The sequence below is a fragment of the Danaus plexippus genome, chromosome 8, assembly GCF_018135715.1.
Source record: "Danaus plexippus chromosome 8, MEX_DaPlex, whole genome shotgun sequence".
In the NCBI taxonomy this organism is placed as follows: Eukaryota; Metazoa; Arthropoda; class Insecta; order Lepidoptera; family Nymphalidae; genus Danaus; species Danaus plexippus.
Genome location: NC_083542.1, coordinates 3,431,010 through 3,503,098, shown reverse-complemented (window position 1 = coordinate 3,503,098; position 72,089 = coordinate 3,431,010). Strand labels below are relative to the sequence as shown.

General features: G+C 29.3%; 1 protein-coding gene across 1 annotated transcript; it reads right to left on the bottom strand.

Annotated features, from left to right (window-relative positions):
- Nucleotides 1-37,582: 37,582 nt before the first annotated feature.
- On the bottom strand, nt 37,583-52,086 carry LOC116776199 (uncharacterized). Its single transcript, XM_032669328.2, has 9 exons — nt 51,960-52,086; nt 51,618-51,752; nt 45,788-45,993; nt 45,489-45,627; nt 42,194-42,343; nt 40,538-40,690; nt 39,366-39,467; nt 39,005-39,151; nt 37,583-38,705 (listed from the first exon to the last, which is right to left on the bottom strand). The coding sequence occupies exons 2-9, from the start codon at nt 51,688-51,690 to the stop codon at nt 38,239-38,241; spliced, it is 1,437 nt and encodes a 478-aa protein (XP_032525219.2). The 5' UTR covers nt 51,691-51,752; nt 51,960-52,086; the 3' UTR covers nt 37,583-38,238.
- Between the last annotated feature and the right edge of the window lie 20,003 nt (nt 52,087-72,089).

The following is a 72,089-nucleotide window of genomic DNA, read 5'->3' as shown; positions in this document are numbered from 1 at the left end:
TACTAATTAAAATACTCAAAAAGACGCGCCCACTCTAGAGTTATACGAACTGAGTACCATCATTGCGGAACGGAGATCATATGTAATATCTTTATAGGGTTAAGATTTACAAAGCAAAGTGCTAAAATTATTTCCACCCTCTTCTTGTACACCTCGTGTGAACTTCTTTTATTTAACATTACATAACATAAGATTGCTGTGTTCTTTTTCATTACGCGTAATCATCCATATGAGTATGGATGTGTCTTATTGTAGTTTGCAACATCTGAAACGGAAGTATCTGATATAGTGAAAATGGTTCACATCTTTTACCAAAACATTCGCCAGTTTGCTTGACATCATCCATATTGATAAATTATTCAATATAAAATTAAAAAGCAAGGGTAAAACAACCTATCAACCAGGGCTTTCTCTGACAGTCAAAATATTATGTTTCAAAAACAAAAGCTATTCTTTATTGGGTTCATAATTTATTTTCAGTTATAAATAAAGGTGCCACCTTAATAAATTAATAAGCGTCAATCTGTTATTATACAATCTTTAATACTGTCTGAAATTCGATTTCATTGTTCATTTAATGTTTCGTAAATTTTATTAAAATTAGCCACGCTGCAAGGAGGTAACATTTGAGGATGATGCTTGGTTATTAAAGAATAAATATTTTATATATATATATAATATTCGCAAAACCACGATCTAAACTAAAACTATAAAAAATTTATTAGGTCGAATTAGTAAATTTTTAGTTATAAAATTATAATTTTAAAATCTAATGGATTTTTATGAAGCCTGATTTTAATCACCATTGTCACCAGTTTTTATATATAAGTCTACTCCAACAGTTGTGATGATATTAAAGCGGAGTAAATATTCTAAGCATCTTAATTTCATAGGTTCTTTTTAATATTTATTTTCATTACATATGAAACTTATTAAAAAATTGTTTCTTTGGTTATTAAATTCAAAAATATTAAGAGATTTAAGCTAATAAACTTTATAAATTACAAAGAGGACATTGCTTTGATTTCGAATAATCAGTCATGGACATAAAAATATTTTAACATTAAAATTTGACTATCAATGAACAAATATATTTTTTTAATGAAACTTTTAACGTTTAGTCAAAAATACAATGTCATACATATTTAAGTACCTTAAAATGAATATAAAAGTTTAATTATGATGATGAATCTAGCTAATAGCTCAGAAAAGTAAGATTTTCCATCAGTAAGGTAAATATAAGATCGCTTGGTATAAAACAAAATCAGTGGAATAAAGATGTCTTCTGAAATCGTAGGTTTAGTGATTGATGCTGCCACTTAATTAATCTTACTCAAACAAGCCTACTTAATTCTCAGCTTCACTAAGCGACAATATCTTGCTAAGGTTTATTTTACTTTAATTTGCGGATTTAGGTGTGGTTTTAATGAATCAATAACTCTTTAAAAATTTTATGATAGATATGTAATATATTTTTCAAGGAACTAGGTCTCATCAGATTTTATTTGTATTTCATTGTTACTGTATGAACAAGTTAATATTAATTTTAATTCAATATTTGCCCCTCTTATGTGTACGTAGCATATAATAGCATTTTTGTACTAAAATTTGCAAAATTTTTTGAAAATATAAAAAAAATTAAGTAGCTATAAGAAAGGCATATAAAGTAACAAATATATTCAGGCAATCAGCCAAACGGAAACGATTACTTGGCAAGATAACAATTGCTTCTTACAAAAAGGAATATTTTTGATTTCCTTATCCTTATCCAAACTTCATATTTATTTAAAAATATATAATGCCCTACTACCTTGTTATTTATAAATGATGCTAGTTTTTTATACTAATAACTACTTCTTATTGGTTAAGCAAAATTCACGATACACAATGAAGTGCTTATTATCACTAAAATGAGGAGGAACACGTTGGAATGTATCTGTCGAAAAATTTATAGAACTATTCTTTAGGACTTTATTTTATTTTCTTATGTGAACATTGACTAACTCGAGATATTGTTTAATACGCTTTAAAATTTATTTCTACCCTAAGTCCTTTGTTAAAAGATATAATGACTATATCTTAGCGCTGACTAATCACATGAAATTATAAAGTCATCCTTAGCTGTAGAGTAGGAGAAGACAGATGAGGACTGTTGTTTTCTCTGTCCTGATAATGACCTGACCACTTAGAACGAGGCTGAGAATAAATAAGAGGCACACGTACCACTAGTTTGCCAGATCGTACGAATCAAGAAGAGTCGAGATAGGTGAACTCTCCACGTAGGCATATTTCAAGCTCGTAAAAGAATCCAAAGGTTTTAGTCGAAAATACAAAGTGACTATTATGTTTAAGATACCAGGGCATCAGAATTGGTTGAAAAGGACGACCAATACACCGGCTTCATCTCAAAAATTTACAGCATTTGTGCCTCAAACAATCAAGTACACAAAAGGCCTGGGCCCATAGTAACCGATTTTAAAGCAGAAAAACAAAACCGTATAAGAATGCTAGATATTTTTATTACTTTAAAATCTTGCTGTAGTTGCTATTAAGCTTGTGCGGATTGAAAAGGGCCTCACTTACAGGTACGTTATTGCCAAAACTAAGGCGTTGGTAACCATTGGTCACCTAGGCATCGGCCCAACCAAATTTTACATGGGTGTCATGGGGTGTCGATTTTTAGAGTATTTAAAAGAAACATCCACGTCTCTAAATCTACATATTGGAAAATACAATGGGAAGAACATTTTGAGAATTGCTTAAAGTGATGAGTGACGCGTTACCTAAAAACGGAAGACATTTTAGAATCAGTCTATCCAACGTGGTATCTGCCGAAGACCTGGCAGGAGATCGTTTAACCGTTCACGGCCAGATGTGAAAATTACACAAGGGGTGGGTCCTGTGCAATGTCTGTAATCGATGTCTTCAGTTAAGTTGTCAAAAAACCTTTTTTTTAACTTTTCATAAAATACATAATTTTATAGGTGGTTAAAACAAAAAATAAGAAATTTTAATATATTTTAAGATCTTCTAAAGCCATAACTTGAAGTGAAATACACTCAAGTATATAAAATCATTAATTTCCACAGATAAATAAAAATAAGTGAACTGCTTTAAAATAATAAGCAAATTTAATTATCTCCATTCAAAAGTTGAGGGACTAAAATAGAAATTAAATATTCGACATATAAAGAAACTCTAAACAGAAAGAAATTATTGGCATAAAAGTATTTATTTTACTTATATTAATCCAACGTATAAACAAGTAAATATAATATATCTAAGCTCACATGCCAAAGTTATACAAATTATGTGCAATCGACTGAATTTTCCTCATGAGCGTTCAATAAAGGAAAAAGAGCACGCACTAGAAAATTTCTTATTATTAGGTTGTTCTTGCTTATTTTAATTATTTATTTTAGAGTTAAGACTCGTGAAATTTCAACCGTTTATTTTTCGAATTTTATTCCCTGAAGATAGATCAACCTCTAGACAAAGCTACCGATACTAATTTCTGTTCAAGATCTGTCACTGATTAGTTTATAACAACAATATTGACAATAATTTATCAAAAGAGAAATAGTTCTGTTAACCGAGATATTTGTCAATATTCTATATAATAAGCCCAACAAACAAACATAAAAACACACGCCAAGCCTATATAGTAATAAACTCCTTATTCGAACAGCGGCTCAAAAATCAGGAGACAGGGGTTGGTTTTATGAAATAAATTTTTAATTCGTTGCAGATATTCCTTTGAGTTTTACTTGGCAAAAGGATGGATTGCGAAATGTAGTTGTTATAATCAGGAAATTCCAAATCTGTGCTGGAATGTTTAATGAAAACCGTTTATATCATCGCGGCATAAAACACGTCGTAAAAAATTGAGCTGGGCATGCCATACGTCGAACGTGAGAGGTGGATATTACAGGAGTTTTTTTTTTTAATGAAATTACACGAAAAATATCAAACGAAACATTAAAGGATTACAATATCCATCCATGCATTACAATTTCCTAACAAAAATAATGGTTTTCCATAACGATTTATAAAAGCAACATAGAATAATTGAACATAATATGTAGAAGATCGAAATGTATGATATATATATATATATACGTTGTACTTAATTTTTATGAGTTCTTTTTTTAAAAAGTGATACATTCTATCATTAATCTCCGTGAAACCTTGTTTTAGGTTTTATAACTAAATTAAAAATTTCAATTTTAATCCTACGTATGAAAAACACGATTCATTATAATAAAACAGTAAAAATATTAAAAAAAAATGTTTGGAAAAATATTTAAGTAGCCATTACTTGAAAAAAAAAATTTTATGAATAAATTATAAGGCATTTTTAATTTTTAAAATAGAAACAAACTGATAAGTACTTAAAACCAAGAGATTTAAATCTCATTAGAATAATAAAAGTATTTTTGGAATAACATGAAATAATAAAAATTATAACAACAAGTTAAACAATACTCAAGTTATAATTTATTATTAATATCTTTCACGAACTTTATTTCTAGTTCGTAATAAAAAAAGAAAAGAGTTTCCGCCAAGATATTGGTCATTGTCATAGAGATAACCAAATACTAATATAAAATTGGATGTAACTTTATAACGAAAAAACAATCGAAACAAATAATATTTGGTAGGTAGCTATTTGGAAGCTAGCTACAGTTACTATACATATATGTATGTACATTACAAGGGCGGTGCTCGAGACCATTTATCTAGCGCACCTGGACTGTCCGTTAACGAACATTTGTTATAATTTAGCTGAATGTACACAAACGATACTTTAAAGACTTTCGAGTCTATATTAACTTGGAGGTACTGATATTGAACCCATTAAATTTACTCCAAATATTATATAATGTTGATTGTGATATTCGATCTCCACCGTCGTTGACTTAAATATATAAAAAAATTTCCGGCTCATGCAGTCAATGCAAATCATATTTATTAACTAATATAGCAAAAATAATGTGAATTACTCCCATTAAAAGTAAGTCGTTTCCAGTTTTAGTATTTTAAAAAAAATCCCTGAAGTCCAAACAAAATTTCAACAACTTCTATTACTATGGCACATTAACTCTTCTATCAGGTACCTTTAACTGTTGTTTTTGCACAAGGGTTTACATCCGTTATGCTATAATAACTGCACGTCGGCAAAAGTTAAGACAAGTATACGGAGTAGCGTTGAAAGCTTAATGTTCTTTTTGTGGAAAAGAGAACATGAAAAGTACAAAACAATTCTAAAGTGTTTACTTCTCAGTAAATAGAAATGACTGAGTCAAAAATGTATCATGAAATCAGATACTCTTCATCTACAATTTAAAATATGGCCTTTGCTATGACTCTTAATATTTTTGTTTTTAATTAAATCAAACTTTTTCATACATAAGTATATTCACATATGGTAACCATATAAGGCAGTAATAAATATATGTTTTATATAAAATAATATTTCCAAAAAAGATATCATTTAATTTTATCACTTATCTTTTTAACAATTTCAAAAATCTACGACAACATTAACAAGCCTGAAAGAGTGTTTCGCTGTGATGTAAACAAGTGACACGTTATAAGATTTGACAAATTAATTATAATAAATACAAATATATTTCAATATTTTACTTGTGATTTATTAAAATATTTCTATTAAATAAAATGTACTCCAATATCCTCAATAATTACTATACGAAATGTAGTAGAAATTCCTAAAGATTAAATTTGTGGTTCCTATTAGATAACAGATAGTTCAATTTGGAAATCTTGGTGTTGGGTTAAGATAGGTGACGTTAATATGCAAATGTGTCTGGGGCACGTAGATAATGTGAATTTCAGTTGAATTATCTAATATTGAATCCTACTAAATATACATGTATACTGTAACCTACTAAACATTCTTACGATTTCTTCTTGGATACTTGTTTGATAAAAAATTTAAATAGTATTTATTTTCTTGTCCCCCAGGAATATCTTCATATTGATATATCATATAAAATATTTTTTAAGACGTCATTTAATACTTATTTTATATAGTAATCACCTTTGAATGATCACCTGCAGTACGGGAAAGTTTTTGCATAAGTAATCAAAGTGTTCGGACAAAACTTAACACATTTGCAAGCGCAAAGTTTTATTGAGATGGACTTTCTTACGAAAATTTAAACATCCAAGTTATGAGAAGATTTATTATGACAAGTTATGTATTGATTGAGGTGGTTTTTACTAAACGATTTTTATAAAACAGTCGATTCAAATAAAGTTCAATGGCTTATTTCTATTTCAACATACAAATAACCTCCGTATGACATCCGGGGAATTTTGTAGCCTTGAATTTCTTAAACACCGTTTATGGGAGTTAACGAAAACACCTAAAAACATTATGAAATGTTTATTAAATTAGGAATTGTAGGAAAATATGTGAAGTCTACTTAAGAATTTTACTTTAATATTATGTTTGTACCCAATCGTTAATTTCCAAATAAAATAATTATGTTGATAAATATCCTCGCATTTATTATTAATTTCATGTGAGACGTTGTTACTAATTATTCTTAAATCAAATAATATCGTTTCATTGTATAAAACCACGATACTGATGAAACTATTTCTGGTTTGATAGAATTTCACTAATTATTTTAGAAAACTCATAAACTGTTCAATTTGATTTCCGTCGTTTGAATATCTTTGAGTTTGGTGTTTAAATTTAAAAATAATGGAAATAGGAATGATCAAGAGTTATCAATAGGTATATAGCATATATAAGCACTAGGCATTTTAGTATGACGATGACGAGACTGACGAATGTTAAAATGAAAGAACAACCTCTAATAAATAAATAAAACATTAAAGTGAAGATAAAATTCTAACTGTCAGCTAACCTTATGGCACTTGGATTCTCTGCAGAACGTTTTTCTTAATGCCTATTGCAACGCTGGCTGTAACGCGACACGCAATAGACAGCGAATTAAGTTCTTTTTATTTTCAAAATTCAAAAATCACTACACCTTTATTTACAAAAATCTGTGGTTATTACAATGAAGTGTTTTTTTTTATTATTAATAACTAATATAACAGCTATGTTTAATTCAAATTGAAGTAAATAAGTAAACGTTTTACTATAGAACATATATGCAATACAATTTTTTAAATTTTATTTTGAAAATCAAATAATAGATTTCTATCGGAAAATCGTTTAGAATTGATAAAGGACTAGGAATAATTTGCAAATATATGGAAAAGAGCATTAAATACTTTGCACTAAATACATAAAATAGAGCACCAAATAAAATTGTTTGCAAATTGTTTTTATATTCTACTTCTATCTTTAAATAATTGTATAATTATTTTGATAAAATATTACTCTGACATTGACTTTCTTTGAGGACTATTTTATAAATGGTAACATCAATGAACCTTGGTTTTTTATAAAGAACTATTATCATGTAACAAAATTTTATAAAAAGGTACATATCGCTAAGTGATAAATAAGTTCTGTTTCTGGAGAGTGTGTTAATATCTTAATTTACTTATATGGCGGAGCAGAAAACTTTCGCAAATAAAACTGCAATATTGATTTTACTGAAAAATTTTTGAGAAACCGCTCAGTTTACCTATAATATACGTATATATTGTAACAAGGTAGCAATATTAAGATTGTGCTAGAAACCCGAAGAAACTCCTTATACAAGACAATTTTTTTTATTATTTACACAGAGTTTAATATTATATTTTTTTTCCTGTAATATAAGAAGCTTTAGAAAGACTGTTTACATTATATGAATAAATGGAAAGTTAATAGTCAGAATTAGGTTAACAATGATAGGTCCTAAAAATCGGTTTAACATATTCTGTTTTTGCTCTACAGAATCCTAGAATCAACAAATTAAATGAAGTCACAACGTAGCTGATTTAATTAGATTCTCTCGTCCTTTTCAATAAATATAATTAAGGTTGGCGCTTAGACAGAAACAATTTCTATTCCAAACAGGGCTTATCAATCATTCTCCTCTTTCAACTTTCAAATTATTTTAAAAGATTGAATTTTATATATTGTAATTATTTTTACAATAAGAAAGTGATTTTGTGTTCATGTTTATTTATTAATTTCCAATCGATATCATGTTACTTTATACTCACATTTTCAGAAAGATAATCCTTTCTTTTGTGTAAAAGGTTGGTAAAGAATATTAAGGGAAATTCTAAATTACCTGAAGAGGGAGTATCATATGGGCGTTTTCAATTCTTTTATTCTTATAAATTAAAATCATTACATTCAATAACAATAGTATTTATTGACATAGTTACTGCAATGTGATTTCGCAGAAATCGTAGATTTAAATCTTGTTTGGGACAATGAATTTTTCATTAATCTTTCATTGAAATTTTTACTATCGATCTACTTTGACAAAAATTATGGTTAATTTTAACAAACTATGCAGCTAGTGTTAACAGAATTATAGCAGATTTCTTATATCTTAAATAGTTATCACTATCATAAACAGTAACCAATCTATTGCTGAATATAAGCCACACCCATATCACGCCATCTATCTGGATCACCAATATACAATACACAATACATTTACCGGTACGTGGTCTCATCTTTAGAATCAGTCTGCCCAACGTGGTAGAACTTCGTTCAGGGATGAACAAATTCGTTTCGGATTCGCTTTAGGGACTTCGACCGTAGTTTTCTCCATAGCTCGCTGTTTGACTTGGAACTTGTAAATAAGAATCACAAGTATTCAAGAGTGACCACTGAGTGCCTATATTTTGAATCGGTTCATTAGCAACTTGCAGTGATCGAGAACTTCGTCTACAAACTTTATGGAATGGTCGATGAGAAGACCAGACAGAGTTTACCAAATACCGGTAAGTCCATCTATCAAACTCTTGATCGCTTTGTTGGAGCTGTCTTTATTTAACCGGAGCATCTGTTGCAACGTTTTCGTTTATCATAAGTTTGATTTGATCCAAATTCATTTGGTTACCGAATCTCTAAACTTAACTAGCTAGACTATGCAGCATTTGTTGTCGCTCCTACAACATTACGGGCACTATGACAATGCCGTATCCAAATGTATTTGACATTTATATAAAGAACGCGATCCATTCAGTCCAGTATTTTGTATATAACATTATTCGGTATATTGCTGTATAGTTTTTAGCAATACGATGTTACCCTGTTGCAATCGGTCTGGCAGGAAAACAGGGTTGGTCTGTTTGTTCTCTGTTCTATAATAATTAAATAAGTACCGCTGTGCCCTCGCAAAATGTATGTTATCAACTTAATTTGTTACCAATTGAATCGATACTTGTGTAAGGAATCCGGAATAGACCAGGCTTTTTCAGTATCAAAAACCTTTTCGTAGCCTACAAAAACTAAATACATTTACCAATTATACTCTATAGAGTATTATATCGGCTATAGCCGATATAATCAGCTTGTTAATAATATATAAGACTAACTTATAAATTAAAGGGGCATAATATTATTAAAAAAAAAATTTTTGTCAAATATTTTATTGATTTCAAAAATTGTAAGATCCAAAATCAAAACTATGCAAATAATATAAAGCCAAAATTTAATATCGTAACTTTGCGAACATGTATGTAAAGTAGAAGGAGGTGAAACTCCAACACAAGAAAATCACTGAAAGAGGTCAAAAAAAACTTCTGAAGGGCTGGAGATAAGGAACATAAAACGAAATATATTAAAATATTATTTGATAATGTCACATATGCACAAATATATTAAAATCGCTTTTCATCAAACGTATATAAAGTTATTGAGACGTGGCGTCAAATAAACATCTCCAACCCTCCTTCAACGTGAAATGAAGAGGAATTGAATGAGGTAAATATTTTTTTCCGACGAACGATCGATTAAGTAATACATATAGGTCTCAGATGTATGAAGCGTATCTAATAAAAGAAGGATAATATTTATTTATTAGTTACTTTTACTTTTTTAATCAACGTTTTTACTGTAAATATTGGAGTTCCTTTTGATTTTAGCAATAATCTTCTAAAAATGTGTTGTCATATTAGGAATATGTATAAATTATTCACATACTCTCTTAAAACTCTGGTCTTTAATAAATATGAATTAATACATTTGAATTTAAACTTAACGAAAAGTAAAAGATTTAAATGAAACTAATATTTTTCGGTGATTGTGATGGACATGTGATTCACATAGCGTCTGCCCGTGATCAGGGTTGCTGAAAAGTAACCGAAACGTCGGGAGTATGTAATTTTAACAAAAAATAAAGCACGTGTAGTATATCCAAAAAATGTTAGTTTCATTTAAATGAATAAAACTCGCAAAAGTCTTAGATCTCATAACCCAAACGATTAAACTAGAAAGATAAAACTAGCTTACATTTTTCAATTTCTTATAATATAATAAGCTGTGTAAATTAATTTTTGTCTAAAAAGTTACAATACTGTTGTCAGTATTGAATACTGATGATACAAATTTTAGTAAGTGTTTTTTCAGAGCCTCACTTTGGATCCAGGCTGCCTATAAAGATGTATATTATTGTAAACTTGAAATTATAAAATACTAGCTTCCGCCTGCGTGCTGTGTTGATAAAAAGAAGCCTATCGTAAAAATAACAAAATCGAAGTATAAATATAATTAGGTACGTCTCATCTTTAAGGTTACGTCCCCAGTAGGTAAAAACCCTATAAGTAAGTCTCCACTGTCCGTCCATCCATAGGTATGGTACGGATCTAACTAATAGGATAGTATTATTAAAACGGCATAAAACCCATGTTTTATTATATTTTATGTGATTAGATGCTATTGTACCTATGTTCACAAATAAAGGATTTGAATATAGTTTGTAAGGATAGATAGGAACGGACATAATGATTTATGGTAATGCAAAAGTTATAGGTAGCTACTGCTATATACTCCTATAAACTATATTAAACAATTTATTAAATCAACATAAACATGTAAATTTTGCGATTTAGTCACGCGTGACCAAGGTACATAGAGCTGGCCGAGGGAAAAACATGGTATGCCCAAATGTGAGCCTGTTATCTTTAAGCTTTGACCCTGCGATTTGTTGATAGTCATTGAAAATGCAACTATGAACGGAAACTGCAGGCGTTTAAAAATAAATGGTAAGTTATTGGATATGATTGGGATAAGTGATATAAGAACATTACTTCCCTTCTGCTTCCTCCCTTGGCTTCTCCAGTTAAGATTGTCGCCTTCACAATATGTCTTCCTAGTTCCGTGACTCGCAGCCGAGTACCATAGCATAATCTTGGCGCACCCAAGTTACGCATTGAAATCAGGTGCTGTGGCCATTCTCTTTCTTAAATTATTTTCAGTGAAATAAATTCGCTGACTATTGGGCACCGCATGATTAGTGACTGTTGGGTGTTTCTCATGCAGAAGAAGACCTGAAATCCGCCATGCTGCTTCGTTACTACTAACACATCGACCGGCTCGAAATGTTTGCACCTCATCTCTCGGGTTTGAAGAATATCAAAACCGTATCGCAATTGACCTTTCCAAAAAAAAAATATGAGTGTCCTGAACTCTAGATAGCCGGCCATCGTGCGTCTAAGTAACTATGTCCCGGGAAGCAATTTGTTCACTACTAACTACCACGGTAGCTTTTTTTTTTGTAGTCGGCGCATTAAATCGTCGGTCGTGCTCATCACGTGGTAACCGATCTGAATGTATCACAACCCTGTAATTATCGCCAGTTATTTTATCTTTAGTCATTAAATTCATGCACTAAAATGTTGTGATCATGTAGAACTTCTTGTATTTTTTTGACCGTGTTTCTTTCCACACCTTGGAAGTACTCAGAGCGCCTATTAACTTGTGCTTCCTCATCACCCATGAAATAAACTTGCAAACATTTTTGTTGCGTATTGACAACAGGAAGCAAAGATCCAATTAGTGGTATACGTGGTATATTTGCCCTTGAATTGTAAAAGTCAGGCAAAATCCTGGCATTGAAACAATGTTGTCCACCTCAAAAGATGTCATATGGAAGCATTTATTGTATTTCCTTATATTTTTAAGAAAACGGCCGGACTCATCTGTTTCATGCGAGAGAAAAGTCTTTAAGAGGTTCAACTGACTCGTCTATTGAAGGGAGGGCTACTTTGTCTCCCGAGCAATACATGCCTGCAGCTTCCTCTTTCCATTTATATGAGAGCACTGCAAAATCTTTATTCCTTATTCAAAGCTTCTATTTTAATAAGCTTAAGGCTTTCGTAATCAATAGTCTTATCATACACAAATGCAGCTGTATCGAATACCCCCCTACATTAATAGATACCCTACAGTGCTTTTTCAAAAAATTGCTAGCGCCTGAAAATTCACGTTACAAAGACAACCGTCAACAGCGTCTGCCCTCACGTGTCTGCTCGTGTTCGGATCGCGCACTCAGCGATGAGCGACTTGTTCCCCCACCCCGCCCGCGGGGGACAACCTAGTTACGGCGACACGTAATTAATTTTGTTACGCTTTATTTTGATTTTGCTATATCTCCTAAAGTATTTATTTAATTTGCTTGATAAAAAGGAAAAAAAATCTTCATGAAATGCTCAAGGCAACCAATCTATTTAAAATGATAAGGATTATTACTGTATCTGTGTACATAGCTTTCCAAGTTAGCGCTTTATAATTGTCCATTTGTTAAAGTATTAAAATGCATATAGTATGTTATCCTTAAGAGGTAGACATATCGTAACGCGGATTTTTATGTAGACCTTTTTTTTATAAGATACACAATTACAATGTACATTATTTTGTTATATCTTAAAGGTATAGGCATCGTTTCCATTAAAACCTACGACAACTTATTTTTTTCCGACATAGTAAAACAAATATTGTCACTTATACGGTTTCACCCGTTTTGGACGGGATAAAAAGTAGTCTATATGTTAATCCAGGATATCAACTATCTAGATACAAAATTTCAACCAAATCGTTTCAGCCGTTTTCGCGTGAAAGAGTTGCAAACCTACATCCAAACATTCTCACAAACTTTCACATTTATATTATTCGTAGATACCTTACCAATAGGCACCGATTTCAAGAGATAGGGCAAAATAATAATTTCACCCTTTGATCATTTTTTTTTTGCTTAAAAAGAAAAAAAATACAGTACACTTACTTTGTATACACATATTAATTGACATTTAATTGTTAGTAATATACCTTAAAAATAATTTCTTAAAACTACTTATGTACACCGCACAAGCCGCTTCTATTAACGAATACCGTGGCGCGATTTTAAGCTAATCGAGAAATCCATTTAATACTCCCTAAGTTGCAGCTTAAGGTTCTTAATAAACCATCTTAAGGAATGGATTAGATATGCAAGAAGTTATAGTCTTAATGTGAATTATAGGTAGGGATTCTGTGTAGGTTTAAGAGAAAGGAAATATCGAATTGTATAATAAATCCTTTGTGCATCACTTTCCTTTTGTAATTAATTTTGTAACTATTTCTACTCTTGGTACATAAATAAATAAATAAAATAAGAATGTTTGCTGAAGATGTAGGTGGAACAGAACTATGAAAACGTATTGATCGTTTTATAAAGAAATTGTTTCGTGTAATAAATTTTCTGATGCCATTAAGTAATAATATTGATGGGCTAAATCTCAATAAAAGACAAAAACCGAATTTATTAATGTGTTGCTAGTTTTCTTCGATACGCGTCTAGACTTTAGTGTTATGTATGGAAGATAGATTTTATTATAATATTTTATGAAGAACGTAAATGAGTGTATGTATAAGTGTTCATTTTCAATTTAAAAAAATATATTTTATATCGTTTGTGTTCCTGAGTACAACATTAAAGCACTTAGTATTATTTCTCCCCTGCACCTGTACATTCTTAGTTAGCCTTTATGAGTATTGAAGTAAATATAGTCTAAGCTAATACAAATATAATTAGAAAAAAATTGTTGGGTTGTGTTTTTTATATTTACGTAAAGAAATACTTCAAAACCAATTGACAATTTTTTAACATTACTCGCCAAAATAGTACATTTTAGAAAGCAGAATATGCCATTATTTATTTAAATCAGAAACAGTAAGTGCAACAGTGTAAGAAAATATCAGAATAGTTTAAAAAATGCTACGAGCGTGAAAACGAACAAAAATATTTTTAGTATTATTACTATCTAGATAAAAATATATTTAAAGGGTAACAATCCAACTCTCATGATTTCATCATCATAACAAATTTTATCTTCTAAGATCCTTTCTCCTACCTACTCAAATTGTTAGTCTATGCTAGAAGATAGAAATTTCTAAATTAATTAAGTTTAATAACTGCTTTGATGACCATGAAAGTTGTTTTCAACCACTAAAACTGCCTCTTTTTTCCTCATATTTTCATATATATGTAAAACATAAAATAAACGTATTACTTCATAAAAAATCACTTAATATAATACAGTAAAACCATATTTCACTTAGAAGAACTAGTCTGATCAAATGTTGAAGCTAACTTATTCTGACTGAACGTTAAGCGTCTTAAATACCAAGCTGACAACTAACTTATTCGAGGATAGGTTAAGTTAACAGACGGCTCGAGGCGGCGGCGTGTGTTCCGCTTCATTGTTGAGTCTTGTGGCCGGGTGATGGCCGAGAGTGGGTGACGGGGCCCGCCTGACCATCTGGTGGGTCAATACCTGTCGGGGGTAGCAACAGATGCTTCGGCGATACCCACACCTCTAACACATGGGTACATGAGGAACACGGGTTTGGTTTTTTGTCAGTAAGAGTCTGACAGTCCCCTTCGCCCTTCTCCAAGAGCGGCGGGGCTACATGAGGATTTTCAAACCCGAGACCAAAAAAAAAAGGTACGCTATTCGACAGGTGAACAAACATTACCTTCTAAACATATTATATATTATGATTATTACTATGGTTTGGATTTCGTTAATATATAAATAAAATGCGGTAAAAGTTTTGCTTAATTCAAAATAAGGGGCTGGGGTTCTATACAAAGACTGACCAAATCAAAATTTATTACATATATTTAAAAAAGTCATAGAATCGTATTTCCATACATAAATATATATATATTTGTAAAGTAAAGTTCGAAATTAAACTTTACCTAAACCAACATATACTATATTGACACAGCTCCAAAAACTTTATATTGTAAATGAAACAGAATCGCAATATCAACATCGTTGGCCCAGATTTTATGAAACAAGTGAATTATCTTTTCCATAATACAAAATTGAAGAAAATTTAGTACGAATATGGAGTAATAAATGATTGTGGTAAAAACTATTTCGTCAAGGGACCAACTATACGTCGGTATTTATTTAAATAAACATAAAATTTTGCATCTCTCTAGTATTGCTTTAACATTTTATAATTTTATTTTTAGCTAAGTTATTATCAATATTATATATACGTATATTGAGTTCTTGTTTTAAACCAAATTCCCAGGAAATTGCTCTTAAATATAACATTTTCAAACTCTTAATTTTGGCATCTTGTATGTAACAGAAAAAATCAAAAATGGCTATCTAAAACATATTTAAAATTAAACAATTTTTCAAAAGATATTCAACATATTCCAAGCTACATTTTAATGTTAGTAAAAAAACAACTAACAGTGAGTTAAGGTAATCACTTAATTTTTAAATAACTAATTTTTCAGTTTTTTTATACAAATGTTATGGCCTAATATAGAAGATTAACAATGAATAAACTTTAATTGAACTAAAATTAATATAAGATTAAGTTAAATATTTAAGCGTGATCGCGTTGAGTGCTAAGAGGCTGAATTATAGTAAAAATATGCCTCCTTTAAGCGTAACATAGAAAAGGGTAGACAGTAAAGTGGCATATTAAATTATGTGTGACACCAGAGGTAAAGAGGGATAATCTTTAAAAGTTCCCATTCTTTATTAGACATGGTTTACAATGTTCACCTTTGACCTTTTGGGTATTTTTTATATAATTCGTTCTAATAAACATAATTGCAGTCTCAACTGCGGAACGAGTCAACTGGTCAAGAATTATAAACCTATTTCTATTTTATAAAAGTGTGTACCCAACATTTCTATGTTTTCTATAGAACCGATATTCATTTTAACTTGTCTTCTTCTCTTTTGATATTAAACCTTTTTATATAATACACATTTCACCTCAAGCAAATAGCAATCATTCAGTCTTTGAACTTTATAATATTCTTAAATCCCTAAAGACGTATATACTTTTCTACAGTCGCATTTAAAAATATATCATCGTACACTTCAGTTACTTAAGTTTAAATTACTGAAGCGTCTGATTTACTGAACAAAATGTTTAATACATGACTATTGTATGCTGTTATTAAGAAGCCTCAGTTATAATGTGTTATGCAATTGATACAAAATAAATTAATTAATCGACATTGATTACTGGTAGCGACGTGTTCAATTTGTTTCAATACTGAGCTTTATCAAATTATATATTAACATATTATAGTACACTGTTGTTAATCAAGAGGTATTATTTACATTTAATATTTAATTAAGTAATTTTGATAAATGAATGTACCCAAAAATATACCAAAGGGTTTACATTATTTATACTTATATTAATAATTAATTCAACCTCGTCTTCAAACAAATTATTTTAAAAAGATGTTTTTATTTAGTATTATATTTAATGGTTAGATTAAATAACATTGGAAAGAAATTTGTTTTTCATTTCAACAATTACTATTATTATTTTTGAATTTTTTTTTTTGTATATTAAATTCCTAATACTAGTATCTGTAATATAAACCATGTTGCAGTAAAATAGTGACTTATAACTTCTAAAATGCGATTTCAATAATTCCTTTTTCTGGAACAATTTCGAATTTTTCGGCAAAACAGTTTGACTTCATTGTAATCTGACAACGAAGAGTATTTAAATTTTTTTTATAAATGAAAGCAAATACGCATTTTTTTAAATCTTCATCCTAAACTCTGATTGGAGGGAAACGATAATCAATACATCTTCTCAGTTGTAATTTTTGTTATCATGGACTTTTTCAAAAACTTCTAAACTAGTTCCAATAAAATGAAAAAAAAACATACAAAGAATCATCTAACAAAAGAAAACGATTTATATTTGGTGGAATTATCAAACATATATAAGAAAAACTTGCAATGGAATTGAAAACACCTTCTTTTTTTAATCCATATCATATTATTCTGATTTTGTATGGACCTGTTTGTGTATGCAAGATTATGATAAACTATTAAAAAACATACTTTTTTATGGACTTACTTGAAAAATACATTAAAACAATTATAGAATAACTTAGCATTAAATTTTATTGAATAAAGTATACGTTACATATTAAAACTAACTTTTAACAATGTGTCACTCGATGAACTAACAGTCCGAATATGTACGTACATAGTTATGGTATTGCTAAAAGTTACTAGTTCCCTTAACTTATAGAATGATTAAATACATTTTGTATACAGATATGTTTTAAACTCATATAAAATAGACGACAGCAAATAGTGAACTGTTTAATGAGGCTTTGTTTTTATTATACGCTTGTAATGTCTGTATGTATGTATATTTTTGATATGATCGTAATTTTAAGACTATTAAAAAAATGTTTGTCTTAGATATTTATAATATTTTTTTCTATGTTTATGAATACAAATGCGTTAAATTCTACCATAAATACACACAAATTTAAAAGCTATATAAAAAACAACAAAAAATCTTCAATATTTTGAATACGGAGCGATATTGTGATCGTAATATTTTGCACAATCTTTGCTTTTTAAACAATACCAAGTGAAAATATTTGTAGAATGAAACCCGATGTAAACATGCCCGTGTTGAAATAGGCTTTAAAACTCCACCTGACTCACGTCCCTATTGAATTGAATTGTAAGTATTATATAATAACATCTTTCTTTTATGTTATGTTATAACTAGCTTCTACCCGTAATTCGGCCTAGCTTGTAGGTGATTTTTGAAAATATTGTCGTTAATATTATTTTATATGCTTAGTAGACTCTATATATTTAGTATTTTTTTCATCTACCAGGAGTACATATTGATTATAATCTGATCCAGATCCCGATAGAGCTAAATATATAGTTATCCTTACGAAAAACACTATTTGCGTTAACCTATGCATACGTACTTAAACCTTATTAATTGTTAGCACCAACGGTATTTTTCTTGGAAATTTAACTATTTTTAACTTGAAAGGTAAATCCGTTTGGGTCATAAGGATACAAACCAGCAACATGTTTTGTCGTACTACTAGACCAGTCGAAACTGAAACACCAATAATGTTTTGCAAGGAAACTTTACTTGGACTCTTGTTTCATGGCATAGGTTTTGTAATTTAAAGTTTCTTACCAACATAGATGGGATACTAGTTCTTAAGTTAATGTCGAGAAAACCACTAAGATTTAGTGAATTTAAAATATTGTTGTGAATAATGTACCTGCTTCCTCATTACTTTATCAACATGTGGTTCACACAATCTCCTTGGAGTTTACCCAGTATCATATGATTACTGTCGTCCATACTACTTTTTATAACTGCTCATACTGCATTTGACACATTTTTGGGTAATCCTTTTTTCCATAGGAACTGTGTCCACTATAAATTTCGATGTTGTTTTTCGAAATGAGGGAGATACTTCCCGTCTTTTACGAAAAACAATGTTGAAGAAAAATTCGTACTCCTTCCACCAAAATATGACAAAACCGACGTTTCGTTTACTTTTCAGCAACCGTGATCACGGGCAGACATCTCGTCTGTCAGTCAGTAACCGAAACGTCAGGGTTATGTAGTTTTTAAAATAATTAAATACACGTAGTAAATCCGAAAAATATTAGTTTTATTTATCAATTGATCGTTGAGTAGCGAACCTATACCTCCTTTTAGGCATTTTTTTAAAATTATATAGTATATTTGTTATTTATGTAAAAATAAATGGAAAACTAATTTATTTAAAAGTTTTTTTTATCATGGTAAAAGTATTACTATAAAATATTACAAAATTAAAAATAATACCGTATAGAAAATGAAATACAATAAAATCAAATAATGTATCTATTAAGGTAAGGAAATTAACAAAATTAACAAAAATAAAACATAATTTATTACTAACGCGTACTTTATATTGGAAAAACAATTTTAAGAAATAAATAACTGAAAAAAATCCTTTTGTGAGGAGCCAAACATGCGTTTCAGCCGCGTAGCATGGTATCACGCAGAATTATTCATAACTTGATTTTCCCTTAAGGCTGCCAGTCCGCCTTGCGTCGTCGTAAATTCCACCACAGTACTAGATTATTATTTTGCTGCGATATTATTTTAAAAATGTGATATCTTCTAAGATATTCAGGAAATCGAATGATGTAAAGTTCGATTCTGTTGTAAATTAAATACTTGTTTTTTTTTTTATCATAAGTGGTAAACGAGCAAACGGCCTCATGGAAGGTAGTCAGTCACCATCGGGACATAAGGGATGTTACAAATGCATGGCTGTCCTTGATTGTTAAAGAGTGAGAGAAAATTGTAGGAAAAAGGAAAAGGTAGAAAAGGGTGGGAAAAAGGAAAGGGCAACCGGCTCTCTGACTCGTAGGACGAAATGCAGCCTAGAAAGACTACATCAAGCGGATCTTCTGTGAGAGGGTAGTACTTCCCCAGTCAAGCCAGCCCATGTTCGCGCTGTAGTTACTTGACCACAGCTAGGCTCTATCACCTTGGAAAATATTATAATCTATAACTTACTTTTTTTGATGAGGATTAAATTCATAATTTTAAAAACTACTTCATAATTAATTTGGTTCGTATATTAATAATTATAGGGATCTATTCTAAAAGATAGATGCAAGCTATCCTGAACTTAATTCTAGACCTCTTAAGGGGGAACAATTCCGCAAAACTTTCAACGTTTGTGTCGAGTCAGCAGCGGAAACTCTCACAAAGAAAAAATGTTCCCTGTTTCGAAACATTGTGCTTGGACCCTTAGTTCCCGAGATTAGAGCATTCAAGCAAACAAATATTTCTAAAGCTTCATATATTTTACTTTGAGTTACTCTTTTATAAAAATATACACGTTTTGTAGTGAAATTAAATATTTAAGATTCCCAATATGTGTTTCTGAAAAGAATGAATAAAATAAATGAAAACTTAGAATTAACCAATAAGTATTCCCTCTGCCTATTTTTTAGAATATCATAGTTACAAATAGTCATATTTTTTAGCATTTCTGCGTTTGTAGACAATGTTCAGATGCGAAGAATCAATCACTAGTTGTCAATATCTATTGCTGTCTCACAATCTGTCAAGCCGATTGTGACATAACGATAAAAAGACGTCCTTATAGAAAAAAAAGGTCTTCGTTTATCTGTTATTAAATAAATGTTTATTTTTTGCCTACTTTTTGTCAGGACTATTTTTATCATAAAGTTAGGACTCCATGTTTAAGTATCAAAATAAAACATACATACTTTAATTTTATTTTCACCGATTAAAAGAAAGGAAAAATATAAGATGGCCGAGTATCAATTATCATCAGATCACGCGTGAAAATTATATTCGATTATACAGTTTCTAGTGAGCAAAACACAGTACATATTACGGTAAGCTTTTGGTTTCATTGATCATAGGTCAAAATATAAGGTACATTAACATTCTATTGTAAAAAAAATATACGGTAGTCTAAGAAGTAATAAATGTAAATAGCTAATCAATTTAGACATACAATAATGTTCTTATTATCTTTAGTGGCAAGTACCTCATTTTTCACTAGGAAAATTGGCATTGCTTCACCTAGGGGAATGCACTTAGCATCCTTGCCACAATTCAATGCGGACGTGATAGAAACACAATGTAGATATGGCTTTTACATCTTAAACTGTATTTTTTTATAAATTTCAGCTTAATTTATGTGATAGCAATGTGAGTGTGTGAGTATAAATAAAACGATAAAAAATTTAAAATACGTTCAATGTCAGTATTTAAGAATATAAAGATAAGTTATCAAATCAGCTGCGACTATGAAATAAAATGTATATATTTTTAAACAAAATGAATATTCCAAAAAATAAATCAAACATTCGTAAAACCAAAGCGACACCATCGCAGTGTCTCGGGACAAGTGTTAAGAAAAAAGACGCCTCGGATACTTAGATTTTTCGCAATATATGAAAACGACTGTTAAACCTTAAAGTTTTCGATGTCCTTCTCCTCAACTCGAACAGACAATTCAAGTATCTTAGTTTATTATATTTTAAAATAATTTGAACAGTTTTCTGATATATTTGATAATGAGAAACTGTCCTATGCAAATTTGACGTTGAATTTTGAGCAAATTAATTTAATATTTGCAAAGTAACTTAGAGGAACAGTAATAGTTTGACAGATTAAAGGTTGTTTTTCTCGCAACCTCTTGTTTGCTTACAAAGTAGCGAGGCTATGAATTAGACTTTTACGATTTTTCACTTAGTTTTCCATACTTCTCCTGGCATATAAAAATGGTTAACCATGCGTTAGTGTGACATACCCCAAAAATTTTAATTATATCAGTGTATTTCATTACTGACCCACTTTATTTCACCAAAAAATAATATAACCACAAAGACAACACCTCATATCAGACAAATCATAAATGATCCTAACAAAATTAACAACTTGGGTCACGCTCTGCGTAAATCCAATCTAATAAACTATCCTACTTTCTTTACAACCGACTTCTAAAGACGCGCTTCTCAATCCGTCAGAATCTTTTTTTATTATGTATGTTCCTCGATTTTTCGAATATTCCTGGACCAATTTAAGTAATTCTTGTTTTGGCTGAAAGATGTGTACCTCAAATTGTTACCAAGTCCGGTTTTAATAATGGAATCTCTATAAAAAGAATCTATTTTCTTTAATTGTTTAAAGGAAACAGAGTCTTTTTGTATAAATACGCATTTAAGAAAGTGTTTAAAATAAAAAAAAAATAAAGATTAGATCTAACTATGGACATTTGTGTTAGTTTCCTAGTATGTTGTGCTGAATATGCAATTTGCAAGATTTTGCAAGTGACAGTCGCTGAGTCCCTCATAAAATATTATCTGCTTCTATTAGAAGGTGAAGGGAAGGCAACACTTTAGTTTTTTACTATGAAAGAATATAAATTATCTTCAATAAACCCTGTGAAACTGCAATTTGTTGTCACTTTGGAAAACAATGATCTATACGTTCAAGTGCACGTGTCTCTTTCGCTATTGCATATTTTTGAAGTGAGATTTCTTATGCGACTTCCAACAAGGTTGCGTTAAGCGTTTTACGCTCCTGAGAAGAAATACGTGGCGCTCAAACGGATGCGGGCAATCAGTTGTGACTTGTATGTAATGTTAATAAAGTTTATCTTAAAGAAACACAAAAAATTCCTTAAAATTCATCAACTTCTTAAAAATCTATACCCCTTCCCGTTCTCGTTCCAACATTACAAAGTATCACTTATTCCATTCGGAGAACCTCCAAGCAGAATTTTTTTTTGTCTAACAGAAATCAACAAAATATGTTTTATATCAGATAAAGAGACTTTGTTAAAAATCATCAGAAAAATTCAGATAAAACAGAAAATTTTAAGAAAAAAGAAATCTACCAAATAAGGGCTTATATTTGACATAGAAAATAATAATATTAAATATAAATCGTAAATATAATTTTTAAAATGCCATATTGTAGGTAACAATATGTTAAATATTTCATGAACAAGTCAATTCATAAATTTTAATAAAAATGTGCAATATTTTATGAAATGTTGATTCACAGAGAGGATTATTACAGAGGATAGGTCACAGAAGAAAATATTGAACGCAGGTAAACCGCTTTGTCTCTTAGTGTGTAGTCATTTTTGCTTTCATTTCCTGAATGGGAAGCCTTATACTTATAAATTATTTTAAGTTTCCTTGTAAGATTTGTATAACATAAAATATAAAGGTTATTTTAGAATTCATCTTTTTTAAATATAGTTTATAGTTTCAGCCAATGATTTGTCGCGAAGATAGGCCAATAGGCCTATAAAATTTCAATATGCAATAATACTATTAAATTGTACAACACTATGGTCGGTTTGTTTATACTTTATTATTATTATGTTTATTTCAATGCATATATGTAGTCATTAAATAAATTAAAAAAAAATATTGAACCCAACTAAAAATACTATTACTATGGTATGAAATCCACCCGTGTAACCAAGAGAATATAAGGGTGTAACATATTATCACCCTATTGTCCCTTAATAGCTATTACATAATCTTACCAATGTTTATTGTTGCTTTACTATTTGCTTTCGTATTTTTAATATAATAACATTTTATGGACCTTACTGAACACATGTTATTTGTATTTTATTTTTTTGTATCGGAACTCTGAGCAGAAATTTTAGAAAAAAATACCAATGTTGGAATAACATTATAAATGGAATTTTGATGTTCCTCAAGAAAGTGAAAATCAGTTAATATGTAATGCATTTCCTTGGTATAAGGAATAAATTTGGATGATACAATAAGGAGTGACACAAACGAATAAAATTGTCGAAATGTAAATTGACATTATGAAAAATCCCACTGGTGGTGTTGGAGAATAAAAAATGCTGAAATCTTTTAGATTACTTGAATGTATAGCAGCACTATTTTTCATCATTCATAAATGTTTTAATGCTAAACTTAACAAATTAAATTTAAAACATCACTTTCTAACAATACATGTTTTCAAAAACTAATTATCTTCCAACTACAAACAAGTTAATCATTTTATCATAAAATATTTACGTCAATTATCTGATTTAATAATTTGTATATGTTAACCATACTGAAACCTTAATTGTGAAAGGTTTTTTAGATAAACACATGTCCAAGTCAAGTCAAAGGTGTTTCTTTTGGAGTCCATTATAATTGCCTAGTAAAACAATTTACTTTGACTCTAACATTTTTGTTTCATTTGCAATAAACGATTTTTTTTTTCGCTACTAGCAGGAAAACAAAATAAAGACTTATAGCTTCTTTTATAGCAAATATGAATTGAAGCATATTTAAATGAATTAATTGTACCGAAATTTATTTATTGAAATATGCTTCAATATTACGGTTAAATGACTATGGGAGTAACTTAACGTATTCTTAAGAAATTAAATGTATTGGATAGAAATAAACATAGTAAATAATTTATGGATTTGCTTGTATCCTATCCTTGGCGGCGGACATGCTTCTGTACTGGAGTTATAGTTTAGTTTACTTTATTGCGGATTTGCTAAGTTAGGCGCTAAAATACTTTATTTCTTTTTCCGACCTACTCATTGATGGAAAGTTCGAACATTGTTGACATCCAATTGTGGTGAGGCTTAAAAGCACAATCACTCGGCTTACTGTTCATAAGTTGATTCTTTAAGCCGAAAAGCTCTGCATGTTACCTTAAAAAAAAAGCCTTCAAACAAGCCACAATTTTCTGGAAAAGGACATTATAGAAAGTTTTTTCTTATCGTATTGACCATTATGGGGCGAAACTCTCTGCTCAACCTTCCAACAGTAAAGGTTTCTGTTTCCTAGCGGTCGTGACAAACTTCTGTAAGTTGTTGCCACCTCGTTTTGGTAAACCTGATGAGACAGAGGACAAAATTAAATTTCGTGGCTTCTATTTTCGCCTCGAATTCATGTCTTGACAACAGCAATTTCACACCATACTGGCTTACCATACTGCTTTATTTTCTGACAGGAGTCCACATTATAAATACACAAGTACCCAGAAATCTTTGTAGTTTCGACGTAACCATATAGTATTATAATATAGTGAACCGAAACCATTCAGCATTTCATGAATTTACCTTGCAGGTGCCGGGTCCATCGCGGCCATAATGTTGAAATAATATGTAAGACTTCGAAGAATATATTAACACCTGATAGCAATTATTTTCTTAGTGACTGGATATACGGGTTTTCTTTAAGTCGATCTAGTGGGGATCTTTGGTTAGACATTACAAAATTAATAGAGCAATATTGAAGAGAAAACCGGTGAACTTTTTGCAGTTTCACTTGAAGTCTTCCGAGTTTTCTACAGGGTTTGGCACGATAGCCTTTTTGGAAAGCTTTCAAGCTATATCATATTCCTTGGAGTGGTCACCTGACTTTTCTGACTTCAGGATAATGCACTACCAAAACACAAGAGTGTCTTTTCAGGAGTCCGTTCACCATGACGCCAATATTGAAATGAATGAACCAATGAACAGTTCATTAAGTCCAAAGCTCAATCAGTTCACTTCAGTTAAAAGAGAACTTGGTGGCCTTGCAAAAAAAAAGAGCATCAGTACTTTCCGCCGGGAAGGGTTTAGTGTCAAAAAACTTTACAAAAGAGGATTCAGTCTTATATCTAGAGACATTTAAAAGATTTCTGGTAAGAAGTTGGGAAAAACCTATTTAGTAAATATTGTGCACAACCAAAAAGTAGCCTGTCTCTTGATATTTTTTGGGATACACTTTGGAGAATGGACGCAGGAATTGCAGGATCATTTCCTACATCACTTTCTGTATCAACAGACAATCAGACGCTGAACGGACCTCTGACCTTTCATTGTAGACTTTCCTTGTATCCACAACATTTTGCTTATGTCTGTGTCCTTTCCCACTATGAGATGGGTATCTTAAAGACTAGAGGGAAGAGACTACTACGGAGATAGTGCGTCCACCATTATAACTAAACGATACATTATTGACACTTTTTATTAATAAATATAAAGTTTATCTGTTTGTATTAGCTATCTAGTTATCTGAAAAAAAAATATATATACATACATTGTCTGACATTGAAAAAACCTTTTAAAATTTTATATACTTGTTCTTTGAAAGGGAAATTTATTGACTGTATCATCATTACAAACTATAAATAAAAATTTTGATACAAAGATCATAATTCATAATAATGTATCCTATTTTTTAGGCTTTTATTTTTAACGTTACCTTTGGGACACCTTTCAGTAGAATGTATATTTTTAATATAAGTGTTTACTTTCGACCAATAAACAAAAATTTTATTTATTTTTATTGCCAGAAACACTGAAAGGTCCTCATAATACCATACTTAATATTCATTCGAACTCACTGAAGAGAAATATAGAACTATTCGCTTTCATTTAATGCAAAACAGAGGACCTTTCAACAAATACGATGTTGAAAAAACATATAAATGTACAGAAATATGTATATATCTAGTCAACGTATATTGTAGGCATTATTTTATATTAATTAATGAAACCTTAAATGTATTAACCTTTATCAAATGTAATTGTAGTTTTCAATCGTTTTCATTTTATATGCGGACTGCGGATTTGCATTTAAAATGTTCTGGATTAATCGATTCAATTCGGTTTTGGTGATTAATAGCCGTTCTGGTATTTAAGTGTTAAATTTTATAATTACGGTTCATACAACTTAATACAGCTTACATATCATTAAGTGAATTAGTCTACTTTATTTGTCTAAGCAAAGTTTGTAGCAACGCAATAGTCTTACGAGTGTCTTTACATATAATATATTTGATTCGACTAGAAAACGAAAAGTATGGGATCGCGAACCTTCACTTTTTGGCAAAAAAATATTTATGATTAAAACAGAACTATTATTTGGAAATGTATTTAAATATCTGTAACGTAATGCGTTTTTGGTTAGCAACCATACAAATGCAACTTTCGCATTTTCAATATTACCTGAAATTTTCATATCTCATAAAAAAAATACAAAGAGCTGATTTAATTTGATTTGTTGCAACTCAAGAACTATTAGACAATTATTACTAATGGAAAATTGTAAGGAATTAGTTAAAGTTATAGCAAAGCTCTGATTTCAATTCATAACTAATTTAACGTTGGCAATTATCGTATTAATAAAAATTTCTTTGCACAATTGTAATAAAAAGTGTAATCGATAAAATATAAAATTGGTATTAAGGCCTACACATAAATGTCCAATAAACAGTCTTAACGATAATAAATAAAGGGTTGAAAAATAAAAGTCAAATAACCGGTCGCTAAAGAACGGATACAAGTAAATAATGATAAACTGTTCAAACAACATGACATTACTCCGTATTAGTACTAAGTGAGACCATATAACTTTGTAGACATACAAATACGAATTGTTGGTAACAAATATTAAGTTGGTCGAAATTCAATTGATCAATAATAACATATAAAATGTATTATATGTTCATTGTAAATTAAAAATACTTGAAAATGTATGTTCCATATAAATATTCTATATAATGATTACCTCATCATTTGATCTCACCAGATTGTTATGTGTTCGGAGAAAAATGTTTTTTGGAGAAAAATTAACACAAATTCTGTTAGTTGCGTTGGCTTATATGAATTACATATAAATATATGTTTTGAAATAATTTGGTTCGATTATTTTCTTATTATTTTAACAACAGCAATGGACAATATTCGAATATTAACAAAATTTGTGCCTTAACCTGATTATTCACTTCAAATATATAAGATACCAGCAAAACATTTCCAAAGCGTTTAAATCAAGTAGATACGGCCCGCCCCAGAGTGAAATGAACCGGAATTGAATCCCTTTCGGATCAGCGAATACACGGCTCAGACGTTCTCAAATATAAGGATAATTCATTTCCGTCCGGATAATATTATTTGTTTTACGTGTCAATTAGTGAAAACCCTTTAAAATTTTATTATACGAAATTATTACGTTGAGATGCGATTTTAAATGTATGTTCTTTTAGTTGGATTATAATTTAATTGTTTAATATTTATACACTTATTTTGTTGAATTAAAAAAAAAACGTTATTAAATCAGCGTCTGTATCACAAATGAAAATTATTTTCACATGTTTTTGTGAACGCTAGGTTATGTTATAGACTGTGTTATAGATTTTACCTATTTTATTTTTACATATTGAGATGGATCCTGATAACAAATGTACAATTTAAAAGTTTATGCCAGCCAATTCGTTCAGGGATCAGAAAAAAAAATGTAAAATGTATTAAGCAATAGATATGGTAATCAACTGGCAGCGACATCTATAGTCTATAATTATAATCACGGGACTTTATGCTCAAAAGCTACTCGAAATTCCCGAATAAATTTAATCAAAACTCGTTAAGTGGTCTGTGTGTGAAAAGGCAACTAACATGCATGCATGCTTGCATCTACAAAAAACCATATATATATTACTAGGTGCCAGCCCTGGCTTCGCACGGGCTCTTTACAAAAAATTATAAAAAAGCTTATTTAATTTTAAGAATTATAAAACTTATATTATTAAAACTTTCAGATGTAGGCTTGAAAACGAAGTAATTTGTTTTGATAAGACTTAATACCGTATTTATGTAAATAGCTTGGCAATAAACGCTCTAGGAATGCCAATTTTCAAAAGTTGTAAAATGGATATACTATGTTATCCTTAAGGTATAGACATATGCCACCGTGAAATTTTCATTGGACCTATATAAGATACACAATTTCATAATATATTATTTTGTTATACCTCAAAGACATTAGGCAGCGTTTTCGTTACAAGCTCTCAGGCGGCTCATGTTTTCCCAACATCTTTTCACAAATATCGTTATTGTACACACAAGTAAATACAAAAACTTAACAAATTATAACTATAACCTTCTTCAAGAATCACGCTATCGAGTGGTGATAACTATTTGATAATCAGTGCACGAGTTTTTCCATTTATCGCATACAGACAGACAGACAGGCGCGGCGAGGGGCTTTGTTTTATAATATGTATTGATTGATTAGTAGTAGCATTATCTTATTAATAATATTAGTAGCAGTAGGATAAGTAGAAATACCAAATGCTAAAGTTAATGTTTTTAAATTAGATATGCTTTCGTTAGATATAACTCTCGGTAACCCTTTTTGGTTTTTTAGGTTTTTTATTTTACTATATTCAATCAAAACGCGCACTAAAGCTATAATGTACATACAAAACTGTATAAAAGAAAATAGATTTTATTTATGTATTCCGATTATAAGCAGTGGAGTATCATAAACATCTATTGAATAGTTCTCAAATTACAGTACCTATTAAGAGATGGAAACTAATCCATCGTTACAAATATTCACTACCTATTTTATTATTTTAGATTATTAAAACCATTATTATTGAAAGCCAAATCTCAAAATACTGCTCTTTTATATGTATTATTTGGTTATAACTATATGAGAATATTTTATTGAAAGATAATAAATATTACCTTCATTCGGAAATTCATATCGAATTATTTTATATCATTTTAAAGGTTGTTGGATGTCAGACTATAGACCATTGTCTCATATTCTAAGAAGAGAATCATAATGGAAGAAATGAAATAAACTTCAAATGAATTTTTTTTATTTTATAAACTTTATAAATCGCTGTCATGGCATTGTATAGCGAAATGCTCAAAAAAAAAGTTATTTCTCCCAAAAGCAAAATTTGTTCAACAATTTCCGGCTATTTATGTATATGACATTTTTATTTCCCATTTTGTAGCGATCCCAAAATCTTCCACATAATTTATTCTAATTTTAAAAAATACCCCCAAAAACGCAACACTAAATGTAACTTTTTTATGAACCAAGAAGAAAATAGTGAAGAAATGTGATGTATCAAGGGAGGAAATGAATTTAAGACAGCAATTTTAGTAATTACTTGTTACGGATCTTTCACTTTTAAAACCATATTTACTCTTTTATAGTTCATTTATATAAAATTAAAAGTACAATACACCGGCAAAGTATTTTGGACAGAATTTTAATTACGTATGGTCATGACAGTTAAAATCCTACATAAAACCTTATTACCAATATATATAAGTAAAATAACTTGAGTTATGTAATAATAAAGAAGAGTGTACAGTAAAAAATAATCAGAACCCTATCTCTGCTGTTTGATAATGTAAGACTAGTTCACGTAGCAGTTACAAAGCCTTTTTCAGATCACAAGATACGTGAGTCGGACACCTTATAAACAGTTTACGATCGGCATCTACGTGACGAATATTCTATAGGGATTTTCGGTAGTGGTTTCCAATTCAGTATATGTTTTAAGTATTATTTATTTTACGTTGGGTATGCTAGAACATATTTATAGCATTAGGTTGAAGTGTCACTGATTTTTTTATAAATAACTATAGTCAAGATTGTGACAAAAATAATCATAATTCAATTTTAAGTCTGAATTTTTAAAATAAAGCATTATAATATAAACGAAGTGGTATTAGACGAGCAAATTTCAGTAACTCTCGACAGATCAAAAAATAGTCCAGTCCTATGAATATAATTACCTCACTCAAACAACTTTTTACCTTACTTAAATGAAACTAGTATTATTCGGATTTACTACGCGGATTTTTATTATTTAAAAACTACATAATCCCGACGTTTCGGTTACTTTGCAGCAACCGTGATCACGGGCAGACGAGGCAGACCTCGACGTCCGGATTATGTAGTTTTTAAATAATAAAAATCCGCGTAGTAAGTCCGAATAATACTAGTTTCATTTAAATGAATACTCGCGAAAATCTTAGATCTCATTTTTTACCTTACTTCCTTCACTTATAAGATATAAAATGTGAGGGTTTTCATTATTTTACATTTAAAGAAATGTTATCGATAATTCATGAATGCTGATTTAATAAAAATATAATAGGTATTACCAAACCCAATACAAAATATAGTATAAAATAATTCGTTTATATAATAATATGATAATTGAAACATTAAAATTAAGAGAGTACAGTAAAATAAACAAACAACATGAAAATAAATGGTAACTTTCAATACAAACGAGAGTTTATTTCAAATTTCCGCTTTATGTATCAATTTTATGATTAAAGCTACGAACTTTAACTGAAATGTTCGAAGATCCTTTGGGAAATATGGTGATTCAAAATAATTGTATTAATAAATGAGATTATTATTCCTCAGTTGAATCATTGTGATGTTCATTGACGACCCTTACTGTCAATTGTATTTAATAATTCTTTTTTAAAATTTCTTGTATCCTAAGTTTTAATTGTGATAGTTATAATATTTTATTTCTTAAAACAACTTTTTTGTTAACTTCTCCTAAGCTTATGTGTAATTTTGGAATGGATGTATCATAAAAAAACGGGCAAACAAAATCTGACTGCCAATCGGAAATTTTCGTGTCGAAAAATAGATTTTCACAAAATTCATGGTTCTGGGGCAACATGAAAGTTTCGATTGCCTTAAGCATTTACAGTTTTATTTTATCACTTCAAAGAAGCAAACTATAATTTATAATAAAATACATAAATAAGTATTTTATTATGTTTAACTTAAAACGGTAATCGTAAGTATTAATTAGTAATAGTAATTTTGCAAAATTCTGTACGAAATTTATTTACAAAAGTTTTTCTTTATGTTCTTTATATATTTTAACTGAAAATCTATAAATTTAGTGCCAAACATAAATTATTTAGTGGTCATAAATATTGTAGTGTAATAAAAGCACGGCGTCGGTAGTTATTTTAAAGAAAAAAAGGTGTTTTGAACACTTGTAAACTGTTTTAAATTAAGTTTACAATGACTTCTACAGAAATTGTTCTTTTTAAGACAGGAAGAATTGTAAAGTGCATTTTAAGACTTTGTAGTTGAAAATAGGTGAAGTTTGTAAAATTGTTTGTTTGTTAAATTAAATAACATAGACTTCAACATTGAGATTTTTGGAATTTTCAAGCAATAAATCAAAAGTATCGATATGAAATTTTGCGTCGATAATATTTATTGATCAGGGAGTGAAGGTAACGTTACCGGAATTAAGATTACAGAAATAATATCAATATTGTATATCGAAGATAGGCAAAATTATTATTTATTTGATTTTTCAAAAATTTTCCTTTCAGGTTCTCTCATTTTATTGATTTTTCTATGAACCCTGAAACCTGAAAGGAAAATTTCTCCTCAGCAAAAATCGTATGCGTATATGAGTGTGATTCATTGAAATCGAGAAGCAAATGTGTTTGTGTTTACGTATATGGGCCTTTCTTGAAGAAGAAATAACAGCATAATTGTTTAACACATATGTTAAGATTACAAATAAATCAAAGATAACAAAAACTTTTTTAGACCTTTTTCTAGTTGGAGAGAGTAAAAAACAATGACAGCAATGGTTATTGTATTTACACTGAAATTAATATAGTTACTGCATAATACTAAAAAAAGAATTTTATTTCACCAATAAATATTATTTATTGACTTGAACGAAATAATAGTAGAATTTTAAGTTGCTCCGAATTTATTTTCCGTGAAATAATATATTTTCCTGTTACTCATTCCACTAGGAAAAAATATTGCTTTTGAAATTGTTTCACATCTACAATCCTAAAAATCAAAATGATTAAAACAAGTCACTTTTTTTGTTTTCAATAACCCATGTAACTAAATGCACAATAATATGTCTATGATGATCCAAAAATTAAAATTAGATTTCAACTTTGGCTGGCCTGCCGCCAAGCAATCAAAGTAGAAGACCGAGTTTCTGAAACTACATGTGAATATTAAATGCTCCATTGAACGGATTACTCATTGCTAAATGGTCGACTTTCTTTTTTGTATGCAAAACATATTCTGGGACTCAATTTATGTACACATTTAAAACCTGACCTTCGTTATTTTATCGCGTTAGTGATAATTGTGATTTCCGAGCATTGATTAAAAAATAAAAATCTTCTAGTGCTTATTTTTTTTATAAAATATAGGAGTTTGTTAAATACATTTTGGGAGTTTTACATTTTACAATCAGTTCAATTTAAACACGCTTTATTAAAAAACTTTTTAAAGCACTTTTAAAATATCCATTTCTTATAGTAATATAGAAAAACAAAATTAAACCTTTATGATTTCTACTATTAACGTTAAATCTATCCCACATATACCAATGAAGCCCATCAACAAGGTATCATTTAATTATCCATCTTGACATCTTTCTTAAAGACACCAACTACCTGATTGACGTTAAACAATCTTTTGAAATACGCAAGTAAGTTTGTGTTTTATTTCAATTATTCGTAATTACTTGTCTTATAGAAAAATGAAATTAATTGCTTGCATTAAGTTTTACAAGGTTTCCATTCGTAGACTAAGGTGAACTATTAAAATGCTCTTCAATGACCTCTCTTTTCAACTCTACGTAATCTCGTTTGGCTTAAAAACGGGCTTACTATAACTCCTCAGCCGTGTTTTTGTATCTGTGTAACTAAACATACCTGGTAACAGCAGGCCATTAATATTAAGCAAAATTTGTTTCAAAAAGAGGATAGACTCCTAAGGTATCCCTGGGTTTACGACTATTGAGTCAGACGTGAATCATTTAACAACTGATTGTAGAGTGCACTCGTTCTGAATGTCATAAATTCATGCCATCAATTTGAAAAACAGGACGTAATGGGAAAACTTACCATTAAACCTATTATGCCTATTGTAAACTTTCGAGACGTCATATGAAACTACTGGATCTTCAACGATGTTTCCTCCAACTTTTCCCACAAAAGCTTGGGTTGCTTGAACAGCTATTGAGACAAAAATCGTATTGTAAGATCATTATCAGTTATCAAAAGAACAATTACTTTTAGGTGTGGAATAAGGTATCTGTTCAATATATAAATGTTACACAGAATAGAGTTAATTGAAATAAGAGGAAAATTTCCTCGTGGAAATAGTTTTCCTTTTTTATCGATTTTGATGATTGTTCTTGGTATGAATCTGGAATCACAAGCGGGAATCTGCTCTTTTTCAAAACATATAAGTATATTGGCTTGGATTATCCATTATATATGCACACACTTTTAACTCGTCTATTTTAAATGTCTGAGATATGTATTTTCAACCTTATACAGACGTCTTTTTTCGCTTGTCCAATGTTGGTTTAGCCACTATCACGAGCATGTTTGTATAAGTTTCACCCTTTCGTTGTAGAACAACGATACTTGTGGTTGGCTTCAATATATGACCCACTTTTTATGTGATTTATATGTTAACACATTTCTAAAGATTTTGTCTATTATATTAGTAACTTCTCTTATATATGGCAAAATGCGTAGCAGTTTATAGTTCTTGCGATGTTGTTAAGGCATCGGCACACTGATAATCTTAAGAGCATGCCTTATAAGGTGCAATGGAACCTCCAAATGCTACAGATTTTCAATACGTCAAAAGTGTTGGGACCTCTGAAACAAAAATTAGCTAGCAAGCAAGCTGGTGATGTGATTTCACATAATTTTCCAATGACTAGTAAAATAAGTAACACCGAAATTTATTTTTAAAATATTTTTGGATTTCCCAAAATAAATATCAACTATTTGGTACTAATTCTATAGAAACATAAATATTTGTATTGGATAAGCTAATTAAGAAAGACAATTTTATTTTTAGGTAATATTGTTAAGGTATTATCTACCTACAATTTATATACCAAAAATTTGTCTGTAGCAGAACAAAAGTCTTGCGTCTATCCCTTTTTTTAAACCTGAAGCACTTTCGTACCTTGTTATTGTAAACAAATGACATATTTAACTATTACTTCAAGCATATAAGATAATAAACTGAAATGTGTAATTTAGTTTACGGTTAAATTTGTTACAGATAAATTGTAGGAAAAATTGTAAAAAATATTTTGGAGATTTAACCATTTTTGAGTTTCTCCCTGGAACTTTCACTTTGCAACTTATTTTGACCAAGTGGTAGACTTTTTAAGCAAACTGAATTGACGTTGACTTTTACTCCATCCGGACTTAGATGAAAATGAAGTTAAAGGTATTAAAGTCAAAGGTATAAAGGTAAATAGTTTTTGGATAGTGCATTTACTAAACATTTAGCACCCAAAAACTATTTTATCCTATTATATCCTCCTATCTCGTGTTCTATACTACTGAAACAAGTATATACAAGATAAATTGTTATAAAAGTTAACTAAATAATGAATATTCATTATACGTTATTTTTATTTATATAACTAACTATCTATAGTAGAGGACTTTGAATTTGACTACAATTCCATTTCAAAATAAGTTGGGGACCTCAGAGGTTGGGGTAAAGCAATGGCAATAGTATATCGTTCTAAAAGATTTCCGGCGCTATTGGACCGTTCGGTACACATATTCGATCCCTGAATACATTATACCGATCGGACTCAATCCGCTTACAAGTTAAGTTACAATTTTTTTCTTACAATATATAAAATTGTATATGATTACAAAAATTTTGATATTTACTACCATATGTTAAAAAATAAGAAGTAATGTCAAAAACTAAACATTAGATAATAATAAAAAAGTTATGGTTAAAAAAATTAAGAAACTAAGTTTCTTTTCAGTCTAGTGCTACTTTATGTATTGACTAAAATCTTATAAACGAACTTATACTGTCAAGTGTCAACATATATTTAACTTAAAATTCTTATTTGTCCTGCTTGTATTTCGCTTTGAATTCCCTTCATACTTACATGCTATAAGGAATATTGCCTTTTTTGATATAATAATTCATCGTAACTTTACTAATGTAGTCTATCTAAAGTAAGAAACGCATCAGCACATTTCTTTCGACCTTTTGTCCGTATGAAATATGGTTAGTCTCTAAAACTTACCATTTTTTTTTTCATAAAATATAATAACGTACCATAAAATCAATGTTACTTAACAATTTTCGTTTGCTGAAGATGGAGTCGATTTAAATTTTTTACAATAGCTGGCGTCTAAAGTTTCCAAGCTACATTGTTATTTTTTTATTAGATTCTCAAGAAGTCAATTTAGCTGCCTTTTCAGCACACAACTAATTTTCCGGATTCAGTTCCGGACATTATTGGAGTGAATCCAATTCAAGTATATAAATCATTTAGCGTCCTCTAAGTGGCCATTATAAAATACCAAGATTTCTATCAGTTCTTAATTAAAATCGTATTTTTATATTTTCAAATTGTATAACAGTTTGATGACCGACATAAGGCACCTCACAAAAATATAATTTTTTTACGTATATTTTAATAAACATATATAAATATTTATTTTTAAAGAAACGTCATCATGCGTTTATCTTTATTTACTCCTAGGAGATGGATAAACAGAATTAGGAGTACGTTACAGAAGTTTTAAGAAGCATCTTCTAAAAAAGATTCTAGTTACTAGGTACACGTGGCTAATGACTTAGTTTTCGAAGCAAGTTCTTTTGAAATTCGAGATGAAAAAAAGGATCCGAAATGGAGCCATAACAATAAATTAGTTTCTCTAACGACATGGAAAGCTTCCAAATAGACTGGATTTTGAATCGATCGTTCAAGTAATGCACAGTCATCTTCAGTCATCCCTTGTTCTTAAATTACAATTAAAAGGTAATTATAGAAATAACCAAACTTATTAAAATTGGTTAAAACCAAAAATATTATAAAAGAGTGTTATTCTAAAAGGAAGGCTACTATTAAATAAAGCAAATTTATCATGACTTCATGATAGTTCTTCAAAAGTATGTTGAGTTTATTTCAATTCTCGTCTCTAAACTTCCAAGAATGTAATATAATGAATATTTAGTAATGAACTACTTAAAATTCTTATTCTAGAGTAAAAACCTTTGTGTTCAATTATGTACTATGATCAAAATGGTCAATTTCTACAAAACTCCTTTTATAATTACTGTATACCGTTTTAATAATTAATAGAGTTTGTGATTAAACTTTAATTACAACTTTTTAAACTGATAAATTCAATTTTAATTGAATAACAATTGTCAGAAATTGCCAAGCGTAAATTTAAATTCAGATAAATTAAATTCTATGGGAATTGATATGAATATTGACTCAATCAGATCTGGCAAAATTTTAAAACAATAAATGTTATAAATAACAACTTTGTTAATACCTCTTACTTTAATACAATAATTTAAAGACTATTATCATTTAATTAATAAAGTTGTTACTTTTGTCATTCATGTCCATTATTTATTAAATGTTCATGTTCATTTCATTTCTCAAGGGACGCTCCCTATATTTAAAGCAAGGGAATCCCCCAAAAATTATTACGTTAATGTAAATACTCCACGCAACCATTACGTCAGTAGTAAAATATACTCACTTAGGAAATGCTGTTCTGCGTTAAAGCTATCTATTGTATGTGACATTTTAAGGTCCTTTTCGTACGATATAAATTAAACTTGTAAGAGAATTTGTTATAATAATTAAAAATATTATTAGAAATTATACCTATTACGTCACCTAAATTATCAAAAAGTTAATAATCAACGTTAACCCTTTATCCTTAAATTTTTATGGGACAAGGTTGATTTTTTTTTTTTTTTAAACACTTTTAATATATTTATTAATATACCCTCGTTTCCTTAACAGGATTTAACTCCATATTATAGTAACATGGCGTGTGGAATGGAAGCCGACCCAACAACTTTGATTGTAATTGTTTTCGTACGAAATATGAGGGTCTAGTGCAGTTTCTAAACTTTAATATTATAATTTACTACTCCTCTATTTAGGACAAATTCGCTAAATAAAACGCAATTTGATTCAGAATTTATTTTAAAAAGTTTATAAAACTCCTCTTTTAATTTCGTTATATAATCGATATAAGTGTTGCCATCCATAATATATAGTTAGCTGCTAAATTTTTATTTTAAAATGAATAATAACAATAAGCACTTTCTTGTTTTTTTATTACAATGATATGCCAACTTTAAGCCACTCTAAGGGAATGAGATATTCGTATAATAAATTTTAAAGGTAATGAAGCAAGAAATATTATTATTTACACAAACCCAGACATAAATGAGAGGTTATCTTAGAATAATTATAATCTTAATTAAATAATAGAGAATTTTCGATGTAAATAAAAATAATACCTGCACGATTTTGACAAGATTTATGAAAAAAATAAAATGAAACAGTTTTCATATTATTTTACTGCAATAAAAATCTTATATGATTGTCATTGTTTAATTGACATTCATACCATCAGGATCATAATATTAATTCCCGAATATATTAATTTCATAGTAAATTAATTAATACAAATGTTCTGTACAATAAACGTGGGACCTATTCAAAAGTCAGTGATCAAATACAATGAATATTGAATACGTAATATGAAAGCTTTTTAAGCTTTTCAAATAAATTTAAAAGCAATAAGTCCTGGAGGTTTCTTCGCCTCCACATTGTCGTCACCCATAAAAGTACTGGTTGTTAGCATAACCTAAACTCTTTGGACTCATCACTAATTCTTGTTTTGGATCCTTGCTGAAACTAGTGTCACTAGATTGTGGCGGCACATAGTCTACATTCCCGTACATGCTCGTGCCTACAGAAGGATACACTGTGGACAATGGCTTCATGGCTCTAAGTGTCGCTTTATTCGGTCCGTCCTTGTATAAAATCATATCTGGATGTGCTGGATCGTAGAAAGTTCCAGAAAATTGACTAACGTCAACGTCGACGTCCAAATCTGATACATTATCGCTAAATATGTTCGGTGTTTCTGTTGTGAACATATCTCCATTTTTTGATCTGTCCGTCTGATCTCGTTTTTTATAATATCGTGTTAATATTAAAACAATTATCAATATAATGGCAATTGTTATACCAATACTAACATAGATCAAAAATTTCGTGTTCGGTGTATAAAATGAGTCTGGAAAAAAATGTATTAAAAAAATTATACCATATGGCGAATTGCAATTGATAATGTATAAATTTATAATTGATGTAGTACAATAATTCGTATTTCCGCGGTAATAGTTGAAATGAGTTTGAATAATTTAATTTATGAATTAAGTCTGGCTTACCGCAAAACTGCGTGGTTGATGTAGGTAACAACATTTAACAAAAAAGCAGCCATAGAAATGGTAGCTAGTGCTATTTTAGCAACAAGGAAACCTTAGTTGTCCAAAAAACAATGAAATTATTTATGTTTAATAACAATGGTCATACCTTTGTCGCTGTTTCTATGAGAGTTGAAGGTAATTTTGGTGTCGTCAATTTTATTTCGGTTCGGGTTAATCATATCAACTTCCCCTGGAAAAACTGGATTGATGATTGGAATTCCTCCATTCGGTTCTTTCCATTTTTCACCAGTATCTTAAAAATATTTACGTAGTAAGTAATATTCATTGTAAAATATCAAATTTCTTTATAAGAAATAAAATGAATGAAAGACGGATATAAAAAAATATGACCGTATTAGCACGGCAGACAATGGCCTTGGTTAAATGAACACTTGTTGTATCAACCTCAATTATATGCGAAGTTCAATGATGTGGATTATTGTTTACGTATATATACTAGAAAATACCTGATTCGTCGAAGTAGCCTTCCGCGTTATTCGTATGTGTATTCATGACTCTATCGGTCTCCGTAGCACTTTCGTAGCGCTCTGTTAGGACTCCCAATGGAACTGCACGAAACGTTTATGTTTCATAATGAATTGAAAAAATTCTACAGTAAAATGGAAAGTACAACTTTTGAAACAAAATGCAACTCTAAACTATTGTTGTTCACTAGTTACTAAAAGGAACTTACAATTTTTTTTATTGAATGCATGGGCTAATGAATACTTTAAATAATAAAATTATGAAATTAAACATTTCATCAATCTGTTATCAAAGCAATGACATAAATTAATGATTAAAGAAAAGAAAAAACTGTCTTATGTTATATTGCTACTCAAAATATTATTGCGTATTTTTAAGTATTTTAAATTGAGTTATTTTGGCTACTGTAGCAGGTGTCAACCATTTTGTTTTTTAAATAATATTTTTTTATACAAACAATTAATCCATTTACAACTTAAAAGATGAAAAGTATTTGAGAGAGCATCGAATGTACTAAGATACCACTAACACGTAAAATATGAATTAAAAAGAGTGAGTGATTTAAAGAGAAGTGCAATCTTAAGTATAACGGACATTTTTTGTTTTGAATTTTTGGAAGTATATTTTTTTGGGAATGACTAAATATTCATTCATTTAGTTAATACCTGAGAGACCCGGTATAAAGAGTTGTTTCAGTTTCAGAATTTTCAATCCCACTAGTACGGCTTACAAAAAACCAACTGAAAGCCTCAAACTTGAAATATCAAAAATTGTTTCCAGAATTTCGAAGCAGTACGGTAATAAATACTGAAGCCGAAAATATTTTTCAGTCAGAATTTCTAGGAGATACATCGCTCATAGAAATAATAATACTAGTCTCTCAAAATTATGTTGTCTATAAGTAATTAGTCGATTACTCGATTAGTCGATTCTTCTTCACATTGACTACATTTATTTGAATAAAGATTTTTTAACCCTAACTAAACGAGTCTGGGATGGTGTGTAGTCACCATCAGATTTATTATATATATATAATTGTTATATTTTATTTGCAAGTATTTTTTTATTTGTATTCCCTGTGAAGTTTTAGAATTTAGTTTTCTGTAAGAACAAAACTGCTGTTACCGTTGCTGAAAGTTTTTTTTCAACTTACCACATGCGTAAACGACTTTGAAATAACTCTTGAAATTTGGGTTGCAATTCGATCCGAACGTCTTGTTATTTGCTACAACCTGGCAATACCTCTTTCCATGACAGATCTGCATAACAGTTTCAACGGCATAGGGAGCTGAGCAAACAGCGTGCGCTATAAAACATAAAATGTCTTAATATTTAAGAAAAACGATATTAAAGAGTCTTGGAAGATGAAAAAAATTGTAATAAGGATCGTTTTGAAAGAAGTAGATTGCTTATAGATGATGAAAAGAATTTTTATTTTTTTTTGTGAAAGAAACCAAAAAATATTATTTAAAGAGAGAAAAAATGTGTCATATATGTATTTTTATTTGGAATTAAAGTTTTTATGATGGTATAAGATTTATAAAGTCAATATATATCTTTTATTTACAACGCAAATATACATGAGTCGCTCATGTTCATTAATATAATCTCGTGTAAAAGCAAATAAATTTCACTAAATAAGTGATTTATCTCAATTAAGTTAAGCCTTTGGGCAAGTTCCCAAATGTGTTATAAACGTAAAATTTTGTTTTATATAATAAAAATTCAAAGAGATCGGGACATTTAAACAAGTGAAAGAACCCATAAGTCTAGTAAACTGCCGGTATATGATAAACTAAGTGTATATTTGCTAATCAAAACGATCAATCGGTATTGCAGTCTACCAGCGAACTCTTTCATTTCAGAGATTCATTCTGTGTTCACACTTTATACATATGTTTGTACATCTATAATACTATACAGATATTCATTCGAATTTAACAGAAGCGGAATGAATAGAATAGATGACGAAATTATAATTTTAGTTCGAAATTCCTAAAGTCAAGAAGCGAATTTACTGAGTTAAAAAGCAGACCTCAGGGATGTGAACAATGAAACAAAAGGCCTTTATTACGGTCACACGGACCAACTTGTCTAGAATATAATTAACATGTTAGTTCTTAGTACCTCGTATTTGACCTGTTTTTACTTTATTTAGCATTCTCTTTACAAACGGTTTGAAAAGCTAGTTAAATGTTTGCAGTAAAAAGTGTTCACTGCAGCATATTTGCTCCGCTGATATTTAATGAGATTAAGAAAACATATGAAAATATGCTATATTAATTACCCCAAGTCGTTTTATGCATTTAAATATTTCAAATGCAAAGTATTAAAAATCTGCTTTTGTTATAATACCACGTAACACAAAAACCTATTTTTAAAATCAGCAGCAATGAGAAAGCAGGAAATTTTCACGTAATCCATTCAATCAGAATCAACAAAAATACATTGCTTAAAACTCCAAATACAAAGTAGATGAGGTAAAATTCAAAGATAATATTGATGACCCAAAATATGGTTTACATCAAAAGCAACACTCTAATTGTAAATTGTGCAAGAAAATTCGTTTGTAATTGTATCACGTTTCATATAAATGTTGTGAGAAAAGCTATTTGGTTCATATTATAAATAAGTAACGAATTTGCTACACGGCCTTTTATGACACAGTTTGTTAATGTCTTGAAATCACGTGAAATTGATTTTAATTTTGGATTACATTATTTTTGTTCCTCAAAGAGATGTTTCGTTACTTAATGTAACATAAACAAAGGGAAGGTTTTGTATAAAGTGGTTTTCTTAATTATCTTACATTCATCCGAAACACCCTGTGGCTTGGGGCAAGAAACGGTTTCATACGCCAAACGACCGTATTGGGCGTCGTATATCGCTACCCGTGATTGCTGGTTACAGCTCAGCTTGATCACATCATCCTCACAGCCAGTTCGACTTCGAAATTCATCTAAAAATAAGAAATTATTAAAAACGCTTGTAATATTTAAAATTTGATACGCGACAGTAACCTAAAGTCTCTTTTAAGTATTAATGACACATTATAATATGATAGTACTGCACCAAATAAATCGGCCTGGTTTGTGAACGTAAACATTAAATGCATTAATTCCCCAATCATCCCCTAAAAGCCTTTCTGACGATAACGTTATAAATGTATGATTAAATATGAGAAGACATGAAAGAACCGCTTCAAGAGTTCATTTACTTGACATTATCATTCAAATTGACGTAAACAGCAAAGGAATATAGAAGTGTTCGTTTCTTATTACAAAAGATTTTTTTTTCATTACACCTGACGTTTATACTTAAGTATATTGAAAATTTTATATTTATTGTTAAAAGACGACAAAAAACTAATATTTATACGGAATGATAAATGACTGACGTCGTATGTGAACACCGAAAATTTTTTAACGATAAGCTTGTTAAATGCTAAAGGAATATAGAAAAAAATATAATATTAGATAAAAATTAAAGACTTAGAGTTCTGCGACTCTCAGACATCAAATAAAACAAGCTTCAATTCCATGACTTTAGCTAATCTCTACCATTCTGAACAAAATATTTGTGGGCTTTCTTTAATCATAACTAGTATATAAAACAAATGAAAAATTTATTTCATTTATGAATTTGAAAAATATTAAGAGCTTATAAGAAAATAGATTAAGTAGCAGAAAATAGCCTATTTATGAAAATTATATATCAACTTGGTCTTATTCCCATTAATGGGTTAAGAACTTATCTTTCTAGTGCAAAACGTTATAGTATGAAAATTTTATTACTATATATCCTTTGACCAAAACACTGAGACTTTCATACTTTATTTAATTTTTAGGTGATTATATTCCTAAGTATTTAAAGTGTTGTCAGTTATAAATCAGACCTCTTAAAACGTAACTCATTAGAATTTAAATAAACTAGATACTAAATAATACATGATAAATATTATTTCTAATTTCTATAATAGAGTGTCAATAAAACAACAAAATAAACAATTTAATAAAGAGACCATCAAGCATATTAACTGTATTATTTGACCGGTAATGGCCTCAACCCTTTCCATTAGAAATCCAACACTACCAATATGATAAAAGCCTGGAGTGTTTTAACAATTAAATGGCCCGACTGATTTATACACAGCTTTATTACTTATGTTACTAACGACGGCGCACACTTGCGATTTGTAGCAACATTCTCAAGAAAAATATACACGTGGTATATTTGATGAAGTCGTTAAGTACTAGCCTAATGTCGATTATCTATTAAATAAAATGAAATATAATTAAGCATTCCAATGACATTACGGCAGCAAACTATGTTGGTAATAACTAATGAAACAAGCCAATGTATTATGAAATAAAAAAAAAAAAACTATTCCTGGGGTAAATATTGCAACTCCACAAACAGACGCATGCATTTCTCCGTCGGTGTGTTGGTAATGAGGGCCGCACCTCGCCACACCTAGGCGCGCCCGGAGCGACGACCGGAATTTAATAACCCGCCATAAATCACATCAATTCACTGTAGCCCTAAACCACTGTACACCGATTAGGAATATCTCCCCTATTGTTAAACAATTTTGTTATATTTCTATTAAAATTCAATAAGGTGATATTGTTCCGTCTACTGATACTTTAATAAAAATGATACGTTAACAAAAATGTAAGAAATAATTATATATTGAATGAAAGATTTGTTAACACGATACCTTAATGTTATTTTGGTGGGTATATCATTGAAAAATTAAGCATAATATTATTCGAAGTTATTAATTTCCATGCTTATGAACATGCAACGATTTCAAATTTAAAATACTAAAAATAATGAAAATATTCTAAAACGTTATCCCAAAGGACTCCGAATCTATTGAAATAGAGATACAATAATAATAAAATGACATTTGTGATAAAATTTTATTTTCTAAAATAAAAATATTCAATAAAAGTTTTCTTAATACGATACAAATCAAGACAACAATTGTTTCCGATGGAATATACGTATTTTTATATGAATGAGTTTTGCAATGAAAATGAGATTTTATTATCAGAGGCCACCGTAAAGTAATTACTCTGCATAAAAGCAATAAAAAAATATTATTATTATATGTGAACTTTTTTTTTTTAGAAATCAATACTTTTTGTAAATGAAAGTTATTAAGAGTAGGAATACTCATGTATTTTTATTATAAAGTCCTGTATATTTAAGCAACAACTAATGTATAAGGATAAAATTTATTTTTATCAAACAAAAGGAGGAGTCGACAAATAAACAGACTAGCACTGAGTAATGCTATGACAGCGTCAGGTTTGTATATCTGACGTTTTTGCTCGCATCTGCAGCATTGAAAACAGCTGCCTCTGTCATTGTTGACAAATTTGGCGTGAAATTATAATCACATTTTGTGAAAAGGATGTTAGATGCACATAGCTTTTATATTTATAATTTATTATTTTTTATAATAGCGCACTTATACTGTAACTATTGTTAGGAGAATTTACATAAGATGTTACAGTGCAAGTCTTCTTGGTTTATTTAATATATTTTTATGGAAAGATAAAAGAATATAACATCGATATATAATTGATATATAATTTTTAAAATATCTTTAATTTATATAACTAATATATCCCAGGCTTTCATTTGTTTCTATGTTGTGTCTTTTTAGCACAATTTATACGACTTCTGGATTAAAATTATAACAAAATCTTTGTTGCTATCATATTATGTTCAATAACTTTTTGTTTTCAAAAAGAAATTGGAACATGAGGTTAATACTTTATACTCATACTTTTGTGAAATTTTCATGATATATTAGTATAATATTTCATGTCATTTAAATCTTTTCACGTCATTATAAGAGGTTTCTTTTTTTAAAATACAAAAAAAATAATGATAATTACTTCGCCTATCAGAAGAACAAACAGTGGATATATTCTACTTCTTCTTGTTACAAATAGTCACATCACACATAATAACGAAGCAAGTAGACTGGCTAAAACTAAATCAATGGAAGCGCATACTAAACTAAATGTTTGTATTCATTATCAAGACATAGTTTTAATGAATCAAGTTTAATCAACTTAAGTACTTACGGGGACGACATTTGTAAGCCACTTCGACGAACTTGCGAGCTAAGGGGCAGGGATCGACCTTCTCTGGCTTTAACTTCGTACTGAACTTACATTGAGGTTTCTTCTGACAGGCCTCTACAACCCTTCGTAGAAGTGAATACTACGAAAAACTCTTTAATATAGACAATATTCAATCTAAATAATCATAAAAGAGACAAAAACTAGATTTGTTAAGCACAACATCAAGAATATATCTTTCAGAATAATTAAGAGTCCAAATCACTTATAACAGATTTTACAATATAACTATATTCAGATACCTGCATTTCATTTGGCCACAGACATATTTCTTCTGCATCATCCATTTGTTGATTTACATCTGCTATACAAGCATGGCTTCCAGGCACAACTTTTCCGTATTGAGCAATTTGAATGCTTATTAAAGTCCCTGGAGGACAGGACAGCGATACCATCTCATCGTCACAAGCCGCTCGCTGCATAGTTTTCAGAGTCCCCGATAATAATGCTACAACAAACATTTTAATATGAAATAACTCTATTTGGATAAAATATTATATTATAATAATATAAATAGATCAATTTTAAATAAAAAACTTATTCAAATTTATCTATTATAAAAAAATAGATTTTAACAAAGATTAAGAGCAAAACGTAAAAATTTCTCATATTAGGTATATTATAAGAATAATCCGTTATCTGATTGTATAATCGTAAATACATATAGAAGTTAGTACAACATTAGTTTAATATTTAAACAGTTGTTCTTAAAATTTGTAGGAACATATCCTAACAAAGCATTATTCATATATGGTTTCTTTTCTATTTTCAACAAATATTATCGAACGTCACTACAACACAAATACGTTGATCTACAAATGCAATGCATCATAGTTGAATTTACAACGTTTTTCTCTTTAATGTATCACGTAGCTAACAAGTGCACTCACAGTGTAAATAATATCTGTTATCACGGATTGCAACAAAGCAACTTACTGCTACTAAAGCAAATTGATGTCTCAGTCGGATAGATAAACAAAATGTATGGCTCGTAAAATGAGCACCGACTTTATATCTAACAGGGTCCATCGCTGCCGGCTACTCCGAAACATTACCCACATAAAACGACTCATATTTTAAAAGCTTGTTATCACACTTCCCATCGCACTTCCAAATTCTATTCAAAATGTATTCAGAGTTATCATTTAACATCACTTGCGCAAATTATACTCTTTAATAGTAGCCATTCAACATAAACGTATTTAAAAATACTAATTAATTACATTTCTCAGTTATGGCGTGGTCCATTTAGAAGTTATAAATAATAACCACTTCAAATTATAATGGCACATATTTATTTACCGCGACAGGAAACGGAATCCTTTCACACACATTTAAGTTATTCGTTCTATATAAATTGAAAGTTATACTAGAAACAAGGAATTTTTGTAGTCACTACGATACACAAAGCAAAAGAAACACTTCAATCTTAATGCAAAAGGCCATTAACGGTTTTTCGTGTAATTAGAAATCATGTTTGAAGTCAGTGTTACCTCGCCTACTTTATTTTCACGCCAGTAAGAGGTGTGTTTATAAAATAGGTCACCTACGCTAAGTTTAGTAATTACTGCTCGGTTGTTTATTAATCGATAACCCAGTCTAGTGTATTTAATTTTTCGAGCATCTTAACATAATGATGGATTGCTTTAAAATTTCATATAAAAACTCTTACTTTAAAAAAAATTCTTCTTACTAAATAAAAAAACTTAAATTTATACTAATATAAACTTCATGTATGTATATGTAGAAACCTTAATAATATGTGTAAAAAATGATTTTATTTTACAATGAAATAAAGCGTTAAATAAAGTAGCCCGGTTATAATTTCTGGTACAATATTAAATAATATCTGAAATGCCTACTACATGTATTTGACACTTGCGGTTTGGAAAGGGCATTTTTTGAATATCCGGCTCTTATGTCTTTCACAGAAACGTATGTATATTTTAAAAAATTCAGACTGGGTTCAAACAAAAGAATGACACAATTTGAATGAGCTGTTTTGAGTGAACTACTTTTTTATTTTGTAAAAATAATGCTAATATTCCTTTCTAACGTTGGTGGTACTTTACAAAATATTTATGTTATATATAAGAACACTTTTTACCAATAATTTTATTTCATTATTACTATTGGTACGGATTCATTCATAAAAAATGTTGTGCTAAGTTATAATTAGGTAGATATGAAATTATATTAATAGGCAACAAATAATAAGCTAATTCCAAAAATTTGTTAAAAAAAAAATATTGTATCATTTTAACATAAACAAAATTAGGTGAGCTCGCTGACATTCATTTTGTATTATATGACACTAAGGAACTTAAAGTTACATAGGCAGCGGCGGTACAGGAAAACAAAGCCTAATTTATTCTCGGTCGTCTCTCTTACTTTCTATTCTACCAACGAAAGCCGCAATGATGGACACTGAGACTTGGCATAAATGCAGACACCTACCTCCTCATATTCAAACGCACAAAACAGCAACGGAGTACCCAAGAAGAATGGCCTACCTATAAATATGTCTAACATACATCTTTAATTAGGAAACCAAATAATTTCATGAAGAATGTTACTTTTAATTTAATTGGCACATCGCAAATAAATAAATCCTTAGAAGTTCAAAGTTTTTAGAACTAGAAGAAAATCCAAAGTTTTCTAAATTTATTCAGTCCAGTTTATTCTGGATACGATTACGAAACAGTAGGAGGAAAAGTATCTGAGATGGTGTAAGTAGTTTTCCAAGTTCGGTTAATGGAAATAGATCCTGATTAAAACTTCAGTAGTTCGCCACATCACGTATAACACCATCAAGTTTTCGAAGGCACTCTATTTTTGTTTTAGGACACAGAAAAGACCCAATCTTTAAAGTTAATAACAGAAGATATAGATGCAGATATATTTTAAACTTTTTCAATAATTTTATTAACACTATTGCTTAGTTTTAGGGCTTTTATAAATATGACATTAAAACCTGCTTAATTTTTGGACGTATATTGAATAGATTATTATGCAAAGGCTTTTCATTAAATTTACGTAAAAGCCACTTGTATGCAGTAAAGGTAAGCATATCAAAAGATTATTACTTTGAAGCAACGAAGCATGGAGTTGTAAGCACTGGCTAAAAACAAAGTAGTTCATACAAAAATATTATTTCGATTTTTTACTAAACATACAATTTATTTGCTAATTTCAGGTACCTCTATGTTGTGCTCTTGAGACTTCGCGGATAATTATGGAAAAATACTCTCATACTATTAATTGAGCTATAAGCATCAAACTCGACTAAAACTTGTGCCATCCATAATGCAATTTGATCTTTACCTCCAATACAATACGATATACACTGCGATGTCGAGTTTTTTGTCATTGGGATTAATTAATTTCCCTCTCGTATTCCCTCTCACTAGGATTTATTGAAATAGTCATACAACATGTTTGTCAAGTGACATGCTTTAAGCATGGGCTATTAATTTACACGGATATCACATATTTGCCAATAATTAACTCCCCGTAAATTAAAACTAAGCTCTTCAAACTAAATATTATAATGGTAACTAAAAATATAGCAAATACTTTGTTCGTGTGTTTCAGTTATAAGCTACTAGTGGGACATAATTGATGAATATGATATATGTACTTAATGAAGGCGTGTAAGCCTCGCCCAAACTAGTACACTAATTAAAAATATGACAACAACAAATATAACCCTAATTCTTGGATCAGTAGACAACTTTGTTTGGATAACTGTAAAAGTTTACCAAAAGTAAAAATTTTTCTAAGCTATGAAAGATGTAAATTTTTATATTAGCTGAATATACTACCAACAATTTTTAATTTTAAGATAACGCAAAATGAAGAGGTTACCAAAGTATGAACATACATGCAATTCATAAATATTATCCAATTTCAAAGGTACAAAAAAATATTACTAAAAAACTAAAAATCATACTATAAATTAACACTGGTTCTATGAAATGAGTGATCCAATCTTCAAACAAAAAGGATTCTTTTGTTATTTGTAACAAGGTTCTATCCTCATCTCCTTATCATTGTGTCTCAAGAAAGTGTAATTTAGAAGAAAATAATGAAACTTACATTTTAATGTTTGAAAAATTGGTTTAAAAACTTTTCTTATTAAAAAAAACTATGATATTTTTTTTTTGTGTTGATTAACAACATTATGCCTAAATAGAATTATGCCACTTGCATGCCACATCACATACTGGAGGTGTGCTGAAATCTAACTCGAGACCGCAGTTAATGTAGCGGCAAGCTAATATCAACCTTATAAACGAAAGAATACAATATTAGAAATACTGCCCCTTAACTTTAAATGGATTCATAATGGGTCACAAATAAAATTAATATACCCTCGTTGTATTACCACTACTCGTATATTTTAGTAAGGCCTTTGTTCGCGAAAAAGTAACTACGTTTATATGTCGGGATATATACATTCTAGATGAAAAAAGATTCATTTCCTTATTTAGCCTTAAAAGTTCTCATTAAGCAAAACCAATAAAATTCACTATAACATTAATAAATTTGTTTTTCCAAACATTTTTTTTATATTTAGATTTCTATTCATTATAAAATACCTTTAATAAAACTTAAAAAAAAGACAATTTAATGAAATTAGTAACGATTTACAATATAGCTCTTAAGGAATTTTGTATTATTCATATTTTTTATCATATAAATAAAAAATATGTATTAAATCTACCTGAAAAAGATTTTCTCATATACTTCCGTGAGTAGAATGCGGCGTATACTTTAAAGATTCTTAGTTCTCTACTCACGTTGCAAACATACCTATCTTTATGTTTTAGCCATAATTTTTAATATTATTCTAGACTAAGCTGTATGACAAATGACTTTGTCATGAGCAAAGCTACGGATATTTTAAGATAAAAAGGACCCTGCGTTATTTTTGTTGTTGCTGATGATATGCCACGTTTTCCTAAATAACTTTCATCTTTTTATACAAATTTCTGTTAAATTTAATGTCTATAACAGAAACTAAATACCTAAACAAGAGCATTCAAAATGTTACATTATTTAAGAACTATTATTAATATGTATTAACGTATAACTATTTCGGAGCATCCTTTAATTACAAAAAAAAAAAACTTTTGAGTGTTTATTTATCTTAAGCATCATAATTTTTTGTTGCGTCATTCTTGTAACGCAAAAAGAGAGATTACGATCTATATTAGTCTCATAAAGAATATAGATATTGCTTATTCATTATTATTTTTTTGTTGATAATGGACCTTTCCCTTATCACAGTCTAAATAAAATATCTTTACATTATCGCAACTGCAACCTCCTAACTATAGCAACCACACAAACACAATTAGATTAATAGTTGACCGAAACCGCCAAAAGACATTAAATTTCACAGACCATTTTGCATCTCGACCAACAATAGCTAAACCAATCCGATATATGTGTTACGCTTCCAAATTTTGAATTCTGCCAGATTACGTGCTATTTTCCTGAAATAGTCGGAAAATCCTATTTCTCCAGAGCCAAAATTAAAACCCTATCCGTATAATCACAAAAGTTAAGATAAAGTATACAATTTTTAAATGTTACGAATATGTATGTATACATATGTGGTTTGTACAAAAAAACATAATGTGCATATATTAAATGTCAGTATAGATTTTACTAATAACACAGACAACTACAATAGCCGTATGATGATTTCATTCAGCATCGAAATACCTAGTCAGTCACGAAACCTGCAAATATTAAACTGATATAAATATTATATAAAAACAATAAAAAAATATATAGAAGTGTCAAAATAACAAAGAAAGTAATTTATACTTATTATCAAGTACTAATTACTTTTCCAATGACTGATAACTTCTTCTTTGCGTTTATTTAAAAAGAAAAATCATAACATTCGCAAAACCAAAGATTTATCTCATGCCTATTTTAATTTTAAACAAAACACAGAACATTAATACAACCAATTAAGAACTCTATCCCGCGTGCATAAGGTTCATTCTTCTGTAAAGAAAATCAAATGTTATTTATGTAAGTGATAAACTTACTAACCTAAATTATCGGAGTTTGTGCTGGATGGTCCTGGTAAAGTAAGTACTGCCAAGATAAGTACTATAGTAGCCATTGTCCTCAAATATTTTTCAATTATTCGTTAAATCACATGTTCTTCACTCCACTCAATAAGTACTATAAATATTTTATGTGTATACAAGACGCAGTCATAGGACTTTAATGTATAAAGGTGAAGGATATTTGATGAACCAAAATAAAAACATATTTATAAGATTAAAACAAACTAATGATAAAAAAAAAAACTTTAAAAAAACAAAAAATAAATTATATGGAAGAGCATAACGTCTATCTAAGCGCCAAATACAATTATTTACTGCTTACGATTTGTCAAAAAGGCCATTCGCTTTATAAGTGAGTGCGCACGCGGCACGTGGGTATGTCACGTGGGTCAACCGCGTGGAAATATTTATATGTGGACGGCGAGCGTGTGACCACTATCGCACCAGACGTCCAACTGACGCGCGGTTCGCCCTTTATTCACTGGTCAGGCGCAAACCCATCAATTTTGCTTGACGTACCAATGAAACCTTTCTTTCCCCTTGCGAGCAATTAGGGAGCTACACTCGTAATTAATAAAACAGGATTAAAGTTTCAAAAGGTTGTAACTGATACTAACGATTTCTTAGAATGATTGAGACGTCAATATTATTTAACTTTTGTTTTTCGTAACCTTTTCCATGTTTACAAATCTTCTATTATAATATAAATACAAAATATTTTAACTTGCGAGAAACTAATTTCATGCTAAATTTAACTAAGTTCTATACTTTTATTCTACATAAAAATGTATTTTGTACATGAATTTATATTTTTACTGTAAAATTATTTTTTGTTTCTGAGTATTAATAAATAGTTAATAACGGGATGATTTTAAGCAATGAATGAAGATAAAACCAAAATAGTTGTTTCCTAATATTTTAATAGTGTAACAATAGCATACACCATAATAAAATTAAAAATACTAGTACGGAGAAACTAAACATAAAATTTATTCTTTGTGTATTTGAGCTAAACGCTTCATGTTGAAAAGGTTTGTAAAGAAAGCGTAATATATTCGAAGGTCGGGCGGCAAAACTCCTGCATACAAGGCTTGTATGATAAATGATGACAAATTAGGTAACTGCTAAAAGAGTACCTGTTACCGTGTTATATTATAAAAAATGCGTTTCTCTATGCTACCTTTTTATATAATGATTTCTATTTGTTTTATATATGACTATCATTTTCGAGACAAATGTTTTTTGTAATGAGACAATATAGTTTATTAAACGACTTCATTTATTTCATTTCAAAATGAAATATTTTCTTTTTTAATATATCTTTAAGTTGATTATTTATAAAATGTTATGTGATAAGATTTTATTTAATAATATTATATTATATAGTTCTATTTGTTTTTAAATAAAATCATTAATTTAAATAACTATTTTAACATTAATGTTAAAAAATTTCCAAGCAAGATATTATTTTAAACCCCTAGTAAAAGCAATTCACTTAATTGCTACGAATGTTATGCTTCAATTCCTTAACACGCATGTATAATATGACTTAACTGTAGACTTTGCAATACATTCTACGCCGCAACGAGTATGATTTTATTTCAAAAGCAAGTAATATGAAAAAATAAATCTATCAAAAATCATTCATTCATAAACAAACCAAAGGCTAAAACCAAGAGCTATGCGGTATAATTTACTGCACATTCAGCAAACCACTAAAAGTTATAAAAAAGTGATTGCAGTGTTTTACATTTTCAGTGTAAACATTTTTGTATATATTTTTTCGTTATCAAATGCAGTTGCATGTTCTAAAACTATTCTCGCGTTGTAATTGTTCCGGACACAAAGGAGGACAACGTTTCCACACACAATGTCCCGCAATTTAAACTTTGGTATTATCACTTTGTCTTTTTACTTAAGAATACCTATTTAATATTTTTGAAAGTTTCTGCGACTATGCGGTTAAATACGTGTCATTGTTTCTGCTGAAACCATTGTTATAATTCATTCACTGGTTTTTAAACAATAGACATGTGAGTAGCAGGAGGTAACTTTTTATATATGTTTAAATATATTTATAATAAAGTAAATTCGTAAAATTGATATTTAAAAAATTGCCATTTTAAATACTATGTACTGTATAAATCCTAAAAATCATAATTTTTTTATAACATAAAATAATGTGCACTTTTATATCCATTTTAAATGACCGTTATTTGAAAACATTTTCCCACTTAAATTAATATATATATATATATTAGAAAAACATCTCACGATAATCCTTTTGATCTATCTCATCATAGTAAGCATTATTGTCCTTGGGTCATGTAATTTCATCTTTATTGTAATTTCTGTTTAGCAAAAACCATCTTCGTCGTATTCCTTGCCATGTTTATACAAATAAACGAACCATGGATTTGTTTTTATGTAAGATTCTCTCCAAACAACCCTTTTTGCCCTAAAGTTAATCCAAATTCTGTCAGCGTCGTGAAAAATATTTATGCGCATATCTTTTTGTCAATTTTTGCACTTCTTTTGATAGAACTACAAAGCGGAAAGGAGTGCGTAAGCTGTACTTGATTGGTAAATAAGGAAAGTGAATGGCAATCACTGTTAGAAATGTGACATATTAAATAAGTATTATTTATATTTAAGCTCAGATTGTACGATAGGTTGTGAAATAATTATATAATTTCAAAATAGATTTACAGTTCAGTTCAGTTAAGTAAAAAAAGGATACCAAACTTTTCCCAGGATTTAAGAGTGTTTAAAAATTAACTCTTGATTTATCAAGACTTTAATCCCATAGATAGTCTATAGTAACTTAACTGCAAACTCAATTGCAAAATAGTTTTATGAAAATAAAATTTTTGTTCACCTATATAGAAATTTTAGATATATCGAAAATAATTAAAAGAAATACAAAAGAACACGTTCATCGTTTGTGAAACGAGGGAGGGTCACGTTTACTGCTTTTCTGTAATGGTTTTAGTTGACAATGAAAAGGCTTTACGGTATAGGCTAAAAAAAATCCACTACATGTTTCATACAATACAAAAAATGTTATGATATTTTATTGAACTTTTCGGTTGCCGATTTTTAGTGCATTTTTACTAAAAGTTTCGGATTTGATATAAAAATAAGTAAATTATCACCTCATACAGTACAAATGGGAAATGAAAATGCTGCGAAGCTTGACATTTTATTCACGCTACGTAATGCATTAAACGACCTACGTCACTAAATCTAGTTACCGTATTGTAATAAAAATTAATATATCTATTCAACCAATTTAGGCTTTTGCAGCCCACTGTTGAATTAATCATCATTACATAATTATCAACTATTATTATCTCTTTTTTAATAAAGATCTCTCATGTTCAAAGTACATTATTTCACTTTAAATACTCCCAAATATAAATCACTTACACAGAAATCATAACCACTAAAACAAGATCATTCGGCTATTGTGTAAACGTACACTATACACCATACAATTGGTTCATTAGTATAAACAATAATTTGTTCCAATGGGAACGAAGATTTTCACTTCATATAGTTGCAGTGTAAAAAACAACACAAGGTTAAGACATCATGATTATTGTATATATTTTCTATATTATCAAATTATTTTTTTGTGGGTTGGTATGTTAATTGAGATTCAACAACTATTACAGAAAATGTAATATGACTTTTAGAATGACTAGCAAAACAGGTTACGTCGTTGAAATTGATTTCAAATTAAAAATAAGAATAACTTTATAAGTAACTATCATGAGCAAGAAAACAATTATTTAAATAAACCAACAAGTCAATAGTCAATAATCATAGTCAATTATCAACATTGTTATTACAAACTCGCGTTAGAGGAGCTTATGATACCTCCTTATGTCATTAAGTTCGCCGCTGCGTTTATGCGTGCTTAAAATCAAGTTATAAAAAGTTATTTACATAAGTATTGCTTTATTTCTAAATTATTGAAACTATCAATTTTGAAGTAGGAAACATGTAGAGTCTTAAATAATGGATGGGGGTACGTTTTGCTCATGATTATCCAATGATAGAGCAGGATGGAAGAGCTAGAGCGGATAATTTCTACGCACATTCTCCGAAGTATATCCTATAGAATATCGAGAGGCTTACTATTTTTCCCTGTGCCCAAGGCTAGCTGGTTTATTTTTAACCAAATTTTGATCACCGTTAATCGGTTTTGTACGCCTCTCCACCGAGTGAGCAGCAAGGTAACATTTTTCAGCACTGGCCCTGATGTGGTAGCTCTTTACCACACACGACCGGATTTGTGCTTTGTATTGATAACAAAACTATCGCGATATGAAGTATTGCAGCACTTTTGCGACGATAACGAGTTTCCTTGTATCTGCTTAAGTTTTGGACTCATTAAAACGCTTTAAATGAAGATTCCTTAAATTGAAGTTTCCGGGATAACTCAGTATAATAACAGATGGCCGAAGGGGTGTTTAAAGGATATATTCTGAATACTCAAATTTAAAATTTCTCTTGGTAGTAAAAAGACATGCTAGCGTTTTGGGGGTTTTAAATTTCACAAGATGGTGACATTAACACGATCTATCATGGTCTCCCTTCCAACCCGAACTGACTCCGACTGGCCCTTCGGTTGGGTTTTTAACACACCACAACTATGCTATAATCTAAGTTACCCAAATCAACCAGCAATAGCAGAAATTTTAATTATCAATGTGCATCAAAAATAGAGTTGCAGAAATGAGAAAGCACACAGTAAATCAGAAAGTCAAACAAAAGAATGTCCCATAGGCTCTAATTTTGAAAAAAAATATTCAGGATATTTGCTTTTTTGAGCATCTATCCATGATAAATTCGCCAAATGATTGTAGTTTTTCGTCCGACAACAGTCAGTTGTGAACAATTGGCGAGCATAGGGTACGTTAATAAAGGAAATAGAGTTTCTCATAGCCTGACGCATCACATCTCTTATAGTATAACCGCATATAAGTGGACTTTTATTAAAAAGAAAAGCTGCCGCCAACGAAAAATCTAAATAATTATCCCATCTCATCAACATCGGCTGACTTGTGCTACGGGTCTGATGAGTGCTACATTCAACACTCACAATGAAGCTAGTGATGAGGCGGAGGAAATGTTGATACAGTTTAAATCAGACAGTGGTCAGAGATACCCAGTGGTGATGAAACTTCGGTGGTATAACTGTCTGAACCATTTGTCAACAGAAGATCTAGGCTGTATTTTCATAAATATCGGATACTCTTACAATCTTGGAACAACTTAACAACAATGTGGAATTCCGTGCATCTTTTTAAGTGTAACAAGTGAGCTTTGTAATGGCCAGTTTTGGTGATTGTAATAGCCAGTTTTAGTGATGGACGTTAATGTCTCTTAAAGAGATAAATTTGTAAGACAAAAGTTGAACGTAGCGAACGAAGCCGTTAGAGCGTAAGTCTTAGTGTGTGGAAGGGCTCAAAGGCCACCACGAAACCAAACCTACAGTTTGAGAGGAAGCGTCGGGCTTACTCATGCCTCCTTCTTCCCACCCTCTCTCTGCGGAACAGATCAGCGGACGAATCTGATTCCCTGACGCGGTCTTCGGCCTAGTTTGCGACAATCACTTACTCGCAGAAAGAAGCCATTGCGACCCAGCACCTCTCGCTTCCAATCATGGCACTGATCACGGGTGGAAGCGAGAGGTTTTCGCTAACAGCCTCAACTAACTCTGCTTGATGACGGGCCCATTAAGGGTATTCCTCCAAAGTATTACGAGCAGTGTCCATCGGCTCGTTACAGTAATGACAGGAGAGGGTCGCCTCTTTTTTAGCAATCTTGTGCAGGTTCCCACCGAAGTATCCATACCCAGTAAGTACTTGCATAAATCGGAATGTCAGAGTTTCGTGTCGCCGGGTGATTCACCAATCGAGGTGTGAGCGAATCGTCTCCACAGTCATGAACCCACCAGCGGGAGAAAGTTGCTCTCTCTCCCACCGTCGTATCAGGACTCGGTGAGATAAAGCTCTGATCCAAGCTTCCTCTTTCCTTACTTCATTGGCCTTTGCCTTCACCTGGTGATGGTATACCTCAACGAGGATCTCTTCTTGTAGCTCCAAAGGCGGATCCCCAGAAATGAAGCTACAATGTGATACCCTCTATTTACTCTCACCGCTATGGTCCTTTTCGCTCTGCGCAAAAGGGCCTTGGAGCTAGGATGGAGCCCCCTAAACGTATTTGGAGGGGCAGCCTTTAAAGGTTATTAGTTAACCAACTAGGCCCTCTACTGCCTACTATAGGCCAGCCCATTAGTTTTCTACGTAACTTTGTCTAATGGATGTTAAATATGCCAGCTACCGATGTTGTAGCTTTCCACTAAGAAAAATTACACATTTTCTATTGAACAGATTACCTAAAGTTATTATTCAGGTCATAAAATATTAGTTTATTGGCTGCTACATAGATTTGTTTTATGTACAGTGAAGGAAATATTATTTTCAGTATACTGAATATTAAAAAAAAATTGTTGCACTCAGAAATAACTGTAAAAATACTTACCTATATTTATATTAATATTGTTGTTATTTTTGTTAAAGATATGTGTAAACGATACGGAGATATTAAACTCATATATAACAATAACAATAGTTAAAAAACTTAATGACAGCTGGGCAAACATTTCTTATGTTTACAGATAGGTGTGAATAAAATTGTTACTGAACCACGATGAATACTATTGATATAAATCTGATTTCAAAAATAAATAAGCTATGTATTTGGAAAATTTAATATTTACTATTGAATTTCACTTACTTAAATAATAAAATAAAAATGACCTAAAAACTTTGCTTTTGAGCGACTCATTGATGGATTCAAATCTCGAAAACAGGTATAGAAAAATGTGGAGCTTAACTGGTTCAAAGCTCTCGAGAAGTGAAACAAAAAAAATCTTTTTTTCTTCTTCTGGTTTTTCTCCAAGAATCACACAGGAACAATTATAAATATTCATCATAGAAATATCTTTACGTAATATACTGTATATACTTAATAGATTATCCAAAAAAAATGTCTAACTTGTTTTCACCCTTAAAGAATTGATTATATTATTATTATTTTTTTGTTATAATGTTATTGCAACTAGAAAACATTCTAATTTAGGATTTTCTATTCATTACATAAAAATATACACTGTTCTTCTTAACTATTGCATGTCACAAAAACAGTAAAAAGTAATAAATGATACATATAATAACTTTAGAATTTTATTTAACAATTTAAATATACAAGAAAAGTAAACAACATAATAGTAATTTCATTTTCCTTTAAGAATCAAATGAAGTATTTTATTATTTATGGAAAGAGAATGTAAAAACGTAAGTTTGGTTTGTTTTTTTTTTGCGAAGAACAACTCAACCCTTTTCAGAAAAAAATTCGTTCTTCATTAAGCATTCTCAATACTACGAAGATTTTTGGACTATTGTTCATAATTAAAACATAACTCTGAATTTACCTTCGAAGCTTTTAATGAAATCTTTTTTTTGACACCTATTCAGATTATTTTAAAAAGACTTTGTAAATTTAGGAAATTAACAATTTGTTTCTTAACAAAAGGCTTTAATTTGCTTCTGTCTTTTTTGTCGGAAAGCTTTTATTATTGTGATAAAATAGTATGAAGAGATAAATCTATCTGACTTGGATGTATCAGGTGGCAATTGGTATAATTGTTATGATATTTTGTAAAATTAGTACTTTATTTTTATGATAAAAATATAGCATTCTTGTTTTAAAATATATATATATATTCTTTGATACTTTGTTATTCTTTCAGCATAACATCAGTTACTATTTCTTTTCAATTTAATTAGTAGATTATAGTAGGTTGCATCTCTTACAAATACAAACCTTATATAAAACCTTTTAGTATCATTTAACATATGACATAATTATATGCTTTATACATAAATATCTTTCACCAAAAACATATCATTTTTAGGTTCAGCAATAGTCAAAGTGCAATAAAAAAATACTTCCCAACTAATAAAAACTGTAAATTTATTAAGGATGGAATACAAAATCCAAATTTATAATTCAAACTCAAGTGCCAAATATACAAAGTTTCTTCTACTCTAAATTCATTAATATTATAAAAAAAATATTAATTTCGGTCGGTGTGAGACATGGGCGCTTTGAGTTAGGGTGAAGGATAAAATATTAGTACAACGTTAGGGATACGTTGGTTCGCAAATCGATACCAAGAAAAAGCTCCTCAAATAAACGAAAAATGTTTTCTTAGAGATATTACGTGAAATGAAGATGACTCGCAAATGCTTAATAAACTAACAAACTGAATAAAACTAAACAGAGTTAAAATATTTCAACTAGCCTTTTATTAGATAAATTGTTACATTTATCTAGTGTATATAAGTAATTTTTTTAAGTTCTGACAAATATATTCTCCACTAGAAATTTCTTTAATAGTTAATAACTATATCCTTTTTAAATGCAATATACGAAAAAACAAGGTAAGAAAATAATAGACGCATAAGTGTGTTAAATTTAATTATTACTTTAAGTGCCAGGTTTTGAACACAAATTGGTCATATTTGACCAGCTTATTTTTTTTATTTATATGTTGATAATATGTTATTAGTTCATACTAACGATTTGTTATTTGTAATATTTGTAAAAAACAATTTTATAACAAGATCAATAGGCATTATTTAAACTATAGAATTTATAACCAAGAATTTATTCTTCATTTGAATTTCTAATATTTTCTAAATATATATTTTACAAATTAATAACAATTCTTGTGAACTGTCATCTTGAAACCAAACATGTGAATTCATTTTCATACCGTGTTCCTTAAATAGTTATATGGATTTGGGTCATGAACTATATCAGATATATTTTTCTGATAAGGAAGCAGCATCGCTGAAAAATATCATCAAAATTCGTTTAGTCTTTTCGTGTTAAAGAGCCACAAACATCCGTACATCCAAAGAAAGCTTTCGTATTTATTTTTATCAGCATTGATACTCAAAAACAAATCCTTCAAGATGAGCACTCGAAAGTATATCCTTACAAAATAACAAGAAAACAATTAAAAGAAGGCGTGGGATCTGTTATTGCATGAAATATTGTCAATATTTTTTTATAAATATGACTATTAAAATTACCCTAACTAAAACGCCCGATGCTCTGCACCTTTATCACGCATTATACCTAAACACTAATTGCCATATTATTTACATTAATATAATACAATATCTTTGGGCTCTTCCAGATACATCCAATCGACTTTACTCAAAGTATGATAAATATTAATAAGAAATCTCTTACAATGTTTCTTTAAATATCATGATCCAGGACAGCCTATCTTCTATGCAGACAGCCTTTATTATTTTATGTGGAAAAATAAGCTGTGAACGCAGAAATTAACTATATTGGGTAATTATTATATATACGATAATTTAAAAAACGTACATACATATACTTACTTACTACTTACCATATCATGTTATCTATATATAACTATATAACTATCAGCGTTTTTATCTATATTTCCTTTATATATATTATATATTATATATTATTTTTATGTATACTATATACTTTTTTTATATATTCTGTGTGACTGTCTTATTTTTCTTTATTTTATTCAACTCTCATATGGTACACCATTTACGGTTATCATTATCAAATGCATTACTATCAACTCAAAGTACCGTTTTTTTTTATTAATGTTGTTAGATTTCATTGTTTTAATAATATAAACATTAATAATAATATATGTTTTTCTTCTGTGTAAAGAATTTTTTTTTTTAAAAGGATACGATTATTATATTAAGAAAGTTGTGCCTTGTAAATATTATAAGCACTGGAATGAGTGTCCATTGAAACTTTTATCTTTTTTTCTTACTCTTTACTCTCAAGCTTTATATTGTTTGTATTTCTCAGATTCAAAGTAAAATTCAATAAAATATGATTAACTGTACTACATTTTAAGACCAACTTGTCAAGCACCATACAAGTAAGTATTGAGTCCAGGGAAAACTTGTAAGTAATAAACTTCAAAACATCGTTTTATAAGTTCATAAACACGGGACACGAAAAGACATCTGTAATTCTTTTTTGCCTCAGTTGTATTAAATTAAATCATTTATATTTGCTTGCATGTCTACGAGTAAAAAAATGCTTGCAAGTATCGATACTTGATTTCAATAATATAATTTATTTCTTGTAAAAAATAAAAAATAAAAACAAATAAATTGATATGATTCAATTTGCAATAAAATGTTTTATGTAGTTAATGTACAATATTTTTTATTACGTAATTATTTACTTTTATAAAAAAATATTGCCAGTCCAATAAATACAGTTTTATCTAATCTCAGGACTTTATATTATTATTTCATATTCTTATAATTGAAAAAACATAACCTACGTAATTCATAAAGTAGTAAAAAGACAAAAATTTTATTATTTTTAATGGTGTTTTACGAAACCCCGATGCAAGTGGAACTTTTGGATCAAATCTTCAACTGATAACTTTTTGAAAATTAACTGATAAACGGAACAATTAATTATCCACGGTTATATTTACATAACTGACGGAAAACACAAACACTGTATACTTATATGAATGAGTGAGTAAATGTCAGCCGTCTGTTGGCGTCCCTGTATTTTTCTTGGATGGTCTGCCGAATAGCATTTACCTTACCCTTCCTCCCAGTCTGGTTATAATGTAAATGTAATAAAAGGTTAATTTAAAAAAGAGACTTTATTTATTTTTGTTGCTAATTATATATTTTGTCATTATTTAAAATTTTGTGATTTTATTAAATGCTATACGTCATCAGCTTTCAACAAAACGTTATTTATAACAGTCGTTGTACCTACATTTTAATTGCAATTGCTATTCAAGCGTTATATTCTTTTTTTTTGTGACCAAAAACTATTTTCTAGCTATAAAACTTCAGTGATATAATCTTTAGACAAGGCAGCATTGATGTATGCAAATCGGTTTCTTCGCTGCTATATCCGGTACGATTTTATAAAATATATAAATTTTGAATAACCTGTTCTAGCTCAAATCCTCACCAGGCTTGCAGATTTACTTTGCAACTACTGCAGAAGATTGAGATCTATAGAATTTTAAAATAAAATACCTCTCCACGTCTCTTACTGTTGATAAATTCATAATATGTAGTTTTAAAATTTTTTCAGTGATAATAAAAAGGTTCATAAGTGTTCTATTTTTTTATATGTCAAAATATAGCTTCGATCACTTAATGCATGTGAACGATACACAAATAGAAATAATAATATTATGGAGTCTTAAGCAATGCATTAACAGTATTAATAAAATGAATGTCTCTTAATTAATTATATTATATTTGTAACTTTCTGGGCGCAATTCATGCATGCGCTTGCATAAATGTTTCCTTAGTAAAACTGAAGCAACATTTTCACATCACCTTAAAAATTATTATCAAACCGATTAATATATTGTTTTTAAAAGTTTTCTTAGCAGATTTTTAATTACTGTCATTGGCTTTTGTAATAATACATAACTGTAGAATGGTGGCAAATATCGATTATTATTTTATAATATTATTTCTTACCAACGAAGCTTTATGAGATTTATATTTGATTCTATTGAAGACACGAAATTGTTTTCTTTCGCTGTGGAAATATATAACGAGAAAATATCGTCTATTATTTTTTCATTTGCGTGTAAGAATTTTTGTGTGAGATTTACCTTTACGTTTATTTCTGTTTTTTTCAACTTACTTTTCTTTGAAGTCTGCACAAACAAAAACATATTTCTTTTTAATAATGTTTTTAAGGACTTAGTCACAATTAAGAAAAACAATTTGAATAATCAAATGCATGTTCTGTTAATGAAATATATTTATTAAAAGGGAAGATGTCAATATTCAACAATCATTCCGAGAACTGACATGAACATAATTCAAAAAATAAATAGCTCTGTTTGCGACCACGCTTACAGATCCCGTTTATTGTTAAAATATTTACGCGTTCCTAACCACACGTTTACTTAGGATGAGTAGTTCCTATGTCAGCCGTTTTCTAAAGTTCCATTAACAACTGGACCATACCATCTGAAGCTATTTACAAAACTGATATATACTTATGGTAGAGACGCTAAAATAGTCTGTATTAGTAGAAAGATTAGTCTTAAAATTCTATCTTCATATTAAACAACGTACAGCCTTCATGGCTTGAGTACATAAAATGACAGTGCTTACATGGCACATTTATTTTAATTAAAATTATGTTATACACTACTTTGTTTAACGAAAATAATATGTTGAGAGGGTTTAGTTTTTTCTAATACATATTTTTTGTTGTCGTCTACAAACATGTTTTAATAATAGTCAAATGTTTTTGAAAATAAAAAACATAAAAAAACTATTTTTATTCTGGTTTCGGTAATTTTTACAAATATGTCGAATATTCATCAAGGTAATATATCAGAGACTGATAATTTATACTTCCTCTAGATATTAATATCTAAGGCTGATAGGCTATATTTAGAGGGTTAATTTTGACAAAAATCTCACAATTTGGGCCAAAGCTATTTATATATACAGCATATGATACCACTCAGATACCTCTTATGGGATATAGCTATCAATACAGGAAATTGAAAGCAAATTTTACATTAAATTTTATTGTCAACAGACAAGGTATACATAAGTTATCTTATTTTTAAGAAATTTATATCAAAAAGGCTTCAAATAAATTCAATATAGACCTGTTTTACGTGTTTCAATCAAAATAATTAAGTAATCACAAAACAAACATTTGTAGAATTATCTTATATTATCCATTGTAACAAAGCTTAAGTAGTGTTATAAAAATGACGTTTTCTCTAAATAAGAAAAATGGAGCCGTCAACAATTTTATTGCTCTCATAAAACAGAATGCGTTGAAAGCGCTCGTTTTGTACATTTTATCTTGACATTATACAAGATGGCTTAATTCCAGGAAATAAAATTAAAATTACATTCAATTACACATTGTAATGTATTTATTTATAATATCAATAAGAAAATATACTAAGATTCAATTATATCAAGTTTTTTTAACAATTATCATAATATGAGAAGCTTACTGTTGATAAATAACGATATTTCTAAGAATACACGAAGCATGCGTTCACGAGAGTGAACCAACGTGCAAATCCCAGTGCATACATGAACAATACGTCTATAGAACAAATACTAGATTCTTCTAGATAGGAATCTTTAAGCACTGTTTTATCCAGATTCTTTATACTTAATGGGGTACAAAGAATTATAGGGCCATTAACTTTGAAGAAGTTTAAACGCGTCGTTATACGGTTTAGAGTGCAGTTAAAGTTGGTTATTGTTGGAGAAAGTAATTCTTAACAGTCCGACCTATGGAATGGTTTTGAACATTTAGCGACATAATAGATATGATGGTTCTTTAAATTGGTTTATATAAAAATGAGAATGTGTAAAACTTCATCAAATCAATGTATTCATTCATATCGCCTAAAAAATTAGAACGATCACTAACACTTTAAACACATTCAGGAAGAGAAGAGAGAGAAAAAGAGAGAGGGAGAGAGAGAGAGAGAAAATGTAACACAATACACAGTCATTTAATAAATACAAGTGATCTTATGTTTAAAAAAAAACATATTTTGTGAAATAAATAATATTAAATATAAATACCAATTTTTAATCTAGATTAATACAATATTATTATTTGTGTGTCAGCTTAAATTGCACAATAACTTCATATTGCATGATTAATACCGGAGATTTAAAAATATTCACGGCATCTGAATTATTAATTCTGTATCGACTGTTTCATTTACTACACCTTTTGTTCGACGCTCTCCATCATTACAAATTCATGAAACGGTTACATCACAAACAGCTGTTGTTCTTTAACTGTTATACGTGATCAGAAGATTTCAATACCTATTTTATATTACATTTATTTAGTTTAGAACGGTTGCTTTTTATTAACAATAAAAAAGGACATAATAAAAATTAAAAACGTTATTCTAACAGCGTGAAAGACAAGGGTCTATACATTGTTCACATTACTTACTCTTGCTGCCATACGCTTGACCAATCCGGAGACAAAACGAGAATATACATAGTTGTCACAGTTGGTAGAGAAATTAATAGTATATTCAGGATTTTCAATTATTCAAAGAAAAGTAGATAAGAATAATATATAAATATATAATATTTTAGTTTAATTTAAATTTACAATTATTAATAAATAAAACATTTCAATAACAACAAAATAATTTGTTATCCAATCTTCATACATACGAGACACTCTTCAAAACTAAAAAAAATACACTTTTTACTATACTAATGAGGCAAATAAAAAAATATAAATCTAAATAAAAAGTGTAAAAAGTATTCAATTCCATAGAAAACATTACAATAGTTAAGTGTGTTACGTACGCGCGACGTTAATAAAAAATAAGTGAACATCGCCGGGGCAAGATCGTTGTATGGATAAAATATCATATTACGAGTGACATTGCTGAGTCCGCGGAACGAACACCAAGCCGTGTGAACCAGGAGATGCCTGACACAACCAATGGAATGGCATTGCTATCCTAACATCAGGGCAATCATGTAGTCTTAGGTGTAGGTTATATTTTTAACATGTTATTTTCATTATAATATACATATAAATAAGTTTCGCAGTTTTCTTGGAACCTCTGGCTGCCCCCTATATAATTAGTGAGTAACTACAAATAACTTACTTTTAAAAATTTTACCTATAAAATAACTTTATTTTCTAAATACTGAAAGAATAGTTAATAGTTACAGTCTGACATACAGACTAACATTTAACTAAGTGGAACCACCCTCTAATTATAATTGTACTAGTTTAATTAATAGTAAGTAGATTAGTTGCACAGTCAAACTCGATCGCGTTTATGATGGCATTTTTAATGTGCTATTATTGTATACGTGTATTCGTTTAAAAAACATATGATAATTGTTTTATTTGGGACTTAAAATTAAAATTTCAGCTTTCGTTTTATTAAATTGTAAACTAATATTGATGTTAATATGTAATTTTTATATATGAAAACCGGTTAATGCAACAACAATAATTTAATTAAAACCTAGATTTTTGAAGTATTCATTTTGTAATTATTCATATTTGAAAGAAAATTATGAAAGCAAGAGTGGAACTCTTTTTAGACTGTCACTTGACCTTTTCTATACAAATGTAAATTATATAAGTAATGATGTTATTAGCGTCGCGAAAAATGTCACTTCTATAAGTTACAATCCTTTGTGTCTGAACCCAATTGGGTCTCAAATATCTGGAGATATAGTTTGAGCTCTAGCTACTCAGTTGAAAGTTAAACGCAGCATACTTGAAGGAGGCCTATTAGACGTTTCAAACATGATTCAAGAATAATATTACATTAGCAATTTACAAACACAAATATATCAGAAATAATACAAGACAAATAAACATTGTTTCTATAACGTAAAGTAAGGTAAAGTTTTATGGAAGATCCCTATAATTCGTGACCAAATAGTATAAAGGATTATAATTGCGTAGTGTTAGTTATTTATTTACTCATAAGCATTATTTAATCAAAATATAATAATATTTTTACAGTAGTAACAATAGACACAGCAAACACCAACTTTAGAATAACAAATTACATATGTGGGCAAGAGCCCAAATACTCGTAGCCGGTAACGAAAAATAGAATTAGTTTATAAAAATTGCATTCTTGTGTTAAATATCACACAAATCGTGCAAACCTAGTTTTTTTTATTTCTAGACCTCACTCATTGACACTATTATATCTTTTACATTACTATATAGAGCTTTCGAACTTGCTTCAGAGTAATACATTATTAAAAAATATTTTCTTTATACGATAACAGAAAGCATATATATATATTTTTTTTATAAGGCTAACCCGACAGACTGAAAATGCTCAAAAGTTAAACCGCGCCAACCGAGTTCAAAGTCCTGTGAATACAGTCTAGTCACGAAGTACTTGTAGGTATTCACTAGGTGTGGTGGTATTACTCACCAAATAGACTAGGAGATAGCATTGAAATCAAATATTTTTTTTTACGAAAATATAAATTCATTAATATAAAAATATTTATATTTACTAATATCGACTTATTCATATCACGTAACTTGTATAACATTTTAAGCAAGCCCTTCTGCAATAATTTAAATGATAGTGTAAACGTATATATTTTTTTTAATTTATTTGTTATAAAAATTGTTTAGAAGAAATACTACATCCGATACAGTTATCAATATAAATTATTACCTAAATACAGCTTCTTGCAATTAGTTTCCGTAGACTTGATAAAGGTTTTACCATTTAATTAATATAAAATAATAATAATATGCGAAACACTACATGTCGAAAATAATGAAATACTTTAATATTTTTGCGTTCAGCTCTTATACTACAAAGTTACTAAGAACTATGGTTGTAAAAAGCTTGTATTGCGAAACCATTAGGTAATAGAACAAACAAAATGTACATTCCAATATAGTTTATAAGAATAGCTAACACTGTCTAAAAATGTTTACTTACTTATATAATAAAAGAAACTCAGCATCATTAAGTCTTTACAAACTCAATAAAAATATTGAACTGAATAAACTGTCACTAACAAATTGCAATATAACGGGGTAATAACTTACAAAGATAGAGCATTAATAAGAATAAAAGGTTTAATATTAATAATTCATAAAACTACATAACAAGAAAGAATTAAAAAGAAACCATTTCAGAAGCTAGTTTTAAAACTTTTTAAAAAGTTATTATTATGTTAATTACATGAAAATGAAGTAGACGCAGGGCCCGTGTCTTGGCAAGTTAATTTTTATCGTTTTGACAATACAGCTCAAACAGTCTTTGTTCCAGGCTTAATTTTAATACCACCACGTTCGTGTACTTAGTAAAACTTTTCTTTTGTTCTACTTCGTAGTTTTCGTGACTCCCACAAGCAAATTACCATAATGATAACTGAGTGCGCTGCATTGTACTGTATTTGGCAAGTAATGTTATATGTAGATTATTAAGAGATTAAACACTGAATATATCTTAAAATCAAACAAACGCGTTTCTGTATAAACTATCTTAGTAAACGTTGATACGCTGGAGATGAGAAACTCGATATTTTAATATTAATTCAAGCCTAAGCACAGTATCTCAACGGAAACATAATAGAATTCCAGCTAAGTTTACAGCGATAAAAGAGTTTGAACTAACATACAAATTAGAAATAAGCTTATCGTAAATATATAAAATATTTAAGAATGTTTTTTTGCCGCCCCCAGTAGACGTTAATTAAACCAGTTTCAATCCCTCGACGCGTGTCTGCATCATATTATTCACAAAAATAAAAATTAAAAACCCTCAGCCTCTATGTTCGAGTTGATATGAGCGAGATGTTTCATAACAGAGCCATCTACTAATTACTTTTTCGTCTGCTAAAAAAAAATAACATATTCTAGATATTAAATCTTAACTCAAAAATGTAGAATATTGAGCTTAAAAAATATTTAAAGTGTATGAAATTTCATATTATTTTTTTAATATTATTAACATCTATACTAACTGCTCACATGTATATAGGAGTATAAAATTGAAGCTCTCAATTTAAGGATATATTAATGAGATCTAAGATTTAGATATTTAAGGGTATATTATTTTTTGTTATAACATAAATATAACAGACATCTGTTTTGAATATAAACAAAACATTTTGTTCTCTTCGTCAATTAGGTTTATTAACTTACATTAACAATCGAAAACAATAAAGTTTGTATGATTAACATAAAGAACAAGCATTTTATTAAAGTAACTTCTACGGTTCTCCATTTGTAGCTTCTACCTATATTTTTATAACGAAAATAGAGATGTATATTTTCTTAATGAGAAAATATTCTTTGTTTATTTGCGGTTATTGTATAAATGCCTAGTTTATTCTCTTTAGAAATATGAGACTATTTATTATAATATGAATATTCAATGTGAAACAAGAATTTAATAATATTTATGTACGTTTAATAAAACGATTCTTTACTTGTTTTTCAAAAATCATCAAACGGAAATGCTGTTAAACACAAATTTAAATTAATCTCGATGATGAAAGCTGTTGCAACATTTTTGGTTGATAGTAGCAACCTTACGCTCCGACGTAGATAAATCGCTTTCAATATTTTAAACACCTTATAGATGTTTTTGCTGCCGCTCTTGGGAATATGAGCGATGTTTTTTGATCGAAAATTTTCCAAATTTTTTTTATAAAACAAACAGATATTTGTGATTTAATCTTATTTTTAAAAGGTAATATTTCATATATTTACACATTAAATGACGTTACTTAAGTTATGAAGATATTTGACTTATTAGAAAAATAAAACAAAGTGTTAAATAAAAATACAAATTGCATTATTAAATCATTATCAACATATAGATTTATGTATTAAACGAGCGAACAAATGAAACCAAACCTTGTCTTTCACATTAATGTTTCAATTCTTTACTTTTATCTTATAAAGATCTTGGTTTGACTAGTTCCAAAATAAGTAAAGAAAATACCTTATCGTTCTGTCAAACTGATAATAGAACGATAATTTAAAATCAGATTTATACAAGGTCACTTACTTTCAACATTATAAGTAAAAATAACTAAATATTTATAGAAGTCTAAGAAAAATTAATCATTTCGAATAAATTCTGTCTGAGACTTCGTTCGTTCCAATAAGAACATGTGATTTAATATTCTAATTAAGGGGTTAATTGCAAAATGTTTGTATTCTCACATAATTTGTCTGTAAAAATACAGGACAAGAGATCTTCTGTATAGTACTTTTTTTTGTTACACTATTTAATTATCCACATTTTCAGGTGCTCCAAATTCGAGACCAAACCACTTTCCATAAGGATTAAAATAGGATTGAAAATGTTGTAAGAGAACTTATAAATAGATCTGCATCTAAATTTTAACAAAACATTTATCTATATACGAGATATTTATCAGAGAACTTTATTTATTAACTTTTTAAGTTATTTTGCTATAGTAATTTGTTAAAAAATATGTTCAATACTTTGGACTGTCCAACTCCGTTCTTGTTTCAATGTTATATTAAAAATATATTATCATATCTAAGATTTCAATAAAACTAAAGTTTTCGCATAAACTCCGCCTTATTTATTATTCAACAACTATGAGGATATGTAGTTACCACTTGTAGAATAATAACAAACGCGCGTTAAAACCGGACATCTTGATTTTATTTATAGGTATGTTTTTTCAACGTTCCTTTAAAACTGTCCTTTGTATTTTATATGTAAATTTTAATCAACATTAAGCTTACACAAAACAGCTTTATTCGTAAATTTAGTTAAGGTAAAATAATAAACTCATTAAATTGGTTAAATACCTTTTCAAACATTGAGAAAATATAGATTTTTTTTTATATTTGGGCATTTCTTTCCCTATAACTTATTACTAAGTTGAAGCGCTGCCGGAAAATCGCTGTAATGAGATCTTTTATAATCACATTTTTATAATTTTCCTTTCTCAATCTTCCTGACCTTATCTTTTTTCATTGAATTAATAAACCAGGAACTTGAAATATAACGAGCAGCTGTATTAAGACACCTATTTTATAAAAAAGAAAGCGTATAATGTCTTCATTAGAATGATTTTAAACGTCAAAAATTTCAAAGTATTTACATTCCTCTTGGAAAATGTCACCGATTCAATTACAATCATATCCTTTATAATTGCGAAAAACTAACTAGTTATTAAGTCACAGAGCCAGTTGAATTTTTGTGATTTAAATAATATTGCTTCATCTTTGACTAATATTTTCCATAAATGTAGTAATATTCAATAAGTACTGGATTCACATCATTTCACAAAGACAATATATTATACATATAATTTACTATTTGAACCGCAAACATATGTTTCAGTATGTTTTAGAACCTATGTTATAAAAATAATTCATTTTACTAAATAACGAAATTAATTTAAAATTATGATGTAATTTTTAAACTTTCATCAAAAGCAAGTGAGTGCCAGATTGAACATAAATAATAATATTTTCACATCTGATGTATTTATATAATTAAATTAAAGTAAACAATACGTTACACTCAAACTAAGTTACTATTTGAGATATTAATTTTTACTCGATTAAATTAGTCTGAATGTTGTAAATATAATTTATATGTACATAATAATTTACAACAACATTAGAAATATTTTAAATATACATAAAATGGCTTTTAAATGTATATTGATAACATTATATCCCTGTGATATCAAATCTATCACAGCTTTGTACTATTAAACATTGTTTTACCACAAATCCGCACTCGAAGGTAAAGATAACCCCAAATAGCCCA

What these genes read in the sequence shown, in the direction of transcription:
- LOC116776199 (XM_032669328.2), bottom strand. Translation starts at nt 51,690, where the DNA reads ATGGCTACTATAGTACTTATCTTGGCAGTACTTACTTTACCAGGACCA. An exon ending in TGTGGCCAAATGAAATGCAG is followed by an intron (nt 45,628 to 45,787) that starts GTATCTGAATAT and finishes AGTTTTTCGTAG; the next exon opens with TATTCACTTCTACGAAGGGT. An exon ending in CAAAGTCGTTTACGCATGTG is followed by an intron (nt 39,468 to 40,537) that starts GTAAGTTGAAAA and finishes CGTTTCGTGCAG; the next exon opens with TTCCATTGGGAGTCCTAACA.